The sequence below is a fragment of the Apteryx rowi genome, unplaced genomic scaffold, assembly GCF_003343035.1.
Source record: "Apteryx rowi isolate R43461 unplaced genomic scaffold, aptRow1 scaffold_1299, whole genome shotgun sequence".
Classification (NCBI taxonomy): domain Eukaryota; kingdom Metazoa; phylum Chordata; class Aves; order Apterygiformes; family Apterygidae; genus Apteryx; species Apteryx rowi.
Genome location: NW_020447529.1, coordinates 16,427 through 78,255, shown reverse-complemented (window position 1 = coordinate 78,255; position 61,829 = coordinate 16,427). Strand labels below are relative to the sequence as shown.

The following is a 61,829-nucleotide window of genomic DNA, read 5'->3' as shown; positions in this document are numbered from 1 at the left end:
CCTTCAGCGGCGCCCGCCATTCCTTGGCGCAGGCCATTACTACCTTACATATGGCCTCCATAGTTCCGGATCCGGATCCCTTCCTCACGCTCCCGGTGCCTACGCCAGCCGAGCCGCCTCCTCGGTATCACGTCGGGGTCACCACTTGTTACCGTTCTCGTTCTTACCGAGGAGGCACGGGGCCTTCTCCCCAGGCCCCGGACCATCACCACACAGACACCAATATGAGGAGTGGCAAAATGGCGTTTAATGAAGCGTGTCCTACTCTATTATAATGCTGTAAAGCCCCGCCTTCTTTTCCGGCAGCAGTGCTCCGCCCGTTACAACCTTCCCATGTTYCGCCCCGCAGTGCCTTCCTGCTCATCCTTTTTCCTCCACACCATGGTTAAAAGATATTAATTTTAAATACCTCAGAGGTATTATCATCAGAGGTATTCTAGAGTTCTTGAAGAATCCTCTAGTCAGTAACTAAATTGGGCTCCAAGCTKTGACCCAATTAATTATTGGTTGGTTGTCCAGGCATGAATTCAAGACAAAAAGGAATAGCTGAAATTGAATTCAACAAACAAGCAGCTAGTTCCATGAGCAACAGAAACAATAAAGTCTGTATTCCTGAAAGCCAAGACTTGAGAACCTGTGAGGGTTGACTGATACCTAATAAAAGTAAAGCTCTTGTGGTAGACCGAGGGCCTTAAAATGTTCTCATCCTTTTATTCTACCATTTTATTTTAACAGAAACATGAAACCTTTGAGATCTCTAGCACCCTGCCAAATTCATTTGAAATTGCCAGTGACCTCATGGTTTCTTAGGAGACACTGATCAAAAAACAAGCAAACACCTAGAGTGTCTCGTTTCCTTAGGAAACCAGGCTGAAAATAAAAGGATGGAAAAGTAATTAAAACCAGTCAACATAATATTATGGAAAATAAGCCTTGTCAAAGAAGCATGATTTCATTCTTTCCTATCATTAGAAGTGGAATTCATTAAAATAACTGCAAAAAAAGCAATCTACTTAGGTGCTTTGTTAGTCACATACAACATCTTAACTGCAAAAGTAAGCATTATGAAGTATCAGTAAAGAACATTTTTAAATGGGTTAAGAACTAACTAGCTTGCTAGAACTGAAAAATGATCTGCCAGCAGGGAATCATAGCTGCATAGATGCTCAACTGGTAGGGTTCCTTAGCATTAAATTGTTTAGTCAATGACTAAAAGCGAATGTAAAATCACTGATGACAAAATAAGCTGATTCAAATGAAAAAGAAGGCATGCATTTTCACCATTAAGATGAATAGTCTCCTGTGGAACAAACTGCTAAGGGCAGCAGTAGTTTTTAATCCCATGATGTCTTCAAATCAAAGCTAAAAACCACTCTGCTGGCATGCTTTTGTGTTAAGGCTGTTGACTTAGTTCAGCAAGGGTGACTGAGTGAAATTCTATAGTCTTTTCTCTCCAAGAGATGAAATCAAATGATTTAATGGTCCTTTCTGTCCTTAAAACCTGAGTCTTTGAAAACAGTGACAAAAAGTCATTGATAAGCCCAGAAAATGCAGAAATAGAAGAAAGAATAAGAGAACAAAGAATACCAGTGATTGGAAACAAGAATAATATTGTCTCATTGTACATTAATAAAATAAATATTCTTAAAAAGCATCTACATCCTGGTCAGTACTTCTCCAAACTTGGGAAACTAGGGAAAGAAGAATTAGTAAGAAATTACTCATGCTTTGTATGATTGTAAAAGTGAGCTACAAAGCAAACAGATTTGCAGATCTTCCTGAAGGACAGACTTCTTTAGAGGATTTTCTTTCCTTGAAAATTTTCTGTTTGGACTAAAACACAGTTCTGGGGTATCTTGCCTGACCTCCAACAGCCTCTCCAGAAAGGAAGGGTTTGTCTATAGGCCCTGTGTCTATAGGCATATCCCTGAGGATGTCTTTCACATTCTAAGGTAACTCAGATGCTGCAAGATGCCTGTAGGCAACTGAGGCATGGCCTCAATGCTTACATTAAGTATCTATAGGCATGAAGTATCTAAACCTACAGCACTAGCGGAGCTTACAGAACAGTTTAGCTCATCTAAAGTAGATACTTAACGGCTGACAGCTGATTCATTCAATAGGATACATTGATTAGGGATTCAGTTCCTTTGCTCACATATAGGTAGCTGTTGCCAGTTGAGATGATTTAGGGAATTCTTTCTGGCCTCCAAGTGCTGACCCAGAAAGTATCCACATAGCTGCATCTTCTCTGCAAGCCCTGTGAAATATAGTGAATAGCCTTAGGTTTGTTGGATGACATGAAGCACCAGTTGAATCAAGGTTCACATCTTCACTGATCATAATGGGAGCACAAACACCTACATTTAGGTGTCTTAGTCTCAAACTCAGTCTCAACCTATACTTCTAATAGTGATTTAGTGATTTAAAAGTGATTTAGATAGTGATTTAAAATATTTTAAAAGATTTTAAGTAGCCATAGGTGAACAAGACAGTAAGGAATAGAAAGTTTGACAAAATGCAGTTGAAAATGCAAACTTATTGTTAGATTCAGCTTCTTAAGATTAAATATTCAAGCAGCCAGGAAATCCTATCACAGTATAATTTCTTATATACTAGTGTAATGTAGTAATTTGCAAGCAGAGTTTTCAAAGTACCTTTCCAACAAAAAATGACTGTAAAGTGACACTGTGTTGCTAATGGCTTTCTTAACATACACGTGCACTTAATTTTTTGTTTTTCTCTTCCTTATAAGAAATCTGGAAAAATTCAAAGAATAAAGAATTAACTGTGCTCTTTCTGTAGCGTAATAGGGTTTCCAAACATAAACGTGTACTGAAACCTTTGTGTACAGATTATAGGCTTATTGCTCCTCTGGGCAGTCTTATGACCATTAGTAGCTTCACCCTCTTGTACCTTCATTATTTTAGGAAACAATTGCGTTGACAGTATGAAGAACTTTCTCAGTAAATCAATCTCATTTTCTTCATTGCAATTATAATTGTAACTCTGGGTAGGCTATTCCCAACTGCATCACTTCCTATCTGTTGTTAGGAGTGCATTTTTTTTTGCTTTTAAAAAGCCCTAATTTATATTTAACCTCGTATGATGTCTTTTTTACTTATTAAAACTGTGTTTCAAACTAGCCTGTTTATTTTATAGCCAGTCTTCTGTAACTAGCTTCACACATATCTTTGGTCTTTTCATAAACATTCTCCCTTTCTATTATGTCCAAACGTCCTAGATCACCAGCCTTCTTTGAGGAATATTCCAGTCAGCCTGCCTGTCAAACTGGGGCCATGCTAATGAGGTCTCTGAAAATATGGGCTCTTTGCAGAGACAATGGCAAAACCTCACACGCCCCTACAGAAATTGGCATTTGTTGCTGTTTTCTTGTTTTCTGTCTCTGTCTCTGTTTAACTCTGTTTAACTCTGTTCCCTTTTACCTTCTTTCACCACCAAATCCTCTATGCTAACAGTGAATGTACTTATGTTTCTTTCTCTCCTGAGTCTTTCACTGACTTGTCATATTATGCTGTAGACCAGATGTCAGCTACATAATTTTTTGTGAGAGTGATCCACATCTGAAATGTGTGCTTCTGTAAACCTCATCAGAAATCTCTGTTCTTTACTGTGCACTTCTTTAAACTTATGTTTTTCTTTAAGGGTCTGGAATGGTCTCTCTGTAGGAGGAGGTTCTGTTTATAAGCTAGTGAAAACTGCTGTAAACAAAAACTGTTGCCAAGATCACTTCTTTTTGGATATGTATATAGCCTGGTATGTGTGGAGCTTATTGATGTCACAGTGCTCTAACTACATGAAGTGTTGCTAACTTTTAATTTTACAGGACCTTTGAATTCTGAGACGCTCCTTCTCCAGACTTGTGTTGTGAGGAGTTTGCTAGGTGTAACTACCTGGAGCAAGAACCAGAACTAGGACCCCATCCCTTCCTGGAGGATGACTGCTCACAGGACCACCACTGCACTCGTCTTTGTGGTTTCTCAGTCTCTTTCTGTGATTCATGGCTGATCAGAGTTTTAACTTTGTAGAAGGATTAGGGAATTTCCCCATGGCCAGGCATAAGAGGAAGGAAATATGGGTTGCTTCTGTCCAGCTAAGTGGAACCTACAATTCCTGGCAATGAGCTATTACACGAAAGGCAGATAGTACAAACCTTCTCTGTCAGGCCTGATTTGAATGACAGTGGTTGTGCTCTGCTCTGCTTTGTACCATACCCAGGACTGTCAGTGCATACTGGGTGAAGACCTTCAAAGCCACTTAAGCTGTATGCAGCAAATAGTGCTAGAGCAAATAGTGCAACCCAGTGGGAAAGGATCTGTAAAGTGAAACAACTGACACTGAAGACGCAGTGTCTACCCTTTATGCATCTCATGGTCCTTTCACTTTGACTTACGTACCTTATTCTATTTAAATTGCACTAAGATACATCAGAGATTTTGTGGATTGACCCTTAAATAAGTATAATGCAAAATATTGTAACTGCACTGTAATTGAAACCCTCTTTTTCATATACATAGAATAAAATGTAACATTTCTTTGTGCTAGCAGCAGTATGCCTGAGCAAACACTTTGCTAGGTTACTTTAAAATCCGCCAGGCCTGCTCTAGTGCCAGTTCAGTTGCTGGGATGGGCCTGGCTGGGTAGACGTGACCACTGCATGCTACTTAGAGAGAGAGCTTCAGGTTATGGTCTCTGCACGGGAGCTAAAAACTAAGTTTATTGACAGACTTGAGTAAATAAAGGCTGGAACCAGAAAAAATCAAGATGCTTGTAGTTTAACTGAGCTAGCTATGAAATATTTGTGCTATAGGCAGGGTCAGAGTGTATGCACAAGCCATGTAAACAAGTAGCAAGTGCATGGTATCTGGAGTTAAGATTTGTATTTTATAAAAGGAGAGCTATAGATGCCAGCCTTTGGGATCAAACCGCTGAACACACAAATCCTGGGATGTTGCTGCCTTTGAAATTACCTGAATAAGGTGAAACCTGGGTGTAGAGGTTAAGTTTGTGGCTAAAGAAGTCAAAAGTTCCCAGCAACTGAGAAAGGCAGACTTTGAAAGGAAACTATCCCAGATGATCCCAAACCATCTCCTTCTAGGTTCCAATACGGAATATGCCCAGCCATATGCTTTGTTCTTAACATCTGTCATCATTCATGTGTCTAATGAAGCCCTCTACTTCCAGCTCTCCCATTATACATCCTTTTCTATTACCAAATTTTGATTGGAATATTTTAGTTGCTATGGAACATCTACTTCTGAAAGATATTTTCCAGATCCATGGCTCAGCTGTAAATTTATTTATCATTAGTTTTATCAGGCATTTTTGTCAATATTTTTGATGATTTTCGGGTGCAGAGCAGAAAGTTACTGTGGGCAAAAAAACCACAATTTTCTTTATTTAAAAAAAAATCTTTGATATTTAATTAAATGTCTCTTTTAGTTAAATGACTTGATGTCTACACTCACAAGTCATTTTATTCATCTTTAGTTCAGTCAGAGGAATCAAAACCTCTTTCCTGGACCTTGATATTCATTTAAATACATACATATCAACCTTACAGATTACTATGGCTACTAATTTCTGCTGCATCATTTCTAAAGAATGTCCGTCTTGTAGTATCACTGGTGGAAGCATTATGAAATATTTCCTTCCCATTATATTTATAAGCAGAATGGGGTTCTCAGACTCCTGCTATTTCTTTTTTTTCTATACCACTGTATGAGACTTTTAAGTAGATTATGCTAAACCGTATTTCATCTTTCCAAGTGAAATGTTACATTTGCTCAGATGCTGCCATTCTGCACTTTGTGCATTCACTCATTCTGTGAACATTTCTCATGTTTTAGGAAGGTTACACTGTGGTGTGATATAGTTAGTACAGACATATTGAGTGCACTTAGGTAGTCTGATCTGCAGTCCCCAAGGCAGTAATAGCAGGATCATTCCTGAGGTTCTGTCACTTAACATAAATTTAATGACTTCATCTGGATTGGTGTTGCAGTGAGGGAGTTAAAAAAGGAGAAGCAAATCACAAGACTTATCAGGTTCTTTGTTGCATTTGCAAAGAACCATATGCTCTCCACCATATGTTAGTGTCACCTCTTTGCAAAGTTTTCCACAGCATAAGACCAATGTCATAGGAGACCTTTGAATAAAGTTCTGTCCATGATCTCTTCCTGTCTCCTTTTTATTTGACAAGTCACTGTTCCACCCACTTGGAGCTAATATGCAGCCCTCAATGTTTTAGGGATTTCTGGGTAAAAAGTTTAGGCATTTTAACTTGATGCTGTCATTCCCCTCTGTACAAGCAGGTGCTGTCAAAGAGCTGATGAAATGCATGTTGGAGCCTTGTTTGCCCAAATGTGCAGGGGAGGAAGGAGCTGCTGCTTTTATGGGATTTCTGTCCACAGGTAACAGTAACAGTGCTGGACACTACACCTGTGCTTTCCGGCTGTTGCTGGCCCTGGGCAATAGCATGACTGTAACATACTCTGAGCAATGTATTTTGCTTTCCCTGGAGCTTCACTTTTCTTCTTCTTTTCTCTTCTTTCTTTCCTTTTTTTTTTTTTTTTTTTAATTCCTGTGCTTGTGGCAACACGGGAACATCTTTCACAATCCATTTCCTATGAGATGTGCTTTGGGATCATGAGCTACTCATGCCTTAAGGATTTATGCTTATGCAGTTTAGAAGTGTGTCTACTGACATGATGATAGCTACAAATAAAACTGTTGCCAAAATGTATTTTTCTTAGGCTTGTGCTGCTGTACTAGCTCACTATAATCTACCCATGATTTTCTCTGACTAAACCTCAAGTCCCTCCAAAAATACGGAGCCTCATGACTGGTTCTGCCTCAATTATAGATGTCTCTCTCAAATGGGTGACAGAAGACAACTTGGTTTGATCATCTTTAAATGAGGTAACTTCAAATCTATTTCTAGGGCAGAGCTAGATTATTCAGCTCCAAAAAATTCTTTCTAAGCATGAATGTATGAAAAGTGTTTAAAAATGCTGCATTTTTAGAGGACTAGTTGCATAACAATTCATGGAAAGTTGTCCATATAGAGCTGGACATACCCGCTGTAATATATATAAGTAGAACTAAAGTTAGTTGTTTGTCCTTCCCTCTTCTTCATTCACATAGTAAACTGTAATGATCCATCAATAGGGTGCTGGGAAAGTGCTTTAGAAATGTAATCCCTCTAATTGTGCTGCCTTTGCTAACTCAGAAGTTGTCCCTAGGCCTGTAAAAAGTTGCAGAAGAATCTCATATTACCGACTGGTTAGATACTGAGGCAGCATGTAAAATTCAGACTTAGTAAGTTCAGTACATGGGATAAATCAACCGTACTAGGACATACCAAATGACAAGGGCAGCATTTAGTTTCACCACTTAGGAAGGAAACCTTGGAGTCATGATGGAGAGTTCTGTGAAAAGATCAGATTAATGTCCCATGTTGATTAAAACAGCAAAGAGAATGATAGGAGTCATTAGGAAACAGAGAGGGATCAAATCATATATATTATGCCACTGTTTAAAACATGAAAGGCCTACATCTCTCTGTTGCTTGCAGTTCTAGCCTCTGAAAGGTTACACTAGAACTTGAGATGGCTTAGGGAAAGCTGAAGAGAATTTTTAGAAGTGTGGGAGGGGGGTGTGAGGAAAACTAAATAAGCTGGTATTCTTCAGCTTGGAAAAGAGAAAACTGAGGGGGGGAATAATAGAAGTTATTGTCATGAGAGGTATAGAAGAGGAGGAATAAGAGATAAGAAGGAATGAGTTTCATTTTTTCCTCAGAAAATAGATAAAGGGAAAAACAGATATTATTAGGCAGTAAATTTAAATAAATTAAAAGCAGAACTTTTCCATATAACATAGTTAACGGTAGAACTCACCGGCTCAAGATATTATAGAAATAAAAAATTCTCATAATCTTTCCCTAATATCCACTGTGGCCAATTCTGCAAACATGATATGGGGCTAAAAAATAAATATCCTGACCTGGTATGGTGTTTCTATGTTCTTTTATTATGTTGCTCTGTAGAAGAGATCACAAAACGCAGATGCAGTCTGTGGGGAGTAGAGACTATGATTTCAACTATTAGGCATAATACAGGGAGAGTCTTGTACCACTCCTCTCATGTTTTTTGGAGTAACTGGACCCCAAATTACAGTAGATTCCTGTCTTGCTGGGGGTGKGGGGGGGAACAAAACAAAACAAAACAAATGAAAAAAACCTACTGTCAGGATGGGAGCATTCATGCAGGTACAAATGTTGCTTTTCCATGTGCTTTCAACCACTTGTCAAAAAACAAAGAGTAATAATCATGGGGCAGTTCTGATCATTGTCTTGCTCTTGCTTTACTTCACTGATTATAGCTGACCAAGAAATGAAATGGACTGGACTTGCAATCCTAGCAATGACAGCCCCCTAGGGGGATAAAAGAACTTGGAGTGAACCTAAATGAGGCAGAAGGCATGTGCAATGGGAGCTTGACAGCACGAGAGTGAGAGAACAAAAGCACATCAGTGGGTGAATCAATGCTGTCTTTAGAAATCTGCAGAGAAACATCATCCCTTCCTGCTGGGTCATAGCTTCAGTGTATTGCTGGGTATGCTAACAACTGTTTTCCTCATGTATTATTACTTGTGGTAATATTATTGAATATTGTTCCAGTATGCTACTTTTGCACTTTCCTTCTGCACCAGTGGATGTACTGTTTTACCTTTTTACTGCCACAAGTTCACAGTTTTTATTTTAATTCTCATTCTGAGCACAACAGCTGAATTGCTAATGTGCAGAAAAGCATTACCCAGTATTAATATGATTGCATTCATGCCATCCCCTACTGTCTTTCTGTCAGCCCTTATAAACTTAACTTATACTTATTTCAGACTGACCTTTTCTCTAATTGGACAGGAGAGCGTGGAGGAATATCCAGGTGGTAAAATAATGCCTAACTATGGTTAAAAAAAAAAAAAGAAGAAGAAGAAAAAAAAGGGTGACGAATGGCTGTAAGATATGTCATTTCTTGGAAGAGACATATAATCAAGACCCTCTCTTGCAGGAGCAGGGTTTTTGCTTTTGTGTCTATCCTAAATTCTATTTTAAAATATATCTATTACTCTATTGAACAGCTCTACTGAGGTGATACTTATTTTCTTTCTGTCTTTAATTATTGCCTAATGTAAGTCTGGGCTGATTTAAAAGCTGTCTGCTTCAGCAGTACTGATGGTTGCATTCCTTTATGAAGATGGGAATTGCTGGACTASATCAGGGTTAGTAGGGTTGCTTTCACTCCCAGCTATGGTCTGTATCAAACACTGCAGAGGAACATCCCAGAATTCCCTGTGTGCACCTGTAAAGTGGTCTTCATTCTAATCCCTGTTACTTAGGGATTTGTTTAAAACTTGAAATGTGAGGGTTTATGTTCTGCCCTCCCATTTTTAAAAAAAAAAAACATAACAAATTGATTTTTGTCTATGAAGCCTCGTTGGCTCTGCCTCATGGTCTATTCAAATGCACAGCTGTGTCTGTCCTAAGCTTTGTGCAGATCAATAGAGTTCAGCACGAGGGCACATTGCCCATTCGTACAGCTAACGGTGCAGGATGGCAGCCACTGCTTCGAATCGATGATTTTTGAGGGAGATGCAGTTCATGCTGGATGTGCCCCTGCTGAAAGTGTTTTGACTCCCCGCTTAGGAATTCTTCTTCCAGTGCCTGTTGTCATTGCTATTGCAATGGTGCTTTCTCCCTCATGCTCTTTATAAAGTTGAGGGACCATAGTATTTGACTGGATCTTACAGTGGACTGAGCAAATAAGTCACTCTTGTGCTGAGGAAAAGGTGATTGTCCCTCTCCAACCCTGGAGAGAACTCAGGATGRCTAACACCATAAAGTAACAGTAAAATGATGGGATGTGACTACTAGGCAGTTTGCTTATATGTGGCTTGCAGCTGCTCGTACAGAAGAGGAACATACAGTTGCTGCTGCAAGCAGCCTGGGACAGCTTTATGCTCCTTTAAGGCGTGTAAAGATGGAGGCCAGCAGTGGAAGTTGACTTCTCCTTGAATCTTTATATTAATTAAAATATTGTGTTCATTGATTTATGCATCTGTGTAAAATTTGGATGGCACTTGTAAGAGCAGAGCTGTAGTATGTGTGTTCTAGCATTGTGGCCCATTAGTCGGAGAAAAATGCAAGCAGGCAAATCACGTAATCTCTTGTTTCTTGCTTGCTCATATCCTTTTCCAACATTCAGAAAAAGGAGTATAGTATTATGTTAAAACAGTTACTGGAGTCTGTGGTCTGTTTAATTAATGCCACTTTCTTTGTCAGTACTTCTAAAGCAAAAAAATAAAAAAACCTTGAAGTGATATATGGAGTCTCAGCAACTTTCTAAAAGGATCTCCTACCAAACCATGGCTAGAGAGCAAGCAGCAGGATCTGTGTTCTGAGAACAGAGGGTGTAATGCAAACCTACAGCACATAGGCATAACACAGGTACAAAGAGATCAGCATGTCACCTTGAGCTACTCAGCTCTTGTAAAGACTGCCTGCAAACTTTTTGCATGGGTTTACAGAGTATATTTTGCTCTTGTGTTGACTGAAAACAAACTTCAAAACTTTATCTGTAATGAATCTTGTATCTTTCATTGTCAGCATCAGTTACCAAAGGAGCAACCTGCACATTGTATAATCTGCTATTACTCTGAATAACTAAGATCAGTCAGGAAATGGTTAAAATCATATATCAAAACCTGGTATGGAAAAAGAATTGAACATGATGTTTTCACTCAATGTATAGTTTCACTCAGTATATATATCTGTCAACCAAAGGTCTTTGGCTGAAATAACTCATACATCATTCCTCATGAGATACAGCAAATATCAAGACAATCTAAGTATGTGCTTAAATTTTAGAGGCTATACAATAGCTATTCAGTTTAAGTATAGCAGAAATGTTGCTATAACAGTCTAAATCTGGCTGCAAATTYGCAAGCATCTCTCCCTGACATGGTTAAATGAGTATCAGAGGCTCAAACTTTTTAAATGTCAGTGTCTTCACAATCTTTGTCTACCATATCTAAAGCAGGGGTGTTAAAAGAAAATAAGCAAGAGATGTTCAGGAAGGAACATTTGGTAAAGACAGGAAATAGATGCTATATATATATTTTTTGGGGGGACGGGGGACGGGGGACTATGTATTTTTCATTGTTATAAGTATAAATGCTGTTTTGGAGCTTTATGCTGGAACTTGCTTCACCAGAGACAATTCTCACTTGTTTCAAATAGTAGCATACATTACAGTCACCTTTCTTCTTTATACTGGCATAAACTGCAGCATTCTTCTGAGACACAATAACGTAGCAGAATCTGGGGCACTTGTAATTTTCTTGTCTGTTGAAATGCCTGCGTTTACTCAAGTCTGACATAATAAAAATGTTAATTAAAAAAAAAAGAGTTCTTGCCTGGAATGACTTCTGTGCAAGTACACAATAAGAGGCTGTTTGATAACCTTGCTTCTATTTGGAACAAAAGCAAAATAAAGTCAGATCTGTATAATGAGATGCTTTAATTTTTTTTTATTCCTGCTGATATTTGGTTGTTTTTTCACAGTTTTAAGTAAATGTTATAGACATACAAATAGGTAATACTGGTCAGATTCTTGGATTTATGTTCAGTGCACTCTCCATTAGATCAGCTAGGGTGAAAATCAGGGCAGAATACGGACCTGTCTAGCCAAATTTAAATGTTGTCTATGCTTATGTGCTTGGAAAGATGGAAAAAGATGGAGGTGAAACAAAAAAAATTGATTCTTTTCACAAGCAGGGAAGTAGGATTGCCTTCTGAGTAGAAGGATAAGGGGTTCAGACCAGTTCTAGTATGCTACCTAGAAAAGTTCTCAGCAGATTGCTATGTAATCATGGTAAGTAGGAATATAGTGTAATATCCTCCAAAGCAATTATTACTGGTCGACTTACAATGCTAACAGCAGAAAATTTCTACCTGTAGCTCAGACCTGAATTACAAGTTAAGTCTTTCATTGGCATCACATTCATTTAGAAAGATCATGAGGAACATTGAATTAGAAATTAGAACAAGAGGTTTTATTCTTGTTCCTCTACCTTTTCAATTATAGGAACGATTTATGATTCATTTAATGTTACCCTTATTTGATTAGACTGCAGCCTCTTTTGACCTAACCATATTTCAGGACTCTAGTTAGAATGTTGAATATTAATGTATGTGCCAGGTGCAATTTGAGATTTCTCTAAACATTTGTCATGTTTCCTTTCCATCTAGGGTCAAGATGAAATAGCCATTACATAAAAAATATTTTTATACTGTTTAAAATGGTATTTCTTTAGGTACAAGGTGACCCATTGATTTAAACATGATAGAAAAAGATAACTCTCTGCCTCTGGGTACGTTAAACAGGCAAAGAATAAATTTAAAATAACAAGACTATTTGTATTAAAGTTAAAATAACTTAGAGTAAAACATTTATAAAATTCTGTTGAAACTTGACTACTGTTTAAAATTTGTTTTTATATTCAAACTTCTGTGCTACAAAATGTGTGCACTTTTCCAACTCTATCATCAATTAAAATCACCTTTCCCTACAAACTTTGTCATGGTAATTTGGTTTTTTTCTCCTGATTTCTAGGCGCTTTAAAAGAAGAAAGCAAAGAAAACACATAACTTTAGCCTGACTCTAGCACTGGGAAAAGTCCTTGAATTAATGACAGAGGCTCTTGACTGGAATCAGTTGATCATGGCTTTCCATAAGCACAGTTAATAGACAAGATAATTAAAGAACAAAGAGAAAAATTATGGTGAGAGAAATTATAATCCAAGATAACGAGAGAGAGAAGCCTTAACTAGGCTTCCATGTAAATGAGCCATTTTTAAAGATAAGCTCCTGCCCATTACCTTCAAATACCTATTCCTAAGCATTTTAAGTCTTCAAAGTACTTGCTTATTTCTGCAATTTTTTTAGCTTCACTGTCTCAGTCTCTCTTTTTCCTTCCCTGTATTAGAAGTATGCCCGGTGAAATATGAATCATTGAAATAAATAAATTATGCATGAAGCACAAAGAGTTTACATGTCAATGCTTTGGGCGTCATTTATTTCAACACTTTATGCTCAGTGTCAAAATAGTTTGGGGAAAAGGGATCCACAGTACAGACTTGTTTGTAATAAATGTATCCCTAACCAAGAGATGACACTGTGTTTATCCTAGCTGTCGTCAGTGTTATGGATTATTGTACCTCTAAAAAAATTATGAACTGTTGAATAAAACATAACATGTAACAGCTCAAAACAATGTTACTAATTATTAACTTAAAACTTAGTGCTAAAGCAAACTTATGTTGCCTCCTTCCTTCTTTCTCTCTCTTCAGATACAGTTAAAATGAAGTAGAATTGTTCGCAGTTTTTTGGTTTTGGGGTTTTTTTTTGGAGGATTTTCTTCAAGTATCATAGCTTTAGAAGGATGTCAGTGTAAGGCAAATTCTTTTCAACACCGAGCACTCACGGGAGCACGTCTACAGAAGTAATAGTCACAATTCCACGGACATTAATAGGGCAATTTCCCCCCTGGCAATTCTCCCTTTCTTTTCCATGTTCCTTATGGGGTGGACCTTTGTTATTTATCTGTTCTTTTCTTCACAATTAGCAACTCATTTCTCTGGACTGATTCACTGAAATAAATGTGATCTCAAATGGAGAGCCTCATTCTGTTTTTAATTCAGCTAGAARAAGAGTATTTGATGTATTTGAATCTCTTTATTGTATTTTCTGTATTGAGTATGGTCATGATTCTTCAGTATATAAATTTAATATGAGAGACTATTTTTTATAACTGTGAAAATACACTGGCAGAAGATGCAGTCTGAAAGTGCTTCATAATATATAAACAACTAATAAGAGTCTAATGAGGGCTCCACTGTACTGACACACAGCACAGCCAGGAACCACTGATTCACTTTTCATTAGAAAAAAAACACTCAAGACAGTTTTGATTTTATCAGACAAAAGCTGTTATTTTTGGTGGATTATCTCCTTTACTCTTTTAATATTGGTATTAAATATAAAGACAGGTTTTGTGTTTAATTATCAATGAGCTGTGAGATAAAAGCTAGAAGGGTACCTTTTTAACTGTATTCAAGATTGGAGCTAAACCAGCTCTCACCTCTTTTTCCAGATGTTCTGCAGCTTCATTATAATTCTTAGGGTCTTTCAGTTTATGACACAAAATCTGCGCCTGTCATAGGCAAAAATAATTTTATGCTGCAATGTTATGTTTTGTTTTGTTTTGCTTTCCAGTGGCTGTACCTGTTTTTGTCTGATGTACTCATTTGAGAGTACAAAGGGATGCATGTTCCTGTTTGTATTCTGAAGTTTTGTTTCGGTCAAGTTTATAACTATAATGGTTGATACCTCTGGAGGAGCTGACAATCATGAAACTTTACTCCAAGTACCTTGTAATTTCTATAATGCAGGGATTTTTCAAAAGCATTGTTAAAATAATGTAGCTTACCCAAGGCAAAAGTAAGCAATACAATAAATAATATATGGATGATCCGTCATACAAACGAAATAGCAACTGAAGCTGAAGAACAGATTATGATTCTATAGATTCTACAGATTATGATTTCAGTTGTTAAGAACAACTCTGATGGACTTACAACTTCATTCCAGGAATGCTTCAATGAAAGCATAAAGAACGGTTTATTTGAAAGTATTGGACAACTCCAAAACTCTGATATGTAACCGTGCCATGCAGGTCCTGGGAGTATCTGGCATCTGCTGTCCATATTGTAGATGACCTGAACTGCAAATAAGTTTGGATTGCCTAAGAATTCCTTCTGGCCAGTGATTTAAACCGCTTCTTAGAAGTATGCTAAATCACCTTGTCTTTCTGATGTTGGATATGTGATATTGCTACAAAAGCAGATGTGGTGAATGGAAGTGACACAAAATTTTGGCTCTGTCTGCACAGAGGACAGGTGTGCTCCTGAGTATGCTCTAAATTACAGGGAACCCCTAAGCCCATCTCATGTGCTGAGCTGCCTCAGAGGTAATTGCATGAATCAGAGATACAACATTCAGGAATAGAAGTACACTTTTCTGTAATGTAGGCCTTTACACTTGGGAAAACCACATGCAAAGCTTTTTCTTATCATAATGATAACTTTTTACTTCATTTCCTCATTTCTCTTCCATGTGTAAAGCAGCAATGCATCATATGCTTCATTATCATTCACAGTCCTTCTGTGATTGCACATTTTCAAATGCACAGATTGTGCATTTTGTCTGCTATGAAGTTCACCAGTGTGTCTCTCAGGGACAATATCTCTGTTTTCTCAAAACTGAGAATTGAAGAACAATCTAAGTTGACTGTGTCGTTTGACACAACAGTGGCTGCAGTACTGTATATGAAATGAGATATCTATATTTCTTACAAAGCAGGATTACTTTTTGTTTGCTTTTTCCCCTCTACCTGTATCTTATTTGAGCATCTCTAGCTTTGTGATGCTCCTCTTAAAAAAAAGAACTGGATTTTATTGTTCCTTAATACTGGAATTTGAACTCTACAGAAGCCAGAGATTTACTCACCACAAAATATGCAGCAGAGAAAAAGAGAAACAGTACTACAGTTCCATGCAATCTGGTGTAGACACTCTTCAAGCCATGTTTCCTTTTCTGTAGTGYGAAATAATGTCATGACACTCTGGACTGCAATGTATAAATATGCTTCCCACGTGAAATGGAAATTGTCAGTACCAGAGAACCAAGAATCCAAGCAAGAGTTTTTAATGAAATGTAAAACAACTACTCTCTATTCAATATCTTCTTCTAAATATGGCTTAAACTCTCAGAAAGCTATTCATATAACCCAAACTGAAGTACCGACATTAAGAAAGTGATAGAAAGTTAAGCAGGTCTTATAAACCTAGATTTTGTCTAGTGTGCCTTATATGCAAATTACTTACCATACATATGAGAAAATTCCTGACAAAAATCTCTCATGCTGCTGAGTTTCTGTATTGTCAGTTTACTGACTTGTAATCTCTCTACTCCTTTTCAAAGCAGTTTTATGTGGGAAAAAAAAAGTTTCTCTGGGATTTCTGGAATATTTCATATTGATCAGCCTTCAGTCATCCATTCAATGAATCGAAATAAAGAGGGACTGCAACTGTGGAAACTTGTCCATGTTTGAAAAATATGAAAAAGAAGTTTTCTCACCTTCCAGTCATGAAATTTTGATGACCCCAAAAGGATCAATACTACCTCTACGGTACTGGCTTATTTTGAAAGGCTGCAGTTTTTTGAATGGTCTCTTTCAGACAGAAAAAGCAAATCAACTGACCAAATACTACATTTAGTGTTTCCTCTGCTGCAGAGGTTAGGTGAGATGGATTGAAAGGTGGAAAATTGGCTCCAGAAATAGGGAGAGGCATTTCCTGATTTGACTGGCTTAACACAGGGCCAATATCATATCAAGTCTCCTTTTCTCCCCACAGATATCTAAAAACTGTCAAATGTTTGGTGTTTATTTTGGGGTCAGAAGATAAACACCCACAGCTTGGAGTGAAAGTTTACTGCATTTTCTTTTTATTATTGCAAGATGATGATAAGAAGTTTTGTAATCCTTCAGTAAAGGCAAGCACAACAACAGTGAAAGACGGAAAAGTGCTCGAAGCGCTAGTTTAGGGAAAAAAAAAATAAAGAACCACACACACAAACATATAAACATCAGGGAATAGAACAAATAGTCCTGCGATAACAGGGAAAATGATATAATAGGTTTCTGTGGAGTAGAAAAATCTTTTCAAGATATTTAGAATTCAGTAATGTATATATATTAACTGGACCTACTGACATATAAAATATACATAAATACTTATGGGGAACACACTAAAAATATTTTAACTCTTACATCATAATTTTAATTATCTTACAAAATTTTTTTAAAAATTAGGTTAAGTCAGTGCAGGTAAAAAAGATCATTTGAAAAAGATAGGCTCTACAGAACCATTTAACTTCAGTTGATACTGAAATTGCTTGGAAGTTTTGCTTACTGACTCTTTTTATTATAAACGGAACATCTGATTTAGTCTGTCCTTATTCTAATAGTTCAAGCCAAACAGAATCTGTAAAGAGCAGTGAAATATGCTCTGTGTAAATGAATGAGTCTGGCAACACCCCCTGTTCAGATAATAGTCATATTAATTATTGAGACAGCGCAAACCTTTTGTTTTCAGCAATTTATAATTTTGCAAGGTGTAGGCAGCATGCACTGAAATGTTGCATTGCAGGTGTTTATCTTTGCTCTGCTTACATCCATGTTGGAAAGCTTCAGCTGAAACTGTTCTGTTTCCAAGAATGACTCTATGAAAAAAAAAAAAAATAGAAATATTCTTTTGAGCCTTTTCTTATTTCCTACTTCTCTCCATACTGCAGCCCACCCCTTGATTCTATATTCCTTCCTGAAATCATTGCTCCTCTACCTCCTTGCTCCTTATGGTAATGACATTCACCAACATCCATGCCCATTACCTCCTCTGTGATACCTCCACGTTTTTGCCTGCTCCCCTCCTCCTTCTCCCCCCGATATTATTCCAAAATTGAGAACGACTAAGCATTTCAGCCAAAGCTCTGAGACTCACCAGTGCACCAGCTGAACCCATTTACCTGGAGGGGTGTGTGCCAGCACACACCATGCACTTGCTGATGGGCAGGAGGCCAACTCAAACAGCCCCATGGCTCCTGGGCATGGTGACCTGACATCCATGCACCAGCTTTCCAGGTAGGAGGCACATGCTTCCTACCTAGAAGACCCACCAGGAGATGTCCTGCTTCTGATGGCTCAGCAGCCCTGCTTCCTCCCAGCATTAGCCCCAGCAAGCAGCTCAGGGTAAGACATGGACCAGTTCTGCCTCCTGGGCTGAGGTGGGTGTCTGCAGATGCATAGCCCCATGAATATGGGGCTGCCCCTGCTCATGGCATCCACAGGATTTGCATTATAATGGGTTCAAGACTTGCCTTGGCTCACCTGGACCTTTGCTTTAGCTCACTTAGCTGATAACCACCAGGCAACACTTATCTAATATGATCTAGCATTTGCTTAGCTTTGTACTATTGTGTGGTGTAATGCCTATTGCTATATACATTTCTGTCACTAATAGGTACCAATAGCAAGTAGCTATTCTGTGTGCAGTGAACTACCTATGGCCCTCAAATAAAATGTAGCATAGAGGAGTACAGTCCCAAGATGATAAAGGAGGCCCCAGAACTGTAAGCAGCTCAGCAATGGCCAGTTACTGATCATGACAGGGGTGCAACCTTGGGAGCTGGGCAAAAGCAATTTGGGGGATAACAGAGAAAACAAAGAACATATCCTTGATGTCAAGGACCATATAGAGATCTACTTAAAGCAGAGCGGGAACTCAGAAATCAGCTGTGGAAACAAGACTCTCACTGGTACATTCACGGCTTGCAGAAAATATGCTAAAAACATAGGAAAATGGCCAGCCAACCACTTAGATTTCAAATTGTTCAGCTGGGTGTTCTTTAACTTCTTTTTTAAAAAAATAGCATGATTTCTAAAGAGGATAAACTATGTGTGTTTAAATTAAATAAAATTTCATAACTTAATCTGTAAATGTGCTGATAAAAGAAGCTTGCAAAAATAAGAATATTATCTGGCTTAAGCAGAAAGTCTAAAAAATGTGGTTAAAAATTATAGATTTTGTCACAGTGGCAGAAATTGTTATTCCAGAGATGTCACAAGGATTAAGACTATTTGATAATATTGCACATTTTACTTAGAAAAAAAAGATTGATTTATACATGTTTCCATGTATGGTAAATTTTGCATAGTAGTTCTAATTTTCAAAAATTGATAGGGATGGTGTAAGTTAGTGATACTATTTGCATACTTTCGATAAGTGTCAATTATTCTTTCTATTTTAGCAATTTGCTTTTTAATTATTGGAGACTGTGATGATTCACACTAGTTGAGGATTTGCTTTTCTGTGTATTGATTGTAAACCAACTATTTGAAAAGAAAATAGATAAATAAGAGGAATGATTGACATTCCTATCAAATGTATGCAAATACTGTGGCTAATTTATTAGGATTGTCAAAAAGACTGACAAAACCTGACACAAGAGGCAAATATGGAAACTAAGTAGTCTAGGGCCCAGAGACAAAGTATTGGCATGGATATGAGACTAGCTAAGAGGCAACTACAAGAAGTTAGCTCAACAAAAGAGCATATGACACTCATTTTTAATAAATACAAGAGAATTACAGATGTAAATATGACTTTTGGTCAAATGGATTGTTTAGCTTATAAAAACAAATCTTAAATTTTCCACAGAATGCAGATACAGTTAGTTTCATACTGACATATTCACATATTTCCATTAAAAATGTTTGCTGTAAATTTTTGACAAGTCCATAAAGCAATGCATGTTGGAATAATAGAAGTTGTATACATACATTATTGGATTCTAAATCATTTTAAACTATCCCTATGAAGACAACAAAGAAAATTTCTCAGTATCTACAGAAAATCTGAAAAGTGAACAATGTGAAAACAAAATATGCAAGATAGTGACAATTTCATTACTTTAATCGGTGCCACATTGTTAAGTGAAAAGCTGCATGTAGTACTGAGAAAATCCAGAGGAGACTGAGTAATAACCATAGGGCAAAACTTTACCTAACTGATTTTATTAACACCAGGTGATAAGATCCTAAGGAAATAGACCTTTTCCCCTTTTTATAGAATATGTAATATCTTGTTGTATACTAATACTTTACCTCTAAACTGTACTTTCTCAGAATAGAAAGGTTCTGTTTAGGGAAAAAATAAATTTACTTTTAGATTGGTTAGGTAAGGATAAGTATTTGTGCTAGTATGAATTAGGAAATAAAATATTATATTAAAAGCACTTTTTCTTTTTGGTATATTGCTTTTAATTGTACTTTAACTTCACAAAACTTGGAGGACTTGTAAAAAGTTTAGTTTCTTGTAAGGTGGAATTTAATGATATCTGATAGATCCTTATTTAAATTCTTAAATAGAAGAGAAAGTCTTTGTGTCTCAGTTTTCATTTCTAATATGAAAGTATGAGTCTTCTGATTACAAAAGAATAAGTAGTAATGCAGATAAAATTTATTTCATACAAGAGTTTCTAGTTAAATGGAGTGTGCCTTCAGGGAAACAATTGTACATTGTTCATCGAAACAATCTGCCAATCTTGTCTTATTCAGTTGCTGAAATATTCTTTTGATATTTAAGTTCTTAATTAACACAATGCATTATGTTTTATAGGTCACAGTATTTCAGTTACCATATTTTAATCACAAAAGGGAAGCTCACTCTAGTATGCTCAGAGCTGTAAACTTTTCATCTGATAGTCTATTTGTAACTTTTAAATGCCCTCCCCTGTAGTGAATTGGAGTTTTCTGGTTTTACTTCAAATAAAATGCATTAGAATTCACAGGAAATGGATAGGAAGTTTCTAGACTTCCAAAATAGAATCTACAAAGGCTCTTAGCTTCTGATTAATTTTGCTGTGCTCCAAGAATTTTCTTGTAATTATTCAGTATATTATATTCATAGAAAGTACTTAAAATAAAAAGGGTAATCACAAGCAACCAGCCTCTGAAAATTAAGGTTACCAAAATTCCATTACAAATTCAAAGCAAAATATTAAAGTTTTTTTTTGTTGTTTCAAGGGCTTGGTTTCTTCGTGTTCTTCATTAGATATAATGTATTTGGTTCATTATCTGACCATCTTGTTCTTACATCTTAGACAAATGCTTTTTGCTAGATAAATAGAGCTAAACAGAGCTTTGACCTGATGTGCTAGACCCATTCTTACACTCAAACTCCTATTATGTATTTGTTGTGAAAAGATTGTATTTGTCTGCAAATATCTAAGTTTCAAGAATTACTCTCCAAAATGTTTATCATTAAGGAACCATATTTGGTTGTTGGTTTATACAACTAGACAATATATCAGAAGGTTTTGGTTTTGCAGAAGTCTAACCATTTCCTTAAGATTATTAGCTGATGTTCAGATCTTTCACACTAGAGGAAGGAGAAATGTGATGACAGAATAAGAAATGTGCTCCAAAACTGGGTTTTGTAAATATGAATTAAGGCTGACATACATGACAGTTGCTTCCAGTTTAGATACTACAAGACAAGGAAATGACTTGAAAAGAATTGTTTACATGGTTCTTAAGAACAAATCTCAAAGTATAGAATGAAAATTCCTTCTCAAAATGTTTTACAAATCACTCATAGATCTGGACTTGTGCATTTGAAATGAGGCAACAGATGGTTAAACTAAGTCTTGGCTTTGTTATTGTAATTAGGCAAAGAAAACTGTCACACTATATCAAACCCGTTGTCCAATTACTCTGGCATTATGTTTAATATTGGCTAAATATTATCAGGTGCTTCATGGAAAGGTGTAAGTAATTTACTGTAGATAAATATGAAATTATCTCCCCTTTATATTCAATCTTTTTCTGATCTCCAGATCTAAGAAGCATTTAGTTATCACATTCAGAGAATTTGCTATTGAAATTCTTTTGAGTAGAAGACATTTGAGCAGAATTACATTTGTAATTGTTCTAATTGTACAAAGTAACTCTGCATTCTGGGTAGTCCTGCAATGATTGCTAGAGGCAAAAGCTGAATACTTTTTTTCCCGAGCCCTTGTTTGATGTTTCTGTGTGGCCAGAGCACTCCTCATTGCAGGCGGAAGGCCAAGGCTGTGAGCATATCTGGCCACAGCCCATGCCTGGTCATACTGCTTTTTTTGTTGTTGTTGTTTTTGGGTTTTTTTTTTTAATTTTTATTTTAGTCTTTCAGTTATAGAAGTTATTTCCTTCTCCTCAATGGTTTGTAATATGAAATGAGTTCCAAGAGTAAAAGAATTTCTAAAGAGTTATAAGCTAGATCTTCACCTCTGCCCTTTTCTTTCATCCCTTCCAAAATTTAAGGACAAAACATCATAGCTGTATGCAACGAGTAGATTGTCTTTCAGCTCATTTCTTCCAGAATAAATTCTTTGGATTTCCTTGCAAGAGATACTCTAGGAAAGACATTGCTAGTTAGTGTTCAGACTTGAAGGGCTTGTTTGCTAGATTATAAAATGCCAAACAGAGTCAGTTCAAGACTTCCCAGGAGGGAGGCCAAATTGAAATTTTCTGCACAGAGAAGGCAAAAAAAAAATTATTCAGAGCAATTCAATTATGCAGCTATAGTATAGCAGATTTGGAGTCGGAGAGGAGGAGTGGAAGGGAATTGGGGATAGGTCAGTGAAATTTTAGAACAGGGCTGGATGGGAAACTTTCTGGGATGGTTCACTGCAATTTCAAGGGGTTTAGCAAGTTGGGGGGTCAGTAAAATGTTGAGGTGGCTGAGATAGGTCAGTGAGGTCCCTCACTGCACGGATTGTTGTCAAGAAGGGGAGAGAGTCGGGCTGCTCTGAACAAGGGGAAAGGGGAAGGTCAGGCAGGTACAGAGCTCTAGTCTGTGCTGCTGCCAGTGAATGGGGCAGGCAATAGCGGGTCCTGTTATGGACCCTCCTCTGAATCTGCCTAATTCCCCCCGGTCCCATCTGCAACAGCACCATCAGCAGAAACCTCAGCAAGCTGAAGCTGGGGTTTCTAAGTCAACGCCACTCCAAAGGCTGGCCACTGCCTCCTCCAACACAGGCAAAGGAAGCACGAGACCATGGCCTTTTGGCTACCGCTGGTAAGCTGCTGCTTTCCAAAACACGCCTGCTTTGCTTACGCCCGAAGCTGCCTCTGAGTGGGGAAAGAAACTGGCAAAGTGTCTGGTGATAGCAAAGTTAGGATTAATTTGAAGATTTTTTTTTTTAATTTATATAAATCAAGAAACTCAGTTTGCCTAATTTCAAGATGATGGTAATATCCCCAGTCTTGTATCTGTTCATCTTTTTTCCTTATTTATAAATTACTTATATGTTTTAGTAGAAACGCAACATCCAAAAGATAAAAATCCTAGGATTCTGCTCTCATTTGGAGTTGATACAGATTAAGTATAAGTATCAATTTTGCAGGAGAAGTGTTAACTTTATATTACTTATATATTCAGTTGCTATGAAAAATTAGAGAAAGGCCCCTTTTAAAACTGCAGAGATCTACACTTGTGTCATTCTGTACCGGTCCACATTACAGGAGCCTTTTTAAACACTCAGCGTTCTAATAGACTCATTGAGCTTATTCATATACTGCCTACATTTCCCTTGATTTCTTTATGCTTTACATCAATGAGACTGTTAGACTATTGCAATACCAAGCATATTCAAAGTATATCATATATCAAATCAAGAAAAAAATTAATTAAAACAAGAGAGTTTGGTTAAGTGAGATTAAAATAGGTATAATGTGTATATATACATGAATAATTTCCCAGTAAATACTGTTTTAAGAGATTAAGTTTCCAAATAAATGAACTTAATGCAATGGCTGGATTCCATATTTTGAAAGGTAAAACAAGATAATAGAAGCCAGTGTTTCTGAAACTTAAAAAAAAAAAAATCTCCTTAGTCCAAACAAAAGGGATTGTATCTCATTGCTTCCATACCATATTTTGATAAATCTATTAATTTTTATTCATCTGTCTCTTCATTTCTTTCAGGAGACTACATAAATACAATGAAGTGACTGTTTATATTACTACCACAAGAAACCAATAGACAGAAGGGCATGGTAACACTACTGTTGCAAGGCCAGGCAGCATCCACTGTGTTCCTTTGTTACTGAATGTCCCAGCAGTTGAACAGTCCCTTTAATCAGTGTAAATGAGATTTATTTTTAACACATTTTAAGTATGAAATAGGTTGCTCCTCTTTTCCATACAAATTGTTTGGAATATAATAGCAGTTTTTGCAGCTGCCTCTCCTGCTTTCCTCGAGAAACAGAAGAAGTTCTACCACAAACACATAAATTATTTTAATTAAAGTCAAACCAGCTGAGACTGGTGACATCTCTTTCAAAGCTGGTAAACAGATATATCATGTAAAGATGTTTGTTAACAGTAGGGGTTACTTGTTAGAGATTCTGCTGAATCAGAAGCCAGAATTCAAGCTTTACTTTCACTCAGGCTATTGTGTTCAGCGAAAAAAAAATGTTATCTAAGCTGTGAAAATATATTTCTGCATAAGGTAAAAACCTTCACCCTAAAATCTGTCTTCACATCCATTTTTTCAATATTCAATTCAATATTCAAATTCAGTTTAGCAATATTCCTTGATAAAGATAAAAAATAAATATATTTTATTTTCTTGATTAGTTTATAAAAAAGTCTTCAGCATTTACTTCTGTATCCACTTCTCTGAATACGTTTTAAAATTTAGTGTCTTCAAATTCTTCTCTTGCTTCTCTTCGCTTGTTCAGTTCAGTCAAGAACAGTTCAGGTGGCAAGTCCTAATTTCTTTCCAGGTGTCTATTAATGCAAAATCTATGGAGCTAAATCAGTGTAGAACTGGAAGGAGAGAGCTGTAAATTAGACCCAATAGAGATGAATGTGACTTCCGAGCTGAAGATCTTAGGGGAAAGAATAGTCAGCTACCATTGAATTTACCAAAGAAGGAACAAAATAAAAACTCGTAAGTCAGATCACACAACTGTGGTACTTCACTAATTGCTCATAAAGATTGTACAAAGAAAGCACTTGAAAGGAATGTCTTTGTATCAAATATTCTCACACTGGCTTATGAAGAAAATAGAGCAGAGGACTACTGCCACAATGTCATGAATATTGTCTTTCAAGATCATAAGTACAATCAGTTCCTTTTTTCTCCCTGCACTTCCCTGAAAATGTTGCTCTCATGCATAAGTTTTTTTTCTCATGGATAAAACTTTCTTACACAGGCTTGATATTTAAGAGGAAAGGCAAAATGGCATTTCCTGGCGAGCTGACAATATGCCTGTGTGTTAATTTGAGAGATATTCCCAGAAAATTGAGCTAAGCCCTTTCTTCTGCTAACACATTTGGCAAGAAGATTTCACACAAGATAAAAAATCAAGAACCAGTCATTTTATCTTTAAAAGTAAAACTGGTTTGGTGTGTAATCTGTAGACTGTTTTGTTTCTTTGCTTTTTTTTCCTCTAATTTTTACTCCCCTGCCCCTTGCCCTCTGCTTTCTCAGCATTCCCCAGGAGCAGCTGGTATAGCTGTCACAGTGAGGTATGGAAAGTGCAGTGTGAAAAATTAATGCTAATCTCTAACGATCTCTGCTGCTCTTAAAGATACTATACCAAATTTCTCACCTTTTAAGTTACTGATATAAATAAATGTGGTATGTGGACTCTCTCCCACACTTTCCTATACATTCATCTCCCTGGTTGCTTAGTTAAATAGCTCTCCAAGCTTCATAGACAATGTCAACTAGATCTTCATGGACTATAATGGGATGTTTAACAATTAGGTCATATTTAGTTACCTACACTAGCCAAGTAAATTTAATCTCACACTGAACTGCACCTGGAATATCTAAAGACTTCTTGAGACTAACAAGGAACATGAAAGGGGTGCACCACTTCTTGGTCCATAACTGGATTCAGAACATACTGACAGAGCAGGTCTTAGCTAAATTCACCCAGCTGGTGAATTACAGCTGGAAAATGTTGGAATGGGCTGTATTTCTACTGGAAAAGCAAGTGAGAAAACAAAGAGAAATCTGGAGTAAGCTTCATTGTTGTCATAATAAGCTGTGTAGCATATTACCTTAATTTGTGGTATGTTAATGTATGCGTAACTGCATGATATGTAGTTTCAAAGCTAGATTTGCATATGCTTAAGATAGAGAGATTCTCACTACTTCATACTGTATTCTAGTGTCCTTTTAATATCTCACACTGCCAGAATTGCAGTTGGATTATCAGAGTTGCAGAACAATCAAAAGATACCTTAATTGTTACACGAAGTGCATGAACAATAATACCTTAAGCATTAGGTGTAATGCAGTTTGCAGCCACTTGTGACTATTGAAAAGCTTTTTATAACCACTTTGCGATAGTTAACATCATTTTCAATACAATGCTTCAGCTTGTATTAGTTCCTCAAATGTTACAACTGGTACTAATTATACCAGTGATATAGCTGGCTTATTAAATAAAGCAGAAGATATTACTGCTTGAGGCCCTTGATGCACAGCAGCAGATCCCTGAAAGAACGTGGTAGCAGAGACAAGAGTGGATCTCGGCATGAACACTGTTGCTCAGAAGACTTTTGCCCTGCTGATGTCTGCAGCTCAGTAGGCAGAGGTGTAAATGGGGGCTCAAGCCAGATGCCAGACCCTAATAACAAGCATTTATGATAAAAAGGCCAACAGGAAGGGGTTCTGTATTCCTCGGTCCAGGAACTGTTGAGATCTGTCACCAAGTTTGGAACAGCACAGTTGTGTGACCTTGGCCCAGTTTTACTGAGAGAAGTGTTGTCAAGATATGAGAAGGTGTACACACCAAAGCCGTACAAGAAAAGAAAAGGAAGAACATTAATACAAGTGTAGTTGTTTAGGCAGTAATAATTAACAGATCAAGGATACAAGAAAAAAAAAGTACTGACATGAGGTCTAAAACCCTGAGTAGAGAAAAGTGGAGAGTCTGAAAACTGAAACTCTGTAACATCAAGGTTCAGCCTATTCCAAAGAGCAACAGAGGGTGATCCTGTTCCCTCTGACAGACAGCTGTCTGGCCAGCAAACCCTCATCTACCATCTAATCAGAAGCAGTGAGTATATTAATGCTTAGCCTAGTAGCTCATTAGTCCTAACTCTCTACTGTATGTATTGGCCAATATATAACTACTTTGTTGTGATAAAAGAGGCCCAAATACAAGTGATCAAAGGGGGAGGATTACACTGGATTTACAATGAGAGCATTTAAATACCAGCTGATAACTTGCAAAATAGTTTTTTTATACCCTCACCAGGCATCACTATTAGCACCTGTCCAGTGACAATGTCACACTTCTACTTAATGAATGTGACTCAATTAATTCCACAAATTGAAAAATTCATGAATATATTGCAGTGACTTGGTGAAAGGTCCCACATCTATATTGATCAGAAAAACTTCAGTGACACTGCTGCTAACTTTATGAGCTGAAAATTGGCAGCTGGTAGTATTCRGTTTTCTAGCAAATTGGCAAAGCATGAGACAACAATTTATGATCACAGTGATGGCATTCTGTTGACAGTGTCATAGTAAAGTACTTTGCTATTTGTGCTGTCAAGTTTTCTCAGGCCACATTTGGTACAGATTACTGGTCAGATCGTCAAATAGTGAGCAGTGCAATATCCTGAGCTGTCTGATGCCTGCACAACAGAGTGGAAATTAACACTAAAATACTAAATGCTGTGTCATTCAACATGGCAGTCACGAAAAGAAAGGAGTTGGATAGTAAGCTTGTTATTGCTTATGTTCAAATACAAAATCATAGAAAGTGAAAGGTCTCAAAGATGCACTATAGAATACCACAGCAAAGAACATCTGTTGTGTCAAAGATGGCTATCAGAAGAGGTTTGATGGAACTGGCAGGTTGATTCGTTCACTGTTATGTGTGCTTCATAAGATTGGGATAAAAGATTTTTATAAAACTTTTCCCCGCACAGTTCAACAGGAAGTATAAGAAAAGTTTCCTGTCCTGGAAGGTAAGCGATGCACAGGGAGGAGATTCAAGAAACTGCCAAATAAAAATGTCAAATAGTTCCCTGAATTCTTGAAAGTAGTATATGTCCCTAAAACCCCACTGGTGTTGTGCCATTCCACAGGGAAGATGGTCAAATACTGTTAGGGAGTGAAAGGAGTTCCTGGCAGAAATATTCTGACAGTTTATGCAATTGTCCATCTCCCATCTTTGATGGAAGGACAGCTAAAAACGAATGGGCAGCAAACTGCAGTACCATCAACTGTACTGGAGACCTTTGAAACCATGAAACAGATGTCACAGTGCAAGATTAAGTACTGATAACATTTCTGCCAAAATAAACAAACCTGGTGGCGACCTAATCACAAATGAATGCAGCTCTTCACCAATGTTTGGTAAACAAGAGTCCACAGCAGCTCAGGGATACACCCAGTCCCCTACCTCTACAAACAGAAATCACTTATGGCTTGATAATGACTGAGATACATTATTTCTGTCAGTTGCTGGGGAAATCTTTGCTGTGATAGGGCTCTACAGGCTTGAGACTGAAAGGGAGGCTCAGAAAGCCAGTCTCAAGGCATGGTTCATGTAATTTTTAAAGCCAGGAAGATTCAAGATAAATGAATAGAACAAAAGCAGTATTTGTATGTGATCTTTGTTGACCAAAGAAAGCTTTTGATACCAAGACCATAATATAACTAACTGTGAGGCTTTATTGAAGACAGCTTCACAAATTCAGCTATCCAGATAAACTTGCAGGCTGTTCACCCATTTCACAATGGTATGGTTGCAACAGTCTTCAACCAAGGAACAGTGCCAGAGTCTTTCACTGTCACACATGGTCCCCAGCAAGGCTGCATTGTTCCACCACTCAAAATGGCATGAGCAAGTACATTTAGGTACAATGCTAATGTGATTCCACTTTCTTCAGTGTAAACAGTGACTTGTTCAACCTGCAGAGACTTTGAGCTGACCTAAAGGCGACAGCGTTACTGACCCCTACCTGCATATGGCTGCCCCCATGACACTGGGTGCAGAGCTCATTACTGGCTGTTTTGTTTGCACCACTGACCACCTCAGCCTGAACCTCAGCATAAGCAAAACAGATATCCTGCTCCAGCTGCTCTCAGGTAGAAAGCTTGTCCCATCAGTCATGTGTACTGGCAATATGGTACTGAAATCTGTAGACAAGCTCTGCAAGTTTGGCAGCATCCTGTCTCACCAGCTCACTTGATGATGAAGTCATGCATTCATCATTCAAACGAATGTTAATGAGCGCTGTGTGGTTGTTGTTACCATTCTTCTGTATGGTTGCAATACGTGGACAATTTAACACTTTTCACATCAAGCCTTCCAGCCAGTTCCATGTGAGTTGTCTTTCTGCCCTCAATGGTGTTAAAATGTAAGGCACAATAAGATCCCAAGCAGTAGTGAGGCAGTGTTCCTCCAGGGCTGAGCTACACTGGTCCAAGTATCTGATGCTTATCTCAGAAAAATGGTTGCTCAGAGCTATTTTCTTATTTTAAAAAGTGTGAAGAGCTGAGAGGTCAGCAATGGATTGTTAACCAGACATGCTAAAAGCAAATCTTCAGCTGTGTGGCATTAACTCTACAACATGGGACACTGCAGCTAAAAAAATAATCTGCTGTGCCAGTGATTGTGAACTGATACTGTCAAAGTCAATGAGCAAAACTGACTGACATTGTGCAGCACAGAACATAGCAAGGGAGAGCAAGAGGCTGCCTCTCGCACATGTAGCTCTCTTCCCGAAAAAAAATAAATAAAAATCAGGCATATATCTCACCAAATTACCCACAAAATCCTCATATGATTAATTAGTGGAAGACTGGCAATAGCATTTTCTGCATTTTCCTGGTGGATACTTCAGTTATAAAGATTATGAAATTGAATGGTTCTGTTTTCCTGTGAACAGAATATGCAATAGAAAGTCTGCTTACAAATAATACAATGAGGTGTATTTCTTTTAATTTTGTGAAAAATGTGGTGGAAGATATTGATAGCGGGGTGGTTTGAAACCCTTTGGTCAAAAAAGTTGAAATACTTCAGTTTCCCATGAGGCTTTTCCCAGGAAAGATGAAATTGACTCTGAAACCTGGTCCTTAGAGAGGAATGGAGAACATGGTGATATTTTCTAATCACATTTACATTTGCAGAAGAAAATTTCATAGAAGAGAAAAATATTTTTGGACCACTTCAACACAGTCTTTTCAGTAAAACTGAGATTTCCAAGCATTGGTCTTTCACAGATCACTTCCATTCTACAAAGGAATAAGTGTAAGATCTTTGATAAAACAGAATTCAGCTTCTTATCCAATGATGTCCATTATTTTCTGGCCCACAGACAACACTGTTAATTAAATAACTTTTGCTCTATGTTGCACTTTGCTTTTTCTCTCTCGACCTCAGTTATACCTTGTTAAATCTCTTCTGGTTGTCTTTTGGGCAACACACTGCTCACAAGCCTTGGTTCAAGTCTAGTCCAAGACAATAATTCTAAGCAACAAATTTCTGGGATTTGTTCAGCAGCCTAAATGAAACATGCAGTTTGTGGCTCAGTAGTTTAAACACTGCTCTAAGACTCAAGAGTTCCTGACTGCCAATGTTCCCATAGCCTTGGCCAGATTTTCTAAACCCTGGTTTAGTTTTCTTATATGTGAAGGAAAATATTAAAATAAATAAAAGTGCTTACTCAGGAGGAATATTAGATTTTCTTGGCACATATTTATGAAGTATTTTAACATAAAAATATCATTGTTAAGGATAAATATTAATGGGTTTACACAAGTCATTAGATATATATAGCACACTTTTCTAAAACACATTTTGAAAGAGACTTAAACTGTATTCCAGGAAGATGCTATGAGTCTAGTCTGGTGGTTCCTGAGCTCCTAAACTTCTGTCCAAACTTACGCCAGTTTGAGCTTCTGTGAATCTGCATTGCTTCTAACAGCATATAACTGTGAATAATTAACAACTCAATGATCCTTGGTTCTCTCAGGCTTTAGCTTTAAACAAAATTATGGTGCTGAAGTAAGGGGAAACACAATGTGGAATAAATCCAGACCTTTCCAAAGCAAGTCTTTCAGAATAGGTTTTGATAGCTGAATTTCCTCTCTTGAGGAGGAAATGCTTGTTCAGTGGCACTACGGAACTAATTATGTGAATTATGCTTTGGAAATGATAATAGTTAAAGACTTTAATAATCAGAATAAAAAGAAGGGGGGAAGACCATCTAAGCAAGCATGTCCCCAGATAATCATATAGTCATGACCTGGCACAGAAGGAGAGGATTGCCCAGCATATACCAGAATTACGGACCAGGTTAAAAAGTAAACAACAGGAGAATGTTCTTTCTAGGGAGAATTATGATACATAAGCTGATGAAAGTTTTCATAAGTTTCTGTTCCAAGAGTGAGAGTTTAAGATAGGGTACAGTGATAAATTCAATAGCAAGTATTCTTGTTTACACAAATAAAATGATAAATATTAAAAGCAAACTCTGACATGCTTCAAGTAACGATAGGGCTTTTTTGATTTTTTGGKTTTTTTTGTTTTTTTTTAATTTATTTTTTTGTAAAAAGACAGTTAGGACTACTTAATATTCTTATGCCATTTCATTAATCAGTTTTCCAAGGGAAGATAATTTAGAGACAGAAATGCTGTAAATATCAAATCAGAAGTCAATAACATTTTTACATACATTTCTTTCAGGAGAAAAAAAGGATGGTATTTTTAGAAAAGTGGAGATAAGCTCACTCATACGTATTGCAATCATAATGTCATGCAGACAGAGATTGACAGAAAAGATTCTGGAAGTCTGCAGTAATAGGAGAGTTGAGATGCAATGCCTCCAATGCCTACCACAGTCCTTGTTTTTAAAAACAGTCAATTGGTGGAATTGTAAATTGGTATATTCTCTGACTAAAGGATTGAGTCCTCACCACATTGTTTATAGAGATGTAGCCTGGTACAGGCTATAAATTAGGAGATTGTTTCTAATGCTCATGGGATTGAATTCTGGAACAGCTTCCAAGCAGCAGAAGAGGAGGAACTGACCTGTATAAAGCTAAACCAGATTTTGGTAAATTTATGCTTGGTGATGAGCTAGGCTGGAAACTGCCTTCTGTGACCTAGGAAAACTCTTCTCGTCTTCTGTTCACATAAAGAGAATGTTCTGAGATTTTTAATCTGTTCCTAATATACCACCTGCTGGTAACCAGCCTTAAATACTTCAAGAAACCAAATACACTTAGAAAAAGTGACAGAGCTGTATGTGTCCTGGCCTTAGATGGCTAAAAGTTGCAGAGGAATAGATAGTTTCTGTCTTATGAGGACACCACAAGTCCTATTTCTTCCTAGTGACTATGAAGGCTGCTTATAGAACCAACTCAGAATTAGATGACTAACAAATATTTGCCTGGTTTTGATAGTTTGACCATAAGATGCCGCCTGAAAAATATATGCATATCATACTAATTAGGTACAAAAATGCAATACTCAAGTCTATTTGAACAGTTTTTCATACTTAAATGTCAAAAAATTTGACTTTGTATTCATACTGATGTTGAATTTTTTGTCCCATTCACCTTTTCAGTTTGCGATTAGAGTCAGCTGCACTATAATGTTGGAAGGAGGGAAAATATATACCAGAAATGGATGGTTTCAAAAACTAGTGGATTCTGCTGATATTTTCTATGTCTTTTCTGCAACTCCTCCTTCAAAAGGATAAAGTGCTTTGCTGTGTCAGGCTTTCAAAGTCTTCTACCTTTCTCTGGGAAGAGGAATTTTTGAGACTATGCACTTTTTCATTCAGCAAGATGATCAGGTGTAAAGTTGTCTAAAAATCCAGGGAATCAGCTTTCACAGCCTAAGCTGCTGAAAGTCATTTACTAGCTAGTCATGCTTCGGAGAACCAGTTCCCTTTTTAGGGCTTTCATGCCCTTTGTGATAGATGCTGTGTGCACTTATTTGTACAGCAGTATAATAAGGAGCGTGTTTAATGCAGTTGTCACTATAGCAAATGTTCATTTTCCTGATGAATGAGTAAGACCAGTTTCTACTCACAGATTTTTTTGCCTTGACCACAGTCTTTCCCTTTTCTCCGTTGGCCACTTGTCCCTTTCTTTACATTTCTATGTATCTGTATGCTTATGCTCATCTCTTTTGTTGTTACATCTGTAAGAAAATTAAGACAGGTAAAAATTTTTCCAAGTTGTATAAGGGATTTGTCTATGAATCCTCCATTAGCTGCATGTCTAAACCTTTACATTGTTTGAAAATTTAATCTTCATAAATGAAGAAATGTAGAAAACTCAACAGCCTCTCTAATTTTAGGGCAGAATATTGTTAGAAATTCATTCAAAAAACCTACAGATGTTTGATTACACCTTGAAGTGGCAATCATTTCTGTTCATATTCAGGTGATAGTGTAATCAACACCAAAAATTAAGTTGAATTTGTCAATTTTTTAAAAACATGGAATATTCCTTCAAAGCCCAAAACATTTTAAATGTGGAAATTAAACTAGGATCTCCTTTTATTTGTCACAGCCATGATTTTACGTAATCTAGTTGCATGTCAGTGTAACTTTGTTGCCATAAAGTAGACTAACTCGAATTTATATCCGTGGAGAAATTATCTAAATTACATTGGTGTCAGAGAAGGGAGCCCTACATGACTGCTGTGTACCATAGCAACACCTCTTTTTGCATGCACGATGTAGTGAAGGTTAATATTAGATATGTCATTACCCGACCAATACTATTTGGAAAAGGTATGTATGCTCATGAAATGGAATGACTAAAATAACATTAATCTGTATAGCAACTGATTTTCACAGTCTGCTTTTCAAAATTAATTTAAAATTACCGACAGTGATTATTTATGCATGAACATTGTGGACAAACTGTATTATGCAGCTGACTGCCTAGCTGGTACACACTGTAAATCAAAGATGTATTTGACAATGCATGTAAAATTGTTTTGGAAACTAATTACAAATTAACAAATCATAAATATGGATATGCTGCACACTCCTGTGAAGATATAGCTTTGTTTATACTGGGGCTAGGAAGATCACCAGTCCTTACTTAATTCTTCAGATTTCTGAGCACTTACTGATTTCAGTGATAGCTTTTGCCGTTCCAGATTTTGTTCTTCAATGAAAAAAACAGATTCTCTGAAAGTAGCTGTTCCACTTTCATTGAATGAACTTGTTCTACTATCTCCAAGGATCATTTACAACTTTCAGCACCCACGAATGTATGTAAAGAACCTCTGACTCTATAGTGTGTGTGTCCCAGTCCATTATAGCAGCACATTTCTATCAGCTTATCAATTTTAAAGTGTGTAATGCTCCATAACTGAAAGACCAGTTACATTTTCTCAAACATCTGTGCATGAGGAATGTCATACTTTATTCTGGAGGTTACAGGCAGCCGTGAACTTTCTCCTGGTCTTCTGGCCATGAGACAGTGTGGATTTCGTCTTTGCTGGTCYGTCTTTGCTGGCCACAAGTCCTGTAGAGCCAACATTACGCACAAAGGCTGAGACAGGTTCCTTCTTCAGTGTTCAGGGATAAATGTGATCACACCTAGCTGAAGAACCTGAAAAATAAGAAACCAAGCAGGAGTCAGTAGCTTCGTATATTTTCATTCTTTCTTTCTCTCAGATTGAGAGGATTTTTATTATTACACTGAAATAAAATAGATGTTATTAGACTGATCTTAAAAGTAATAGGAAAAAAGGAATATCAGAAAATACTGTAATTCAAACATAATTTACCAAATTAAGGGAAAAAAGCCTTTGAAGAGTATATGGACCAGTTTAGAAGAGACAGTTAGATTAAATTCCAAAACAATTTCTACAGATGATCTTATTATCTCTGGAGTATACAAAAGGTGAAAACAAGGATGAAAAGCATAAATCTGTTGATTCTCAGGATCATAATTTTCTATTCTATAAGGAATTGTCTTCAAAATGGAGTCCTGAATAGAATCACATCTTCCAAAAGAATAAGATTCATTAAATCAGAACAAAATATTCAAAAGCTGTAAACTTTTTAACAAAATCAAAGGAGATCTTGTGGTGGAAAAGTATTTTCACCAATCATAAAAGCTACAGGAGGGAGCAGAAGATTCTAGACTGTGCTCTGTAAGAGTGTTTGGCCAAGGCAACGGCAGAGCTGGGGAACTCTGGACTGACAGAGATTTTGATGTTTACTATTTTGCTCACGGAAAGAGAGATGGCCAGCGCAATCTCACACACTGGTGTTAGCCCTGATGTCCTTCCTGTCTGCTCACAAGACCTTCTCAACTACTTTAAGGAAAATTTTAAATCGAAGTTTGCTGGGACAGCTGGAGACATGGGTTAGTGCTAGGACTCCACTTCTAAATGAGTTTGCCAACTGTATTATTCAGATGCTGGTTAATCCCCAGGGACCTTCCCACATTTCTCGCCCTTTGCTCTGGAGGACGAATAACCTCTTTGGCAACTGTTTGGGCGTATTGCAGCACAAAACACTGCTATATTCTCCCGGAAACTCTGTAACACACATGTGGGGTAATAAAGGTCTACTGAGAATATCATCAGCCAAGGATGGCTTTGGTGAGGACTCTGGGCATCCGCTGGGCTGTGCGCGGCTGCTGCTGCCTGCTCTCTGCAGGAAAGGGGGTTGTCGGTCAGCAGGCAGCCGTCCCACCAGGCAGGAGCCGGCAAGCTGGGCCCACCCTCGGGGCCCTCCCCAGACTGATGGTGTGCAAACCCCTGGCCCATGGTGCAAGGCAGCCTGCGCACCCTGCTCTGGACTGCAGGGGAACAGAGAAAGCTTTATCACCGTATTATCACGCCAGAGAGCATATATCCTTAGTTTATCATTTTCAGGTTGGTTATTGCTAAACTTCTTTCAAAGCAATGAAAAAATGTAGGCTGATTATCAAGATCTTAAATACTATTTTAGAATGATAGGTATTAGAGTTGGAAACAATAGATGACATAGTGAAATAAAATATTAAAAAAATTAGCAAGTTACTCTTCCAATATATACTCTTATATATTTCACTCATAATTGTTGTTGTAAATACTGGCCGGAGGGATGAGCAATCCGCATTTCATGAGGTAAATATTCTGCCAGGAAACCCTCTGAGGATCTATATCTTTTCCTGTGTTTCTCCTCTGAGACATGCTCATACAGGTTTCCAGCCCAAATTCTGTACAAATGTAGCATCCAGGTGTCCCGCTTCACACCTTGATGGTATTTCAGATTCGTTCCCTTCTTCCAAATCAGGCATCATATACTTTACTACAACCATCAAAAGACTTTAAGTTTCTATATATTATAAATCACAAGAAGATGTATAAAGTTGTATATGTATCACTTTTAAAAGGTGTTAGACAATTTGCTAAACCTCCAGCTCGTGGTGAGTTCTCAGTAAAACGCATGCATGGTGGCAGAACAGACATCAGATACAAGACTAATGCTCTTATTCAGAGTGATATGTACCTACTCCATTCAGACATGGCTTAATTGGCAACCTGCTTAACCAGCTTGCTATTTCTATGGAGGTTTTCCCCCAGGCATACCTGGACCTAATTCATTTTGTGTTAATTTTTCTGATGTTACTTTTCTCACCTTATTAAAATAGTTTAATTGAACAGGTGTGATTGGCTTATACGGTTCTGAAGACCTAAACTGAGAGGAGAAATAATGTGTTTTTTTAATATTTTTTATTTTTGAAAGCTTTAGGGAAAGGTATACAGTCTAGACAGGCTCCATAGTCCCAGAAATTGCTAGCCCTGTAGGGAGTTAAGACATTATTCAGCTAGTCTTTCTTAATTCTATAACTGTTCTTTTTTAATGCAGCCAGATAAGAAAAAAGTATTTTGATTCATTAAATGTTTCATTAATATAATATTTTTCAGGCAGTCAAAGTTCTAGAATGTGATACCTCAGTCAAACAAAAGAGATCAGTGTAATATGCTCCTATGTAATTAGAAGAAAAAATCAATAATGTTGAAGAGATAGTTCTGTATAAAATATAGAGAATTTAACTGATGCATGGAAAATGTATGAAATGCTTTAATCTACTTAAACTGGAGATACTCTTAATCATAAAACTGAATTTATGGAAAATCAATTAAGCAGAATCAGATTTGAGTTAAAAAAGGAGCTGACAAGTATTGATATTCAGGCTGTTTCAATCATTTTTAGAAACTTTTTTTGATACTAAATTTGGCACACATTGTCCCTTGTATTTATACAATAAAATAACTTTCTTAAATCACTTCGTACCACAATCTATCTTTTAGCCTCTTCACTCTGCCAAGATTCAGAAGGAATAACAGTGCTTTATGAAATTTACTTATTTATTAGAGCTTATCCTCTTGCTTGTAACTGGGATCAAATATTAATTATTTCGGAGACTAAAAAATCCATTTTGTGCTTTTAAAAGCACAGAAATTTTTAGGTTTTTGGATAGATGGACATGAAATTGAAAGGTTAAAGACAGCATGACTTCATATTTTAGAAATTTGAATTTGAATGGGAAGTCATCGAATATTTTCCTAAATATCTTTTTGCTATGTCTTTTTCTCCAAAAGTTTCTGGTGGTTTTTATTTAATATAAATGTTACACTACATACTTTATTCTTTTCCTGCTTTCATTGCTTCAACCCTGAAAGTTTTCCTGCAATGAAAGAGAAGGCTCACTGTATTTCATTAATTGCGAAGATATTAGTTGTATCAAACGTGTATCTACCAAGAATGATTCAGCTGAAGTGCATTTCTTGGGAACTGGTTGGTACTAGTCCATGCAGCCTTAGGCTGGTGGGATTCATTTTGTCTGCCTCCTCTTGTAAGGGTCAAGGTGAGCAGTCTAGAATTCAAGGCTCCTAAGTCAGAGAATAGAGACGGTAAGTAGTGTGTCCTGACTGTGTTTTATCTCAGCCTAAAACAAATATTTAAGACAGGTTGGTGAATTGCTTTTTGGTGCATTTTATCTCTTTCCATGAACTATAGGGGGAGTTAAGCTGACAAACTAAGGGTGAGCACCTCAGTGGTATTACTCATATAAAATATTCTCCAACATTTTAGGATAGATATGCATTTTCATTATTCTCTAGGTGTTTTCTAAAATGTTGCATTTTTCAACTGCACAGAATCTCTGGAGGAACAAATAGCACTTTCCCTCTACTTCATTACTTCAGATAATTTCCGGTTATTTTTTAACCCTGATTTTTCTTGTTTTCTTAAGAAAACATGAAGATCACACCCAGTGTGACCTACCTGTATTTTCTTTCTTAATTTTCCTGTTTTCCCATATTGACTGAGAAAACTCTCTCAGTATGGAAAATTCAAGGAAAAAGTTAAATCCCTTAAAACAAAAGGATGTTGGAGAGAAAGAAATTACTCTGCAGGGACATTCCTCATCAGCTATGTATAAAGAAGCAATGCTGCTCTGGCAAGAGGTGTTGGTACCACCATCCCCAAAAGAAATACTAATGAAAGAACTAAGAGTGACTTTCATGATGCTGACAACTAATTATGTCTGATATGAGTGTGGGAGAAGGATCACATGAAAGGATATCAATACTGTCACATGGAGACCATCAGTTACCCCACAGAACAAATCCAGAAAAATTATACTGAAGTACTTCCAGAGCCACATCTTTGAACCTAATAACCTATGATTAAAGTAAAAGTAGTGACACTTCCATAACACATCAATTAGACTGTAATCTATTGCTATTATATTCATGCTGTCAGAACCAGTAGGAAAAAGGCCATTACCAAGATTTTACTCTACAGTTTTAGCCAATATTAGAATGGAAAGAAAAGAATGACTTTGATCCTAATAAGCATACAAAATTAATTCCATTAGGCAAGAAGGAAGGATTCTCAGCAATAATATGAGATCACTACAGTTTTATTCTGAATACAATTTCTCAGAAGTACCAGTAGGAACTCATCTGCCATGAAAGAACTCTGTAAAACAGCTTTAATGTATAACATGTAAACTCATGATGTAATGATGTTTGTTTCTATGCCTAGTTAATAGTTGTGCATAAAAAGGCACCCATACTTCATGGTTAAAATATGAGCATAATAAGTCATTTCTACATTATATGGCTGTAAGTGAACCCCAGTAAAGGATTTAGGCATCCAGCCAGGTAGAACTTGGAGTCCAGAATGGTCAGGCTTCCTGTACAGTGCATGACAGACTTTGCACAGGGAATCAGAGCAGCTGCCAAGTTGAGCAGCAAGCATAAAGTCATCTACAGCTAACTGCAYGGCTAACAAAAACAGCATTACAAATCATATATTTGACTTTCACATTCCTCAGTTTGGGTTACATAAAGACATTTCTGCCTTGATGGTRCTCAGAATATGGGCATCTTGGAGAGAGGTATCTGTATGTTGCTTTAGAAGCAGCTCACTCTAGTGATGGGACATAGATGGATAGGTCCTAGCCAAGGGCCATTAGCTCTGACTGATGAGGCACTGGTTTGCATTTWCGGGTTGTTCAATGAAAGTGGAGCCACTGTCTAGGGTGAGGCCTAGGACTAGGGTTCATCCAGTAAAGGGTAGCTGCTCTGGAGTAAGGCTGAAGGAAAATTATGGCTTGGTCTGTGAAGTTCCACCTGTCTAGAGTTAAGGGTGGAGTTTGAATGTGCTCCTAAACTACCGGTATTGCCAAGGCTAGCCGAGGCTTATCTGCCTAGTTAGCATTTAGCTCAATAGCTAAAATAGCTAAAACCAGCAGGTGATGAAGATTTCTGGTTTGGAGGGGAAGGGTTCAAGGACCACCTGTTGGGACTATGATAATAAACAGGGGTCTTTATCAGGTTCTTGAGCTAAAATTGTGAACTTTCAGATTGGTAGGTTTAGGACTGGAAGGGATTAGACCAGGTCTGGTCCTGGAGAGGGAATGAAGTCATCAGGATCCTCTGACATAAAATTACAGCTACTACTGGACAGCGTGATCTTTGGTGGTGTGACCGTAAGTCTGGCTGTAAGAGTGATGAGTGTCAGTTATGACTGTGTTCATTAGCAGCTGATCAGGTGATGAAAGGGATGGCAGAGCTCCACAAAACAGAATTAGAGAAGAGGTTGAAGTGACAGCTTTTTGTGGCAGTGGCCCAGTGGCAAGGATTAAAAGTTTTTTCAACAGGGAAAAATGATTTAGAGTTCAGACTGTTCTGATCTGAGCTGAGCCTGGAAAAGGTTGTGATAGGACTGGTAATTTACAGTCTACCAGGCCAGTGTCAAGATTAAGATTAGCAATAGGATTTGACCAAACAGGAACCATTCCAGTATCATTAGGGTTGAGTCTGCCAGAGAAACATTTAATTTAAAGCTACTGAGTTTGTCGTGAATCTGAGTAGAAGGAAACACAAAAAAACAGAGCTAAAGTTAGGTCTAGAGTCTAACCCACCAGGGACTGATGGAGAGGTATTTGGAATGAGTCTAGAAAGGTTTGCTAAACTGTGGTTAGAGTTACAGTTTGTGTTGGTCCGGGGTATAGCCTGTAAGCCAGCAGGGCTGCATGAATCTGGTTCTGACAGCTGCTGCTAAGTTTGGGAGTGGGTAAGCAGAGGCCACTGGCATGGAGGCTACGAATCTCTTATCAGTGCTRGGGCTTGCTTTAGCTTCCAGATTAGAATTAATGAAAGACTAGACAGAAGAGGCCAAGCTAGTGTTAGGACTGGAGTCTCTAACGGACAGTAAGGCAGGGTTTACTGCTGTTTCTCAAATACCCCGATCGTTTGATACCACCTAGAACAAAACCTCTCAAATCAATTAGTCACTCTTTGGTGTGTGTGCTGCAGACTTTGAGTGCGTTCATGTTTGTGGGTTTTCTTTGGAATGTAATGAAATAATATTCTCCACAGACTGTATATAAAGCTGTGTAATTAAATTGAATAAAATAAGTATATGCAATTCAGTGAAAACTGACTATTGAGGTTCACAAAGATTCAGTCCATTTTGATAAGATATCAATTTAGAATATATGGAATTCAGAAATTGAAATAATTTTCCCTAAACAAATAGAAATATACAGTGTTTGTGCCTTGCCTTTACTGGTTTTGTAAAGTGGTGATCCTTTGGCTAGTTTTCTTAGGTGGGTTATATCTGTGTTGTGCTTTTATTATGATAAATAGAAAGGTGAACAAAATGAAATAATATATCTTTGGTTTTTCTTTTGATAATACTGACTATTATAAAGCCTCACAAATTCATTACTTTCAGGTACTGCTCATTTCAGTGACATTTTCCTCCTGTATCCATCCCATATCCTCCTTTACCCACATTTAATACAAACTGAACTTTATATTTTCCACAAATTTTTCTTTTATAGAATAAACTAATTTTTTTCCCCCTCATTTTCTAATGTCAGTTGGTTTGGAGAAAATTGCAGAGAGTAGTAAAATTCAAAATCGTTCAGCACCATGGGGAAAAATCCATCAACCTTTCCTGTCACTGCCTGCATTCCAAACAGCAAGCACTGAAATAATCCCCACCAGGAACTACTGAACTGGCTCCTCAGTGTGCTAGAAGTAGAGAGAAAAACTGGAGGAAAAAAAAAATAGATGCAAAATCTGAAAAAGAGCACATTTTCGTGACAGTAATCCCTGTACCCCATGAATACATCTTCTAGGCCATCTATTTCAATTATTACAGAGAGATATCAAAGGCTACAGGCTACTTCTGGTTCATGATTGAATTATATTAATATCTTTACTGGCAGACAAAAAGATGGATTGATAAAAATATGTGACAGTTTCTTTAATATTGCTCCAGAAAGTTGCTGGACTGAAATAAACATTGCTTTGACCTTAGCATTAATTGACTTAGTTGCCTGAATTTCTAAGAAAGCAGGATTTGGAGCTCAGAAAATAGACTCAATGAAAATGTAATTGAAGGTATATGGTCCTTTCATTTCCTTTCAACCTTATATAACTTTACCTTGGACACAGCTTTTCATTTAGTATGTTGTGATACTGTCAGAAGGTACACTCAGGCTCTGTTATTGCAGCATCAATGACAGGGAGTTGAAGATTAAATGCACATAAAAATTAATGCTGCAAAAGGTACATTCTACCCAGAGATCTTTGTAGCATTGCTGGTACCATCCTGTCAGTTGATAATTCCCAATTTTATTGTCTGAAAAAAGTAAAGATGTTCATGTGGTTATTTTAGAGAGGCAGAGAAGTCCAGCRTATGATGTATTATATATATTGTGTGGCTGAGGCAGGAACCTTATCTTCAGGTTTGGCTGTAAGTTCATTTAGTGCTTTGTATAATAATAATGACCACAAAAACACTCAACAAATATACTATGGCACTACTAMTAAAAAGGTACTGTCAAACATAAAAATGTCAAGACCAAAAGGAGACATGTCCTTAAGCTAAAGCTCGAAATATGATGAGTAGTGTAAATAGCCCAGCATTGCAGGTGATCCATTTAGTGTCATTCACAGCTCATAATAATTCCATAACTGCCTGTATAGTATATATTTGACCTCATTAGTGATTGCCTAGAGTGAGCCACTGGTACTGAGTTGAAAGGTGAACTAAAAGGAAGTGACCCAACAGGAGTGACACTGATTTTTGTGTGTGTGATTTTTTTTTTTCTTTTTTAAAGACTAGGCCAGGTACTTTGAGTAGGATTCCTGCCTTTAAATGTCCACACTATAGACAGTATACTTCAGAGGCAGTTTTCCAAACTTCCTTTATAACGAATGGAGGGAGATAAACATTTCTAGAGTACAATTCATCTGATTTTTAGAACGAAATGAAGTATGCCCTGCAGACACCTCTTCAACTGACTGTAAGGGGGATCCAGACAGCTAGCCCAGGCAGTCAGACAAAGCCTGCCTTAAGTGTTGAAAGTGCCAGAGCAGTAATGTACCCCCCCAGAGCAACAATGGAAAAAGGCAGCTCCAAATGCTTAGATTTATAGGAAGATCAATGCAAGACAACACTTCAGTTATTTTCCATTGGGCATCAGGAGCAAATATGAATAAACAGGATGCTAAAAGGCGTGAGAGCAAAGAAGGGTTAGGTGGGGGGTGTTTTGGCTTGCTTTGGCTGGGAGAAGACTATGGTCAATTTTAAAAGCTCTGAAGGCAAAAAAAAAAAAAAAAAGCTAGAATCTGTCTTTATATAATATAGAGTTAAAAAATGATCTCACCAGCCTTATATTTTAGTAAAAGTGGAAATTTAATGAACTTGTGAATTAGAGGCAGAAGTCCATATTTTTGCTTCAGTTATACTTGAAGAGTTTCATGTGACAACAAATTCCCATCACAAAACTATATAACTGAAATTCCTTACAATATAACTGAAATTCCTTACAATCTCAAGGGCAAGTTTTAAAAAAACTGAGTCTGAACCTCTTCTTTTACATCTTTGTAAATGAGATGTTTATGGAATTACACGTATACGAAAGAATTTGTTTCCTATTATTTCTCATTGTTATAGCTAACAGTTTGTTCATAGAACACAACCTTAAATTTTGCATAATTACATACACAGTATCATATAGTAAGGTCAAAAATCCAATGGTCTTCCTTACAGTGGGAGATAAGATAAATTCAGGCATTACCATAAGATCTGGCTGACCCAATACAGGTCTGAATCTCATTTCCTCTGCTGCTGCTGTCTATTATTTAGTACTAGTTCATGTCTACTTGGTATTTATTATTCGAGAACAGGTATTTGCTGCTTGAGAATTTTGTGGTGAAGGGTAGATTGTCTAACCTTTTCCTGTTTGTCTATTGGGAACAGATGTATTGAGATCTAGTATTAAACTTCTAATATTAATGCTTTGAAGAGTGTTAATTTCTCTGTAGGCAACACACTAGCTATGAGTGATATTTAATGAGGAATGGGTATGAGTCTCACAGATAAGACCTTGAAGTCATACCACACAAATGAGCTATGTATGAGGATAGTGAAATAATGACATCAGGAAAAACTGTCAAATGAACTATGTAGATGAGTACTGGGAGTGGGAGTGCAAAAGAAAATTAAGAGGGAGGATAATGTAAGAAGAATAAAATTATTTATAGCATTGAAGATAAATACATTTTTATGTAAAGATATTAAAAATCTGAGTTCTTCAGAGACAATGGTAATGATGCCATATAAAGTGGCATCATGAGTAGGTAGAGAATTTCTCTTTTTTTCCATTTTTAGAAGAAAAAAAGACCCTTTTCCAAGAAAAAATGTACGTACTTAAGATGCTGTGCCACAAAGGCAGTTTTGCCTTCATGACTTTTTTTGTTTTTTCTGTTACAATACATCAAGAGATGATGTTCCCACTAGGACTGCTCCTAAAAGACAGTATGGATGAGACCTCAGTAGTGTTGCTTCCGTTCTTCCTGCCCAGTCCTCTAACTCTGTGGCAGCAGGCTCGACATCCCCTTCCCAGCTCCATTGCATTCCCACTGACAGGGACCTAATGAGCCATGGACACCCACACGGGCAAGACACTTTCTGTGTGAAGCAGCTTGCTCCATGGAGATCACAGGAACTGAGCAGGAAAGGGGAGAAGCTGACTGGTGGTACCTTCCTTCAGTGCAAGCCACCAAGTGCAACTCCTGTTCAGTGCCTCCAGAGACAAAAGCTGCTACATGATTTGAACTGTAGCTTCTGTTTCAATTGTACCAACCCACCCTTTTTCCTCTACTTTGAGCACTGCATATTACCATCCTACCAAATAGTTCATTAATCTTCTTCACAGGTACTTAAAGGGCTGGATACACTATTTATACTGAGGGTTATTTCACATTTCAAGGAGATAAATAGGTCTATCTACAAAGCAAAAGAGAACTTTTTGAAACATGGAATCACAGAATTGTTGTGGCTGGAAGGGGCCTCTGGAAATTGTCTGGTCCAACTCCCCTGCTCAAAGCAGGGTCAGCTAGAGAAGACTGCTCAGGGCCATGTCCCATCTGGGTTTAAATATTTCCAAGGATGGAGACACCATCAACATTTCTGGACAACCTGTTCCAGTGTTTGACTAACCTCACAGTAAAAAAATTTAATCTTATTTTTAAGTGGATCCTCCCATGTTTCGTTTTGTGCCCATTGCTTCACGCCCTGTCACTGGGCACCACTGAGAAGAGTCTGGCTCCATTTTCTGTACTCCCCCGCATCAGATATTTATACACATTGATAAGATCCCCCTGAGCCTTCTCTTCTCCAAGCTAAGTCCCAGCTCTCTCATCCTCTCCTCATATGTCAGATGCTCCAGTCCCTTTATCATCTTAGTGACCCTTTGCTGGACTTGCTTCAGTAGCTCCATGTCTGTCTCATACCAGGGAGCCCAGAACTGGACACAGCACTCCAGGTGTGGCCTCAGTGGTGCTGAGTAGAGGGGAAGGATCACCTCCCTCGACCTGCTGGTGACACTTTTGAGGTGATGAGAGGTGGCAGAAACTCTCTCTTTTATAAAAGGTGCTCATAAGGGGGCAGGAATTTCCCCAAGGGACTGGTTTACGAGGAAAGTGAAGTCATGTGCATAAACGTCCCTCAAGGTATGACATCCATGATGGCGTGGAACATGCATCATGAGTACACCAATAAAGRGAACCTCTGTCACTTTAAATAGAGTAGATATAAACTGTAGATCCTCGTGGTGATTGAGCAAACTGGATTATTTTTACCAGGCATTTAGCATTCTTGGCAGATGCTTTGCTGTCACTTCCCTCTAGCTATGGCTGCACACCTGCAGGATTGAGATCTTAGTTTCCGGGAATGATGAACTGAAGAAACTCTGAAGTCTTTTATCCAAATGCACCAGTTTGGTGGTAAAGTGCAGAAAATACATTTGTATTTGTTGTTTATTGATTATATGTATGATTTTTCTTCTGCCTGACTTTATTTATTCTATAGCAGTCACTTCATCTGCACTCTTTCTTAGCCAAACCCTGAGAGCTACTGAGTTTCTGATGAGAAAGCAGCCCCCAAAGCCCCCAAAGTGGGGCTATTCGGTACCTCTGAGGTCTTGATCCAGTAATTACTCGCCTATTTAATTCCCTGTTCTTCCGTGTACCTACAAGGTTATAATTGCATTATTGAACCACCTGGAGCGTAACATTTTCCTTGAATGGAAACAGACTAGAGTATTAGCCCTAGCTCTCTCCAAAGCATTAATGATTTGTTTCTGTGAAAGAGATATTATTTACTGTGCCACAAAATCTTAACTCTAATTTTTGAACAACAGTTTTAAATGCTCTTCTSTTTTTCAGACGTGTTAACTCTTCATAATGTTTCCATACTTTATTCATTCTCTATTTATCTATGGCACTGTTTGAACTTAGAATTATATACACACACATATATGCATCTGTGTATACGTACACACACACACACGTATATAAAAAACCAGCATGTAATAATTCAATTTAAATATGTTTTTTCCCTAATGTACAATTTCCTTTGCAGAGTTTTCCACTGCAAGTCTATAACATATCTGATTTCTGCAAAACAGAGCAAGGCTTAGGTAAGCACAAAACTCTACTAAGTTGAGAAAAAGGCAAAAAATAAGAGGAGAAATGGTGAACGTCAAGTCTGATTTTTAAAGTTCTTAAAAAATCAGAACAGTTATTTCTATGATTAATGAAGCTATGCATCATTTTATTTGTCTGCCTGATATAAACACAAACAACGCTTGGAACATGGCAATAGTCTTTTGACTCATAATTATTTTATTTATATTTATTTTTATTTGTTTAGTGCATATTTTGCACTTAAGGCATAAACAATATTTTTATATTGATGTTTTGCAAAAGAATAAAGAAAAAATAAGAGAAATGATATCATTTATATATAGACACCGCAGTAATTAAGGAGTACCTCCACTTAAAACTATGTTTAGTACACATAAATTCAGAACAAAGTCCAGTGTCACTGTGTAATATGTTTCAAAAGTACTAGAAATAGACATGAGAGCAATGGCAACAAATCTGTAAATTCAGCTTGGCTGAAAGACAAAGTCTACTATTTCTTCTTTTTTATGTAAAAGATGCTGAGAATGGTATGTAGGTCTAACTTCCTTATAATTAAGAGAAGTACACAGTTTGTAATTTTGACTAGTATTTTTAAGTAGAAAAAAAGTGGAGGAGTATATGACTCTATATTAAAGACAGTATCATAAAGCAAGTGTGCAAGCAGATTGTATAAGAGTTGCACCTTATAACTGTTACTCTCTAAATACTCAGTGCTTGGCTTTGTAACTTTTATTCTCTTTTACATATTTCTGTGCCTTTTTTATATACATATTTTGCAGAATCACCTAGAAATTTCAGAGGTCAGTGTTTCCTAGCATTCAAAGTACTGAACAAGCTTATGATGACTGTTGATGAGTTTAGTCTAATGGTAAGAGAGAAGGATTAGTGAAATAAAATGATGCAGGAGGGAAGGAGGGTACATGACATAAACATAATAATGTTAGCATAGCCTTCTGTGCAATTTGTAGGAGTAATATCATGATCAGTAGTAGGAGAGAGAAAAAAAAAAACATAATTCACCATCTGCTGAAACACTGTAGTATGGCAATGCTCTGCAGTCATCCCTGCAGAGCAAGACACACAGGACAGAAAAATGGTAAAGTGGTATGTGTGAATGTGTCAATAGGCACAGGAGTGAGATCTGCTTGAAATCTGTTTTAAGGATATACATGAGAGTTTGTCAGTTTTAAAATCACAAACAAGGCATTCTTCTCCTCCAGTAAATCATAACGTGTTTATTTAACTCAGTTCTCGTGGACAATATTGCGAACTACGGACTAAAACATCATAGCCCTAAAACATTGTGCAGTCTTAAAAAGAAGAGCATGGAAACTTTTGCTGTTTTATTTTAACAGTGTCCCTAGAGAAATTAAGATAACTACACCCAGATACATCTTTTATCTTTTCATTTCAGATTGTTCCTTAAAAGAAAAAGCTCTAACTACTCATTTACAAAGACAGTTCCTTTCAGTGTACTGCCCTGTAATTAATGGGTTCAAAACTAATCAGAGACATAAAAGACTTTAATGACAAGTTAAATAGAAAGTAGAATGAAAGAAAGGGGAAATAATCATCCTTAAATGGACTTGCATTCATTTCAAGAGAGAGCTTTAATAGTTCAGTTGGCTTAATTGATAAAGATGTGAACATTTTTGTGCTTTTGGGGTCTAATTTGAAGAGCTGCATCTTGGAAATATACCTGTTAATCACCTCTGTTAGGCATTTATGAGTAATCTTACTTGTCTGTCTCTAAGGACTCCATTTAGAAAGTGAGTTCTGATCTTCATTTAAACTGTTGTAGTGGCATGTTAGCTGAAGCACTCTAATGGCTCGTGCTTGAGGCTTTGAGACACTAAATGACAAATGGGAACCGTGCAATGCAGTGAAACAAAGATGAGAATAGCTGCCAAATTTGTGACAACATGTGATTATGCATACACCACTCTTGCTTATAGATCCTGAAATAATTTCAGTGACATCTGGCGGTGAAATGGACTACATTTATCAATTTATTCTATTGAAGAAATTTGCTAAATTCAGTGGCATACATAGCTATTAAGATTTATTTTCAGCATTTTTAAAAATCAATTTTCTCCCAGTAATTGTGGCTATGGTTCACTGATTTATATTGTTTACTTAGCTCTTTGCCACCATGCTAACACTTAAAGGGGTCAGAGTTTCCTACTCGCTCAGGCTGAATGCCACTTATTCATGTGAGTAGCTCAATAATTTGCTTTTGAGTTTACTCCTAGTAAATCTTTGTTGTTTACTACATTAAATCATTTATTTGGGGTCAGATTTGCACCTACACTCTATATTAGCTACTGTGATAACCTCCATATCCTCCTGGGTAAAGGCTATACAGTCTGGCCCTAAATAAATAATTCTAAAGTTCTGCTAATGAACGGATTTACTGACAGTAATCTTAAATGCAAATTATTTTGCGTTCTTTATATAAGCAGWATTTTCAAAGCACTATAGGGAACAGCAACTTGGCAGATTACATTTGCTAACATTATGCTAACATAATAATTACTGGAACAGAAGAATGTGATGTTCATTTTAGCAATGTGGACAAAGTAACACTATTGGGTATCTTGTATTCTACATAAAACTCAGAGAAAGAGTGAGAGAGAGGTTGTTGAAATTTTTCATTCCTGAAAAAAAATCATCAGCTATTTTGTTTTAACAACTGAAGTGACAATCAAAAAACAAAATACCATAAATAAGAAGTCCAACTAGTTCTGGCTCAAAGAATCTGTCTTCCATACCTCATACTTGATATTACCTTAGAGACAATCTCCAGCCTGCCCACCCTGCAATCCATCTCTACTCCATTCTGTCATTTCAGTAATTATCACTGCATACCAATGTAATAATGCAGGAGAAGAGTTTTTTCTCCCAGGAATTTTAACAAGGACACCACAGGTAGCATATGGAAATTATAGAATTTTTTAGAAATTAGGCAGTATGCAGGGGTGCATGCAACCCCAGTGTAAAGTGCTTAGCTGTGTGTTACTGCTGTATCACATGATACAGGAATATATATTGCAGCCAACTTTTCCCCCTTTCTTCCCCTAGTTAATTCACGCCTGCATGAGAAAGTGAGATAATATTCTTAGAGAAAATGGCAGTTTTAAATACAAATTCTCCAGACTTGGACATATGCAGAAATGTTAAAGATTGAACACCTAGATTTCTCACTTTGTATTTTTGCAAATATATGTTAAGTATGTGTTTTGCAAGTATATGTTACAGTGATGTTACAGACAGGACTGTGATTAAAGCTCGTACAAATGCATTTGCATATGTGAGATGTGATTTGGGAGAAGTTAGCCCCTTTCTCTGAAAATGCCTCTCATGGTGTCCATCCATCTTTATAGCAGCATATGCAGCATCAGTGATCTGAGCTACAAAGCAAAAATATCTCAAAGGAAGCTCCTTTCCACCAGGATTTACCACCTTCTCCCTCCATTTTCGCAGCAAAGTGACTCGGTCTCTTTGGTGTGAATGACTGAGTGCTGTTGTGCTGTCTGCTCTCGGGTGGATGCCCTCGTGCCCCAGGCATCGCTAGGAGGGCAGCAAGGCTGCAGACAGGGTGAAGATAGCAGGTCTGCGGCACCCCAAGAAGCAGACTGTATAGGGCCATAGTGTCCTGCAGTGCCCCTGGCATTCACGTGGCCCCCTGTGGGGACTGTGACAGCATGGGAGACCAGGTGGCAGCTCTTGGGCTTGTGTCTTGGCCCCGTTTAGGTTGCTCATATGACATGGTGAATTTTTCTTATTACTAAACCACATCTGAATAGCCACTTGCTACAGCAGTATTGTCTGCATAGGTAAGAAGCCCCCATTTCACATGTTGGGGCTTCTACCTCTGCTTAAAACTGGACTCCAGAAGGTTTTAGCAATTGCATATACAATTCCTTCAAAATACTTAAGGCAAAAGAGTTTAGTATACTCATCCCTCACCCCAAATTCAGGAAAATTATCCAACAAAGATTCTTCCTTTTTCTAAGGACTAATACCATTCGTGCAAGGCATCAAATTTATTTACTCTAAAATTCTATTATCCCAAATATCGATATATCTAGACTGACTTATAAGTAATATCTTCTTACAAGATATTTGTATTTACAAACACAAAAACAACTTTTCCGTAAAAATTCAGTTTCTATTCCAGATGGTGACAGGTTTGCAGTACGGTGGAATTTCATAATCATCTCCTTATGCTGCCTGGGTAATATAGCTATTACCCTGATTTGACATGTGTCAAAATATCCCTATAGTCTCTGTCAGGCTGGTTAATACACCTTGGATGACAAGCTGCCTTAGGTCTCCAACAGCACGAGTGAAGAATATTAAGTGAACATCATGTCAACTCTTAATGTCATAAAGGTTAAGATATGACATTTTATATAAACTTCTAATCTTATATCATCACAGTAGAAAAACTAGTGACACATAAATATACTTAATAGTAATAACAATAACATTCGTGTTTGCATTAGATTTTTAAATCTAAAAGCTTTCAAAATATTTTACAGTCAATATTTTTAGGAACCACTCTCCCAAAGATGAAAATTTGGCCATCAGTCAAGTTTCTGCTTTCAACATTAGCAACAGACTCATTATTTAAGGATGAGAGAAGAACAATATTAAGTGTAAATTAATTATCTGATTTTTGAATTTCAAAGCAACTAAAATCCAAGATTTTTCCATGTGCATCCAGTTTGAGGTTGAAAATATGTAAAATTGGGCATCACTCCAGGTTTTTGACTCCACACCATAAAATAAGTTACAGTTTGGCTGCCTGACCTCAGCAAACCTTGAAAGATTTACATTCACTAGCAAAAGAGTGAACACTTTCCTGAGAATAAAATGCAGAAAAGTATAAAATTCTATGAGCACAACAAAAAATCAGTGCTATTACAGATTGAAACATAAGGGTTCTTTTCTTCACAGGCTTTTTGTGTAACAGCAGTATTTTGGAGACTGCTGAAAACAAGAATAAACAGCAGGCTTACCACTAAAAGCCTCTCGTCCTATACACGCAAAGTTATCTTTAGACACCTCCTCATTGTAGGCCTTAGAAGTGATTAAACTTTCTAGAAGTCATTGAATACGACAGATTAGGACAATGATATGATGTCCTAACAGCTGGCCTCTCTGCAGGAAACAATTACTGCCAGTGAGGAAAAATGTGAGCAATTGGGTATAAGCCTAATGGAGACAAAAGGGAATGTTTTCAACCCAGAGATAATAATAGAGGGATATGACTTTTCTAAACTGACTAAAGCCAATAAATCTTCTAAATCCAAACTAGACTTGATTAAAAATGAACTACAGAGCAAAAATATTTGAAGTATGAGGTTTTGATTCAAAGGTTTTTTCAGAGAGAAGACATTTTATATTAATATGAATTCTAAAAGTATTTAGAATCATTTTTCATTATCCTTCAAAATCATTCCATTTTTCCCTGTTAAAAAATGGGGTTTGTGTTTTCTCCTGGTGCAAATGGACAAATGTTTGCTGAAATTGTACGCTCTCATTTACTCCAGTAAGAAATATGGGCCAAAATAATGAAGTCAGAATTTCTGCACACACATCTTCTTGACCAGTTTCTCACACTCTCATGCAGTAGGCAAGTAAGTAGGAGCATGGATTTGGACAGCAAATCCCATAACATTTAACTCTCTCTTGATACCAAGGAAAAAAAAATCCCAGGAATTTAAACAATAAAGTGTAGGGCCTCATTCCTGATTCAGACTGCTTTTTTAAGAAGATACTTTACAAAAATTATGTTTTCAGGATAATAATAATAGTAATAGTAATAATAATATTTCTGCCTTTCACACCTTTAATATTCACAGATTTATGAAGGTGATTTTTTTATTACTCTTACAGATTTACATTGGTTACAAAACCATTTCAGAAAAAAAGCAGCTGACTAATACGTGAACAACGTGATTAGTCAATGACAAAACCAGAAGTGGAGTTCACAATCATGCTGAAGAAGTAATAACATTAGAAAGGTTGAAGTGTTGAGAGCAGATAAGAAAAGTTTGAGACAAAAAATAAAAATCTTTGGAAGAATTGTCCTACATGGTTTCCTTGACAATGTAAAAAAATAAGTTGTTCAACTTTTTCTGAAGAAAGAACCAATTCATCTTGTGAAACAGAAGTCACAGAACCCCTTGTATGCTACCGCTGTTTGGTGATGAAAAGGAGGAAGCTGAAAAACAAACTAAATTGGAACGATAGTTATTTAATCATGAACAGGATAATGCAAGTATTGATAATAAAAATGAATGCAACCTTTGGATTTGCAACTGTCAAGCAAAATGGTTTTCACATGTTGGATGAGCAGGGCCTGACAACCCTTAGAAGCCAGCAAACATTTTGTGTTTCATTAAATACCAAACTTGAAACAGCACCATCGCTCTGTATCTCCTAGATTCAGTAGCACTGATCTGTTCAGCAAGGCTGGATGAATTTGTCTGAGACAGCTGAATCCAGAAATCAGCTAGTGTAGTACCACGTATCATTATAGGGCTATTATCTATAGTTCCTAAATGTCCACCAAATAGTGAACTTATCTTCAAGCACTTGTTTGGGAAAATATCCCCTCCTTGAAAGAAATATCCTCTTTTTTTTCCTTTTTGCTTTCTTTCTTTTTTTCTTTTTTTTTTTTTTGCTTTGGGGGGAACTAATTCTTGCAGAGATCATACAAATTTTTAGGATGATCCAAACAGTCTGTGGTAAAACCAGTAGCTATTCCAGCTTTTTGAGAAACCAGTTCAAAACTTTATTAACAAAACAACTTTTGATCCCTTCTCTAATTTTAGGGAAATTTAAGTATCCTAGGGATTGTTGTATAGTTCATTAGAGAGACATCTTATTTCACCATTTCTTTCATTCTCTCTTAAGTGCAATAGTTTTTGGTCCTGGGTTTTGTAAGGGGTTTATGTATTTACTTTGTTATTTCATTATTTTTTCTGTCTGCTTAATCTTCTAAAATTTGGTCACTGTGTCTCTCACTTTCTGCAAAGAAAGATTGTATCAGATACATCAACCCTTCTATGAGACTTACATGACTTGCTAACTCTTAAGAATGTGTAAATAATGTACATACAGACACTGATGCATATTCTTTGTAATAGAAGCCTTTATTTTCTGTGATTTCCAGTCAGCTATAGGACAGTTCAGTACCAACGTATCTCCAAATAATTTGATTTCTTCCTAAAAAATCTCTAGCTTCTTTATGAGGAAATATAGTTCATCAGAGTATACCTATTGTAAAGAAATTCTTCCCTGCAATATGGTGAGATCGGACTGCATTGGTTTACCTAAAAAGCTCAGTAGCACCTTCTCTTAAATTTTGATCCAGAAGAATGAGAACTTTGAGCTGGAAAAAAATACATTCATGGAATAAATGGAAGAACTTTGTACAAGCCACTTTTTTTTCTATTGTATATACCTACTCTCAGTAATCCATTCATTTTATTGTTTAGTTCAATATAATTAACAAACACTCCAGGAGGCATAAATATGCCAGTAAATTTATCATCAGCCACAAAACTCACAGAACTCGACAGTATCAGAATTAGTGTTACTAATACATTTTAAAAGATGCTAAAAAGAAGAATTTCTGAAAATAATTTAATGTTAAAATGCAAAAGAGTGGTAAAACACGCAATACATAGGAGCACAACCCAACTGCTAGAAGTTCCTGACTTTACCTGGACACGTGCTAACTAATTGTTAGTCAAGAGAAGTAGGGATTATGACACTGACAGTTTTGTTTGCTCATAACAGGGTATCTTCTGATTTCTCAGGGTTGTTTTTCAGCATGTAATGTGTTCCCTTCTTTTCTATGTTTCATACACTGAAGTTTTACCCTCTACAATAAAAATCAGATTTGCCTTTTTATACAAAGTCAGGAGCCAAATGGCTATAACAAAGAGCATTAAGCACTTTTATAAAAACAGCTATAAGGGTTAAATCCACTAATGCTATATGGAGCAAGAAAGTCTATTTTGGACATTGGGATAGAAGCAGTAGTATCATGAAAGCCTGAGATGCAGAGCATTGCTCCTTTGTTTACAGTGTTTCTGGTACTTGTTCTGYATGAACTGCAAAAGCAATAACTACTTTTTTAGGAGAACTATGAGAGATATTTAAGAGCAAATATAATATTTTTCTGAAATATAAAAAGACATTGTAGAAATGCCAGCGTTGCCACCGTTGGCTTGCTTGAAAAGAAGTATAAAAGAGGCCTGAAGATTTGCATCAGGAGGAGAGAGCTTGTAGTGGAAACAGCAGCAGGGCTGACACTGCCATGGGTCGCCCCGCAGCACACAGCTGGGGAGCAAGCTCAGGGGCTGCAGTGGGACCCACACTGCGGGGTGCTGGCGACGCCTTGGGGGGTCCTTTGCACCAGGCGGTCAGGAACCACAGGCACTGCAGCAGCGGGGGGGTGGGGGGTGGGGTGCACGCTTGAGTGCCATTAGAATCTGGGAGGTTTATTTAAAGAAAGGTGTTCAGAAATGTATAGGCATTTCTTAACATTTTGCAAGCATCTAGTATTGTAGTTTAGCTGTCATATTGCTGGTATTGATTCTGAATGTACAGTACACTGCCAATTAATTATGTATCATTGATTAATCAATAAATCACCTTGATCCTCATTTGTTCTTAACTACATGAACTGAACAGTTCTTCCCTGTGACAGATTTTAGCCAATTTCTGAGTATTTTTGTATACTAAACCACCTTCATGAAAGCAGGGGGAGTAGTAAGAACATTTCAGCACAGCAGTCTTTTACTTCGATTTTTTTCGTATAAGAATACAAATTTTTTTCTCTGAGATATAAAGACTGAAGCAACATAAGTCAGCTAGTGCAACCTATACAGAGGTAAGAGAAAGAAGAATGGCAGATGAGGCAGTGAAATAGGAAATTGCAGTTATTTTTGGTTGAGACTGAGAGCTCAGTAACTTAGCTAACAACTAGACTAACAGCTATTGAGGAACTGCCCTTAGTGCTGAGAAACTATACCAAATTGTCCTCAAAAACAAAAAGGAGAAAAAAAGACTGCTAGGCTAATCTTTGAGATGAAACCTCTGAGCATAATCAAGAAGTGACCAGCAGAATGTATCCACCTGGCCAGTTACTGAGATCACACAAAATCATTACAGCAGCCTAGATGACACGGCCATCCACCTTCCATCACCATCAGTCCAGAATCTGGTTATGTAAGGAAAAAGACCTACAAAATCGGAACCTAAATATTCCTTTCTGTACTCAAGTATATAATTACAAACAGCTAACAAAACACATTTTTGAGCCTTTTACAACTGAAAATTAAGAAGCACTGGAAAGAACTTACCATTCACTCTAATGTCTAAGAGATTCCATTTTTTAAAGTTGTAGTAGGTACTAAGTATTTTCCTTTACATAGAATAAGCAAATAAAATTGTGTAAGTTAAGCCAAGAATTGGTTCACTGATTTATGTAATGGAAATGAAGTTATTATTGTTTGGAAGTGGTCGGTATTTTTTTTTTTTTGCATTTTTTTTAATTAAAGAGCTGAAAGATTTCTGAAGTTCTTCTAAAATATATTTGCTAAGATTAGAGTTCAGAAATGCAACACTGGCAGTTCAGTTCCTGTTAACTGGAAAAAAAATAACCTTTTCAATAATACTTTTGTTTCTGTAAAATTTGCAAAAACAGTGATGGGAAAACTTCCATTTTGTAAAAAAAAAAAATTGAAGAAGGTTTATACTTTTCATAACAGCTCCGTCTCCCCCCCCACACACCATTTAAAAAAATAGTATTTGTATGAAAAAAAATATAGTTTTTAATTTTTTCATTCCATCCTAATTGTAACAAGGTAAGATGACTGTCAGAAAAAAATCATTATACATGTGCCAAAACTGAAATTTATTTCACTTACATCCTTTATTCTGAAATGTTAAATTTTGATGCTCTCTTCTCTGAATTTTACCTACATTGTCTAGGCTCAAGAACACAGACATATTAGCTAACTTTGACACATTTTTCAGTTTTGTCCAATATGTCTTTTTTAAATAGTGCTGAAATTAAATGATAAATATGATCACACAGAACTTTTCCATTCCTTTTTTTCAATGACAGAAACTGTAAAAGTGACACCACATCTGGTTTCTGTGATCATTTATCATATTCCATAAAAAATATGAGCACATCATGAAACCATTATTTTATTAAGTGAATCTATAATGAACTTAACACATTTATCTAAAGCTCATAAATGAAGTACTTATTACAGATGTAGATATACTGTGATAGTTCAGAAATCAAAGTGAATTGTTAAACTGCATTATACTGCTTTATTTTAATTATTCTGGGTTTCCTGTCTTTTATGATAAAGTCAAATGGCCCTTTAGATTATTTAATGGAGGTTACTTGGTTCTGTTCATAGCTGACTTGCTGAAATCAGGAGGATTGGGTTGATTCTCAGATTATGCTCTGTATTGGTTGCCTATCCCTTTCATAACATACCTAATTTTATGATTAAAAAGTGATTTCCTGAGTTTGTCCTCGGCTGACCAAGATTAGATTGAATGTCTTTGTTGGCTGTGTTTTCTTATGCATAAGATAAAACCAGAATACAACCGATATATTTGATACTATATAAACTTAATACTTGCTAGCTTTTTTTTTTTGGTTAGTTAACAAGATCTCTTTGATTTATGTTGAGAGGCTTGTGTAGTCAAGCACTGATTTAAAGGTATTTTTTGTGGTTCATGCTATAATGCTTTTTCATACTATATTGCAAAGTATTAAATTGGTAGGGAATCTTTTTTTTTTTTTCCCTGGCAGAAAGCTACATTCAAGAACTGACATGCTTTGTGCAAATTTTGCAAGGCCTCAGGGCTAAGGCTTGTCAGGCTTATTGTGTGGACTTGTCTTGACCTGCCTGGAGCTTTATTTTAGCTTGTTTATCTGTAACAGCAGTTTCCTAATAACAATTTGCTATTGCCTAATTTGTTTTACTTTTGCATAGCTTTGTATAAGTGAGGGATATAACCATTTTTTTTAATAAATGCTAGTAGGAAGTAGCTATTCTGTGTCGAAGGAAATATTTATGAACCTAGTGTTATGTGATGACGAATACAGGTACGGTACTACAGCAGAGTCCTTGGAAGTGGGAACACAGGCACAAGCACATAGAAAAGGATTCAGTGTAGGAGAGCCCAGGCATGGGATGATAACAGCAGGGCACAGGAGGATCCTGAAGACCCCAGGCCTATGAACAGCTCACCAGTGTTCCTTTGCAAAAATGCAGACTTGGGACCTGGGCAAAATACATGACACTCCATATATGGCAAATTCAGATGTGATGTGGCATTGCAGACCAGTGAAGAAAGAAAAAGGTATAAAGCAAGTTAGGAAATATGAGAAGCACCTGACAAAGTTGGGGCAAAAGTATCTTTGCCAATAGGCTGGCCAACCTGGTAAGGAGGGCTTTAGCTGGGAATGACAGGGTTGGGATAGAATGACCAATGGTCAAGTGAGGAAGTGGTGGACAGTGTTGGCAACCAAAGGGTCTGGGGTAATATAAACAGAAGGGACCTTGGAGTCAACAAGCAGGACTGAAGTGGAATAGCCACAAGTGTATATATGTAAATAAGGAAGTGCCTATAGGGTCACATTATGGGGGAAGCTCTCAGGGTGCCTCTTTGAAGTGCCTGTGCACTAATGCACCCAGCTTGGGGAACAGACAAGAGGAATTAGAGGTCTGTGTGCAGTGACAGGGCTACAGTCTCATCGGGATCACGGAGACATGGTGGGAGAGCTCACATGACTGGAGTGCTGCAAAGGATGGATACAGGCTCTTTAGGAAGAAGAGGCTAAAGCCAGGAAGAGAGGCCAGACAAAGATGGTGAGGAGAAGGAGTAGCCCTTTATGTGAGAGGGCAGCAGAAATGCATGGAGCTCTGCCTGGGGRTGGTGATGGGCCAGCTGAGAGCTGGCGATGGGCCAGGATTAATGGGCAGACCAGCACAGGCAATATGTTACTGAGTGTCTGCTATAGACTGGCTGATCAGGAAGAAGTATATGAGGTCTTCTTCAGACAGCTGGAAGAAGCTTCACATTCACGGGCCCTGGTCCTCATGGGGGACTTTAACAACCCTGATATCTGCTGGAGGGATAACACAGAAGGGCACAACGAATCCAGGAGGTTACTGCAGTGCATTGATGACAACTCCCTGATACAGGTGACTGAGAAACTGACAAGGGGGCATACTCTGCTGCACCTGATGGGCAGAGAGGAACCTCACRAAGTTCAGTAAAGGGAAGAGCAAAGTCCTGTATCTGGGAAGGAATAACCTAGGCACCAGCACAGGCGGGGGGGAGTTGGGGTGGGGGCAGCGATCTGCTGGAAAACAACTTTGCAGAGAAGGAACTGGGGGTCTGACAGGCACCACACAAGCAAGTGTGGGACTCCAGATGGTGCAGCCCATAGAACAGGGATTTCTCTGGGGTGCTCCCCAAGAGTTAATGAACCCTGGGTGAACCATGGCTGGAGCCACCATGCTGTGGGGTTGCTGTAGCCTGGGGGCACACCCTCTAACAACCCCATCATTGACAAGTCCAGACAAAGGGGAAGTGACACTGCACACCCACACCATAGACATCTCAGAGCTGTGGAGCTGTTCCCTGCAGAACAACCTGTTAATGAGCACGTGGTTACCCACTGAGCAGGGCTGTGGGCTGAGCACGAGGTCACCTGCTGATGTGCGYGCTGCTATTGACTGGAGCCATGCGCCCTTGGTATCACTGTGGACTAGCGTTGTTCTGACTGGGTATAAAAAGGAGTCAGCCACATAAGCCTGTGTAGACTTGGACCCACTGTCAACTGGCCTGCAGACCCGAGGACCCACCCGTCAGTGGGGGGATGCCCCTGATGTCAACTGCATGGTAAGGAGAATCCAAGAAAAAATATACTGGAAGGGTAGCCCATAAGGGGCAAGAGCAGAGGCTGTACCATGCACCTGTGATTGAACTGTAGAGCGCTGATATGAATATATATTTTCAGTTCTGTTCTATTTCCRGCTTTGCTATACTGTTAGCTTTGTTATAATCTCTTATCTCTAATAAATTCTCACACTTGACAAATGATGGTCTTGAGTTCAGTGCAACTAACCCTGGAATCCAAAAGAATCCCAGATGCCCCTCTGGTGGTGCATCACAGGATCCTGGTGGACAACAAGTTGACCATGACTGTTTAGCCTTGAGAAGAGAAGGCTCAGGACAGATCTTATCAATGTATATAAATATCTGATGGAAGAGCGTAAGGAAGATGGAGCCAGACCCTTCTCAGTGGTGCCTAGTGACAGGACAAGAGGCAATAGGCACAAATTGAAACACAGGAAATTCCATTTAAACATAAAAATCTTTACTGTGAGAGTGACTGAGCACAGGAACAGGTTGCCGAGAGAGGTTGTGGAGTCTCCATCTTTGGAGATATTCAAAACCTGACTGGACATGGTCCTGGGCAACTTGCACTAGCTGACCCTGCTTGAGCTTGGGGTGGACCAGATAATCTTGAGAGGTGCCTTCCAACCTCAGCTATTTTGTGATTTTGTGAAGTACATAGAAATAGTCCCAAGTGGACTTCAGTGTGAGGAGGAAGAAACCATCACCATCAAAATCATATTCCTTCCGGTGAAGGGCTATGGATGCTGATGAGTTTTAAACCCCACAGCTACCCTGGGCCAAGACCAACTACCATCTATCAACTACAGAAACAGTGGAAGGGTGAGGATAACACCAGAGCAAGAGGCAGCTACAGATAGGTCTGAATATAACAATTTTAACTGTATTTTTATTATTGAGACTTTTTTGTAGTTGTGTTCCCTTTATTTACCTATTTTTTTCTTTTTCTGTAAAAACTAGATCTTGAATAATAGCAATTCTTTGATTAAACTGTTAAGATTTCAACTACACTTAATAAATTTCTGCCTTTGCACATAAGGTGTGTTTTCTTTCTCCTATAGCAGGCTTTGGAATGCAAGAAAGGAGAACTCCATAGTCTCAGAGAGCCCTCCAAAATTGAATGGATCCAGTCACAGTAGGGGACCATCAGGAAAGAGCCTTTGCTAGTTCAGAGGTCAGTTTTGAAAAGAATGAATTTTCTAGCAAAACAAAATAGAATTCAAAAGAAAGTTTTTTACAGCACAAAAGTTTCTTGCCATTTCACTTTTATCCAAGAAGTAACCCACAGATGAAGTCTTAAAGCAAATTTAAAACTTAGCTAGACAAAATATTTTCTTTCAATAAAAAGCTATGTCCATATTCCAAAAAACCCTAGCAACACAACCTAAAATCAGCCAAAACTGTCTGGTCAGAGCTCATTAATTCTGTTTTTCGGAGGAGAAGTGACAGTAGCAATATATRTCTATTTATATTTATTCTTATTTGACTGAAGTAGTAAATAATGTTCTTACATTTGAAATAACTCACAATGACAAAGACGTAGGGCAAGATTCTCTTCGCATATCTGCATGTGTCAATCAGAAATAGTTCTATCTAAATAAATGAAGTTATACCTAAGCAAACTCACCCTAATTGTAAGGAGCTAACATTTCCAGGGTTATGATGATAGAAGGATGTTATGTGAAAATGACACAATTAATTTTCTCCTCTTCTCCCAGGTGTAGCTTAGGGGAAGGTGGTGACAGCTTAGAGGTAGGAAAAGTGTGACAAGGGACAAATCTAAGCAGGAGAAATGTTTGAAAGACAATAAGTTGGCAGTTGTGCTGTCAGTCAGAAACTGTGCTTATAAAAGGGTAAAGTCAATAGCGTAGGATTTGAATGCCATGTAGGGCAGAAGGGGCTAAAACACCTTGTTTGGGTAACTTAATTAAGAGGGGAGAATTTTTTTTCAGGATTTTTGTGGCAGAAACCCTTGCAGATAGGGAGGTTCTTGGCTGAAAGGAATAGCTGACTGAATACAAATGCTTGTTTGAACAGACAACCAAAGCACCCAAACAAGTATGGTTATCCCTAGTGGTACACAGGGTACTCTAACATATTTTTTAAATAATATTTGAAAATAAACCAACCTAGTATCCTGGGGAGATGGGGTCACAGCCCCTTCTAGCTCAGCACAGAGTGAGTTGGCTGCTGCCCATTGGTACCAGTGAAAGAGGAGGGAGTGAGGCGGGAGGTATGCCGGCGGCTCAGCACGAAAAGGCCCGCGTGAGAGCTGGGGTGGCCTTGGCCACCACTGCTGTCCCACCACTGCCCCAGCCAATGCTGTGTTTCTTCCATCGTGGAGTACAAGCGGGAATGGGAACTGAAAAATTAGTTGCGATGAGGTCTATGGTCTTCCAGTTCCACATTTGCCTTCTTCAGCCCCAGCACAGGGGTCCCCAAAGACAGGTTAGCAATACTGTCGTCCACCAGCCAGGTCCGAAGCCTGGGAATAGGCTTGATCTCTGCACATCATTTTGTATTTTAAACACAGAAATTTTGTTCTTTCAAGAAACACAGATCCACAT

General features: G+C 37.6%; 1 long non-coding RNA gene across 2 annotated transcripts; it reads left to right on the top strand.

Annotated features, from left to right (window-relative positions):
* Positions 1–3,838: 3,838 nt before the first annotated feature.
* Positions 3,839–13,399, top strand: LOC112961167. Of its 2 annotated transcripts, XR_003251946.1 has the most exons (4): positions 3,839–6,434; positions 6,777–6,942; positions 8,404–8,636; positions 12,696–13,399. It is a non-coding gene; the product is annotated as an uncharacterized LOC112961167 (long non-coding RNA). The 2 variants fall into 2 exon arrangements; XR_003251945.1 differs by lacking the exon at positions 12,696–13,399 and having other exon boundaries at positions 8,404–11,593.
* The last annotated feature ends 48,430 nt before the right edge of the window (positions 13,400–61,829 follow it).